Below are 72,089 nucleotides of genomic sequence, written 5' to 3' on the forward strand. Positions count from 1 at the left end.
TCCAGGGAACAATAACAAAAAACCTCCTGTTGTTCTGAAGAAAACTCGTGGTCGCCCAACATTGAAAACGCAGGAACAAAGGAAGGTTGAAGCCGCTAGAAAAAGCGAATACATTCCGTCGGAAGAAACTTGGGTCGAGGCCTTAGACGATTTTCCCCGTCACAGCTCGTACATATCATCCGAAGATTCTAGAAGACAAAAGAATACCAAACTGCTCAACCTACACCCTGATTTCCCGATGATCAAGCTCAGTCCTAAGACGGATATAGCGATCCGCAACTACGCATCTCAGATTCCCAAAGTGATCCATCCATACAACGTGAGAATAAAGGACGTGAAACCAGATGGTCATTGTGGGTTTCGATCGGTGGCTGTTGGGTTAGGAGTGAAACAAAATACATATTTGATGATCCGGAAACAACTTATAATGGAGTTACGTATGAAGGAATCGCTTTGGAGGCAGGTTTTCGATCCGGAAAACATAGGACATTATGATGCGCTGGTTAGACGGATCGATTTCAAGGGGGTGGGACAAGCAAGTATCGAAAATTACATGATGACGCCTGAGATGGGGTTTCTTATTGCCCAACGATACGGTGTGATTGTTCACACCTTCGACATTCGTGGGAGTGATACAATTTTCCCTCTGTTGGGCGGGCCAAACGAAGCTGAGCAACCTCACCTGGTGGTTGCGGTTGTGTTCGTCGACGATGGGCATTTCATACATGTAGAGCTTGGAGGTTGTTATCCAATGCCACCCCCAAATCTACTCTGGATAGCGAACAGAACAGAGCGCGCAGCAGCCTGGCGTACATTATACAGGGATCAGATCAACGTGTACGAAATGCTTACGTATCGTCCCCCTGACCTTAATGTAACCCCATATGTTCAAGATGTATGTTAAATGTGTTTAATAATAATCATGTTAATTCTTTTACAATCCAAAAGTACGTTTGTGTTTGTTCAATATATGCGTTACATCACGTTAAAAACCGAATGTCACCCCCACGACCCAATCAGATTCAAAATAACAATATACATCATAATACTACAATTAATGAAAAAATACATCATGTACATGTACGGTAGGCGGCTGATACACATAACACTACTCATAGGAGTACTTGTGCTTTCAAACCAAAATGATACGATATAATGGAATATGACATCATACGTAACCGATTTGATCCGGAACTTGCAGTATAGTCCATATATATAAAAAAATGATGTATAATGGAAAAAGCGTAAAATTTAGACTATTATCGACGCGTTTGTGAATTAAAAACAATTTTAAAAAAAATAAAAAAGGCCCTAAGCGGCGCGCTTTGACCTAAGCGGGGCGCTTTGGCCCTTAGCGGGGCGCTTTGGTCCTTCGTTTAACCTGAAGCGGGGCAGCTTCTCCCCCATTTCATCAACAAACACAAACACACACACAAAGATGCGATTACACACACTTGGCTACGATCTTCTTTTTCAAGATTTCAACCGCTAAAAGGTAAGATCTAGCATCCTATATCGTTTTTGTTAAATAGTTATGTTTGATTGTGATTTGATTTGGGTGGGTTTTGATCCGGATCTGGGTGCTGTTTTTGAAAACGAAGAACTAAAGCGTCGCGCCGAGACCAAAGCGGGGCGCTTTAGTTCATGTTTAATTTTTTTTCTATTATTTATTTATTATTTAAATTGTTTAATAATATTATTTGTTTATTATCTTTTATTTAAATTGTTTAATAATATTATTTGTTTATTATTTTTTATTTAAATTGTTTAATAATATTATTTTTTTCTATTATTTATTTATTATTATTTATTGTTTAAATTGTTTAATAGTTTATTATCTTTTATTTAAATTGTTTAATAATATTATTTGTTTATTATTTTTATTTAATATTATTTGTGTATTTAATTTGTTTAATAATATTATTTTGTTTATTATCTTTCATTTAATATTATTTGTGTATTTGAATTGTTTAATAATATTATTTATTTATTATCTTTTAAACGTGCAGGGATGGATTCCGATGACGAGATTGAGCATATGGAGGCTGAGGGAGAGGTGGGAGAGGAGGGAGAGGAGGTATGTCCGTACCTGCAGTTTCCGCAGGGGTCACGGGCGGCGAGGAGATGCGCTAGGTTGCGCACCATGGAGATTGGGGGGCATGTAGGGATAGACTGGGAGCTGCTGGAGACCGTGGGAGAGGCCGCGCGGACGCGTGATATAGTTGGACTAGATACTCCTTGGTCGCGCCTCTTTCAGATAGCGATGGAGGACTCGTTCCGTGAGCTTATGATCGAGTTTCTTTCTACGTTTACATACGCGCCGCATCCGGCGGATTACGTGGAGGACCCGGATTTTACAGTCCACGAGGTTACATTCTGTCTCGCCGGTCAGCAGTTTGTGATGAGTGTGCGGGAGTTTGCTGTCCATACAGGTTTGTACACATAGCCCGAGCTTGATACTGATTTATATACGCAGGGTGTTAGGCAGATGGACAGGCAGACGCTTATTAGTTTCTGGAGGGCCATTTCCAGGGTTCCCTTTGGGAAATCCTGGCAAAAGGCCACCACTATTAGAGACCCCCTTGTACCGATACCTGCACCATATTATCGGGTCATCTATCGTGCCGCGGGGTACCAGCAGGGAGAAGGTCAACGTCAGTGACCTTTTCTTTCTATACTGTCTACTTCGCGGCCAGGCCTGCGATCTAGCAGGCTGCCTGGCAGATTACTTTGCCACAGCATACCACCGGCAGCTCCGCGGGAAGCTGCACGGTGGCTCATACATCACCGCCATTGCACGCTCGCTAGGGATCGTGCCCGAGAGTGATCCGGAGCTGTCCGCGCCGATCCTGTCGACTACGTTGGGTCGCGCGTCAGTATCTAGCATGCAGATCACCCGTATCTTTGATGTTGGTCTGAGGTTTAAGGGCCGTGACGGGCTGATTTGGCATCCGGAGGTGTTGCCGGAGGTCATCCTGGTTGTTATTGAGGTGAGGCCTGGAGTGTTAGCCCCTCCTAATGTTCAGGAGGTCGCTCGGCAGGCTCAGCTACAGGCTCTGGGCATCGATCAGCCTCAGGGCGAGCCTCAGGCTCAGGCTCAGCCTGTATTCGAGGATCCGGCTCAGGAGGAGCACGTCGAGGAGATCCCGGTACCACCAGTTCAGCCAGCTCCTGAGCCGCCACAGTACCCGCAACACGTTTACGCTGACCTGCCTCCGGCAGCGCGTGAGGTGGCTCGGGACTTCGACCGGCGCCTCAGACGCCAGGGCGCACTCATTGACTGGATGGTCGAGACGCTCGTTGCTCTACGAGAGCTCGCTGGGTTGCCTCCACTTCCCCTCCCACCGTCCCCACCGCACGAGGATCCTTGTCTGTTGACCAAGCCTAAGCGCCCCGCTGTGGCCATAGCGCGGCGCTTTGGGTGTGCAAAAAGACAAATGGCATGTGCGAATAGACCAGGCCTAAAAAAAAGATAAAAGATAGAAGTGGATTTTTAAAATTGGATTTTAGTTTTCTTTAATAAAATTGTAAAATGACTAAATTACCCTTAACTCATTAGACTTAACTGGAAATTTTAACTTGGTTAGTGATAGAGGATGAACGGTGTAACGAGTTTTCTAAATAAAGGATTGTGATTGTAATTATTGAAGTTAAAGGTTATCCATTGCAATCCGGTACAAACATAAAAGACGAAACGTGATTACCCTTGTTAATATTAGTGGTTTGACGATAGTTCAATCATGGATTTTCATCATTTGTCAGTTAATCAATGCGAATTATACCTGGTAAAACAGGCGTGCTACGCTGAGTAGCATGCCAGAACGAGTTCTAGCTGGAACAAGTCATTTTGGTATGGTTAGGCTATAGGGTGTGGGATAAAGCTCCTAGGGGCTTTATCACACCAACTTAGCACCACGTAGGTGGTGGCTTTATCGTTAACTTCCACCGTGTAGAATAAAACCCCCATTAATTATATAAAAAAGGAAAAAAAAACAATTGTGATTCGCTACTCCCCACCTCTCCCCCTTTAGCGCTCGCCATCATCTTGGTGGAGCAGCGATAGTGCCATCCTCTCGGCGGAGCATGGATTGTGTTGGGAGCGTTGGCCCACACCGGTTAGCCTTAGAACAGATTTTGACAAAAATGGACACGTTGAAACAGGTCGTTTTAAAATTGGTCAAGTTGATTCGAGTGTTCGCTTGAGCAAATAAACGGATTAACTAGACCCTAACGCGAAAACGTAACCAAACAGAAATAACCGAAGAAAATGGTTATATGATGGTGAAATTAATTCTTCTTTCGACACCCGAACTTTTCAGTTCGGTTATGGTTACATACATGTAACAAAAGGAACCAAACTGCTATATTAAGTGAAAATCAAACCAAAGCAAGCCACTATATAAACACATCTAATATTCACACTCCGCCTGAATTCATGAGTTTCTTGTTGATCTGCTTGCTTCTGGACCATATGTACATACATCCCAAACCATTTAAACTTCAGGACGATCACACTCTGAGCATAGCAGCAAGTGATTGAATAATATCAACCTCAAATCCATAATTCGAGTGTTACTCATCAAACCAATAAAGAAGCAATAGCTATGTTCACTTTGATCAGCAACTACTTCAGTTTATGTAAATACCACTAAACAAACATCACAACTAATACACAAGGTTGGCAGTTTCAGGTTCTTAATAAGTAAGAAACAAAAAAGAAATAGTTCTTGCTTTTCCTTTCATATCCACCCTGACCCGCTTGTTTTTCCTTTCATAACCACCCTGACACGCTTACTCTTTTTCTACTTTTCAATCCGCCCAATCAAGAAACATGTGGTCTATTAATCAGTGTTGTAAAAATCTTGACCAGGTGGCGATTATCGCTAGTCAGCCAGTAACTGAGTGACTTTTCGTTAATCAGTCCATTAATCCTAGTCGGACCTAGTCGGCCAGCAAAAAATCGGCGATTCCGGTCAGATTCGGGCAAAAAGCCTGTATATTCCGGCCAAAACCTCTAAATTTCGGCCAGTTTCCAACCAAACCATGTGAATTCCAACAATTAATCTTGTATACTTAAAAAATAAGTTGAGTAAGGGTTAAAAACTAGCAACTTAAAAATATTTACCAATAAAAATGTGTATATGTATACATAAAACTGAAAATTACATATAGAAAACTTGATCCGATTAATTCCGAGTAGTCGCTAGTTCTCACCTCACTGGCCAACTAGCGAGTTCTCCAACCTTGCTATTAATCAAGATGTCAACGCTGTGATAGCCAAAAAACGTGTTTGCGAACCCCCAACCGGTTTTTGGATCCAAACCGTGGGTTCCACATGGGTTGACTCAAAACCTCATCATGGGCTTTTGATAATAAGTAAGTAAAAATGGGCCTACATCAGTCCATCTGAAATAAATGGGTTGTCAAAAGGTTGGGCCATCATATGATCATCCTAACTTACGACAGCAACACAGAACAGATCTATCTCTCTCCAAAACCAAACCGTACAGACTCAAGTGTGCTGGCTGGCAGTCCACCACATCAATCTAGGAATAAATGTCTTTCCAATCGCAGCCGTCCAATCCGTTTTCGGCCACTCTGTCATCCACTTTCACCACCACCCTTTATTATTATTATATTATTATTGCCAATCCCTATCATACACACTCCCTCAGCGAATAACAACCTACCAAACTACCATTACAATCCAAACAAGTCATTTGTAGTTTTATCCACAATCACCATTTTACCCCTCCATCTCCCCCGTATTTCCCGTTCTACCCTGCCCCCAAAAAGTTCCAGAAAACATTTTTTGTATTATTTTGTTATTTATTTATATTACATTAATTAAGTATAACACTAAAAACCAACCAGCAAGGATAAACTTTTTTAGTAATATTTTGTTATTTTATATTACATTAATTAAGTGTAACACTAACAACCAACTACAACTCTACAAGGATAAACTTTTTTTAGTAATATTTTGTTATTTTATATTACATTAATTAAATAAACGAACAAGCTGTGCCACAAGTTACTAAAAAAAATGGCGGCTTTTTAAACAATTTTTTCTCTATTTTTCAATCAATAATTTATAGAGTAATCAATTATATGACAACAAAATTGAACAAAAATCATACAAATACATACAACAATCCTGTACAAAAAACAACAAAATTAACACACCGTACCGTCGCCGACGAGTGCAATTCTTCTCTATTCGCCGGCGGCGATGACGGAACAAAAAATTCCGGCGGAAAATCCCCCGGCGACGACGACGAAACGGGTGACGGAGCTCCATTACCAACAGGGGCATTTTCGTCATTTTTCCCAAATATCTCTTTAGGTAACAAAACCCGTGAAATACCAAAAATAGCCACCGGATTCTGATCCAAAACAGTCTGTGTAACAGAAGCAATAACAATACCCGTATTGATAGCAACCGACCCGTTAACCCGAGAAATGTTTAATGTAAACATTCCAGCACCTTTATCTTCGGTAGCTAACGTCGGTTGAACCGGGTTCACAATCGATTGCAGCGACCCGAGCGGGTAATACGAATGCAACACGTGGAAACGTAACACGTCAGCTTTTTTATCCGCCGGTAACGACTGGAAGTTCGCCGTTGCTGGTAAATTGGCGAACGCGTCGTCCGTCGGAACAAACATTGTGATTCCGGCACCGTTTTCGTCGGATTCAAATTCTTGAACGACTCCAGATGCAGCTAGCATTGACGCCGCTACGTTGAAGTTATGACCGTCAGTTATTGCTTTTGTAATATTAAGCCCTAACGGCGGTCGAGTTTCCGACGTTAACAGATCGAAACCGTACGGAACAATTAGCGAGTTAACGGAGAAGATCGAAACGTTGTGGTTTAACGTTTTGATAACGGAGATGACGGTGGCGGAGTTAGGCGGCTGAGAGTACGCCGCCGGTGAACTGACGGTGGTAGTGTTGGTTTGACCGTCGTAGGTGACGTTGACGTAGCCGAGGTTGCTAGTGGCGCGTGAATCGCGTGAGGTGGTTTTGAAGAGAGTAGGGACGAGTTTGCCGGAGGGAGAGAATCCGGTGAGGTCGTTGGGGGTAAGGTGTTGTAAGAGGACGTGGTAGCGGATGACGTCAGCGATGTTGGAGGGCGGAGAGGGGCGGAGGAGAGAGGAGGAACGGAGGAAGGAGTTGGGGACGGCGAGGAGGGTGAGGGAGGAGCGGTGGGAGAGGGCGGCGGCGACGGTGGTGGCGGAGAGGAGGGCGGAGAAGTCGGAGAGGTCGGGGAAAGGGGATAAGAGGTGGGTGATGTTAACGGCGGAGATGGTGGTGGTGGTGTGGAAGAGTAAATATAAGGAGATGAAAGGGGTAAAATGGGAAATGAGTAGAGATATGTTTATGGCCATTTCGATTTTTATTTTTTCCCCTGGACTCTCTCTCGTGAGAGTGATGGTGTATGTGAATATGTTGAAAGCATATACATTCGGAATTAGGTTATATCATATATCAAGTCCTTCTACTCTTAATGTGTGACTAGTTCAGTCCTTTTACTTCATTTATTGGTAAACGAACAAAAATGGCTAATTTTTTCCATTTAAGTAGACAAACGAATATGAATGCACGCTTCGCTTATTCATTTTGCATTTGTTTATTTTGTTCGTTTGTATTTGTTTGCTTGTGTTCGCGTTTGTTGGATTGTGTTTTTTTAAAGATCATTTGTTTAGATACTCGTTTGTTTTATTTTGATTTTTAAGCTTGTATTTTTTGCTTAAAGTTTCGATCATCTAAAGGTGTATAGACTTTAGTTTGTATATTGTTATTTACTTTTAAAATGTTGTTAGAATCGTATGGTATGATTGTGATGGTGTTTTAGACTTTAATTTGAATATTATATATTTTTCATCATTTTTGTGTAGACTTTATGTTATATCTTTTTGTTGTCTTTGTGTCTTTATATCGTTTATCTGTCATTATAATCCTAGTAGCTTGCCAGTAGTATATTTTTAGTATTTAATTGTGTCATGCTGTTTAAATTACATATAAGCACTATATATGTTTCTTATATAATTTTTATGTCCAAATATGGTTTTTGGAGTTGTGGGTCTTCCTATCACCATTCTCTTATCCTCTTCGTTGGATATATAATTGCCTACATCTCTATCTCTGGGTCATACCAATAGCTTTGTTATAGATGAGATTTTACTGAGTATGGTTGTTGTTGTTGTTGTTTGATTTTAATCGGTGTTTGTTTACGGTTATTTAGAATATTAACGAATAAACACGAACAATAATGTATTTGTTTATATGTTCGTGTTCATTCATTTATTTGGTTGAAAAAAACGTACAAACACAAACAATTCATCTTCATGTTTCTTCGAATCATTTACGGCCTAAAGTACATGCACTTCTGTAGGTTTTGTGATTCTTTATTCAAACATTAAATAGCTAGCTGCTTACATGTGTTTAATATTGTTTACTGAAACTATTTAAATCTAATATTCAAAGGATAAAAATAAAGGGTTGTAAAACTTGAGAGGTCTATAATGCAAAAACTGAAATTGATTATAGGTGGAACATTTAATGGTAGATGTTGCGGACAAAAGAAGCTTAGGATAGTTTTGTCATAGAATGGAAAGTTTTATGATGGAAGATTCCCACTTGATCGGTCCAATAGCCCTCATTATACCTTTATTAAAAAAAATAATTGTCATACTTACAATAAATGGAGAATATATGTTAAGACATTATATAGAAAAGTACATTTTGATATTGGTATACATCTATAGTGTATAAGCTGTTTAAAAATTGGTATAAATATATAGTTTCTAAACTGTTTAAAAATTTATTAGTTTTATTTGAGTTAAATTTATTAAAAATATGTATGCTCATAAAAGTACTTTGAAAAAAAATGTATGTTATTAAGTCAAGCTTTTAATAAAAGGATAATAAAAAATAAAAGATGGTATGTGCATAGATATTTTTAATAAATTTAACTCAAAGCAATGTTTGGCGCCCCAAGGCTGATGTAGCCATGAGCATCACACCACTACACATAGTCTAAATCAGTTTTGAGGTATAAGTTATATGAATAAAAGTTATATGTATAAGTTATACAAAAAAAGATAATGTGTAATGTCAACATGCATTGACTATGTTAAATCAGTTTTGAGGTATGTATAAGTTATATGAATAAAAGTTATATGTATAAGTTATATATAAAAAGATAATGTATAGTGTCAACATGCATCGACTATGTAGTAAACAAGAAAAATAAAATTGATTTTTAAAATTTTACAAACATCACTATTTTTTCCTTTCTCCTAATTGACTATGTAGTAAACAAGATAAATAAAATTGATTTTTTTAAAATTTTATAAACATCACTGTTTCTTTTCCTTTCTTCTAAATAAATATAAATATGAAAGTGATTGTAGGATAAATGTTCACGATTTTATAAGTAAATTTCAAGAATAATGGAAAAAGTAGATAAACTTATAAATGAAATTCAAGATGAATGGAAAATCAAATAAACTTAATAAATAAATAACATTAGCAAAAGCAAATTGTACTCCGGAGTAAACCTTCAAGCCTGGTTAACACCTTCAAGGTTGATGGAAACATGTATGTTGTTTGAGTCTTTAAAGTCTCTCAAGAAGCTCTAAAAGTTTGTGTCTTTAGCATGTAGCCAACATCTTGCTTAAAGTTGAAACTCAAGTCGAAACTCCCAAAATTGATATTGATTCAGCAGTTATGGAACTAAATAGTCGGAAACCTGCTAGTCTAGAATTGCGCGACAGTCCACCTTGGTCGCGCACCACTCAGGCTCACACGTACCCGTGACACACTATGCAGACGCACGAGTTAAAACCCGCATGTCCGCCACCAAGACCACACACACGGCGCATTCGGATGGTTCAAGCGACACATGTGTGCACGTCACCTTTTAACTTAGACAACTTGCGTTGTACATAGCACACCACGCCAATGGCTCCATGTAAGACCCTAACACGTTTAACCTTAAAACGACGCAGCGGAATTACAACCTTAAAATTTATTTCTTTGGTAACGACATTACTTACATGACGGTTCAAGTTACAAATTGTCAAACGTTTCATAAAAAGTAAGCGCAACATTCGTACTCAATTTTAAGACTTCAAGGCAATACATAACCTAACTATGTGACCGCACTTTCCGTACAATCCTTGCTCTTGACTTGATCGCTACTCCTCTTGATGATAATCTGTGATTCGTACAACCTGCACCCACCATATACATTCGCAACATTAGCATACATCATATACAAACAAGGTTCATAATCATGTAGTCTCGTTACGTTCTATCCACGTATACTTTCCATCCGTTATCTTTCTAGATTTAATCGTTCCATTTGGGTGTCTAATCCTTGATAAGACATCAATAATGTACCTGCATTAGATTTCATTCTCAAGGCACACGGTTGATAACGTCAATACTTAAATGTATTGAAACCATGTATACAATACGTACATATCTACGAACATACATACATACACGTATACATACCTGCATACATACATACCTACCTACATACCCACTCACATATATACATTCCTATGCGCGTTTGCCTATGGATTCCCTTTACTAATCAAGTAAGTAATTCCATACTTATACTCACAAATACCTCTATACTTATTTCGTTCCGTTTTAAGCTTGCGTACATGCTCATTGCATCTCATAAGCACTCTATAACAAACAAGCAAAACAGGAAAATCGGATAAGGAGGGGCCGTCGGGTGAAGGGGTACCATCGCCGACGCCACAAGGGGCCGTCGCCGACGGTCTCTGCATTGTGCATAAGTTAAAAGGTGTTCTGTTGAACTCCTCTTATGTTAAGATGTGTTTCTTTTGCACTCCTCTTAAGTTAAGATGTGTTTCTTTTGCACTCCTCTTAAGTTAAGAGGTGTTTCTTGCTGCATATTCGTTTCGTCGTCCGAAAACGCTAAACTAGCGTAGCTTTTAAACCGTTTACCCGTTTAACCTCCCGTTTCTTCCTACATGCTTGTAAATTCACATTCTATGATAAGGACTTGGAATCCCATATCCGATTTAAGGAAATTCCTATCTTACGCGCTTTCGGCTTATTAGTCATTTTCTATTTATTTGACCCGTTCATGTTTTCATCAAACCACTCATTTGTTCTAACCCGAATCATACACAAACATTATATCCATAATATTTTTACCTTATCTGGAGTTCCGCACTTGGGATTTACGCACCCGACACCCGGTATTCATTAAACTCATACGTTTCATTCAAATCTACGAACCTAACTTTGTTACTAAAATTTCCACTTACATAGTTGTTTATCTATTAAAACAAACTCACATCCGATTCTGTTGACTATTAAACCGCATCTCCGATTCCCGGATTGCGTACTTATAAGCAATTCTACCCATTAACCGGCTATAGTACCGGTGTAGCCATTTCTTATGCAACATTTCAATATAATCATAAGACCTTATTTTGACCCATTGGTCTACTTAGCGAAATTCACCGATTTCATACAATCTAATCCACATTTAACTTTAAACATCATGTTTATTAGTTAAAACGCTACATTACTTAAACAACTAAGAAGTGATTACGGAAATCACTTACCTTTTTGCGTCCGTTCCCTTGCCTCCTTTTGACCCGTTTGCCTTTCTTGCTTGAGTCCATTTCCATATGATCCCTATGCTTTCACATCACACAATCACATTCTTGTTAGTATGCATGATTGTACGCTTAAATGATCATGTCAAATGCATGGTTCACGTTTGACTTCCAAAAGTCAACGACCCATCTTATGGACTTTCGACTTAACCTCATATATCCGTGTCATCACATTAAGCTATAACAATGGCATTATATACACTTCATATACATGATGTAATATGCTTACAACCACATGATCAATCCATTACATACACACCCATACATGATATCAACACTACATATACTAAATCTTTCGGGATCCCATAAAAGACGGCCATATTTGGGGTACACAACCAACATGATTTTACTATCCTTACTTGCTATACATTAACGCCAATTTCATTTCGTAATCTCAACCAAACCGCCGACTAAACACATAATGTCTACCATACAATGTGAGTGAACAATGAAAGATACTAGTGCACATTTCTACCCAAACAAGACATCAATAAAACCTCCACATGGATTCAGTCTTACACATGTTCCTTGTATAAGTTTACTAACAATTTAATCATTTACACATTGTATGTATGTTCATCCACTACTTGCATACATTTTCATCTATTAATCTCACCTAGGCATTTCATCAAACACTTGGTGTGCATGCCACAATTTATGCATAATGTACAAGTGTTTCATGCTTTACTTCCTAATTCATGCTTTCATTCATCAATTAACACAAAAACATTAACAAATTCATATCACATCCAATCTACCTAACAAGAACGCATCACATGCAACATAGCACAACAAGATTTGAACAAGGATTGGACATGGGTGACACACCCATGTCGCCACCACAAGAAGTGGGTTTCACCTCCAAACATCAAATTAACCCAAACCATGCATAATCCATATTCTATATGATGATTCTAACACATACTCATACTAAATTTCATACGAATTTGTGATTTACAACATAACCCACTTCATACATAATCACCAACCTAGGTTTTAAGACATACCTTATGATCCCCTTGTGAAGGTGATCATTAATCCATGCTCGGTTATGAATTTAAGCTTCATCTTGCCTTTCAATTTGATGAAATGGATGGAAGTTAGGGTTTTGAGCTCATGGAGCTCCTGCTCGATCTAGAACACACGCGAAGTGTGTGTTTGTTTGTGTTAAACTTTCATAAATAAAACCCATGTTTCCATCTTAACGGTTTCGGTCCCTTAAATTTCGTTTTGATTACATATGGGACTAAAACTCACCATCTTGTTACTTATATACATGACACCACTAGGCTAATTTATTCCTAGTTATTTTTGTTTATGGGTTCACTTTTACTACTAACGGTACTTTACCCATTCCTTTATCTTAACCGGGTTGTAAATTACCAAACCCGTTTTTGGGGTGTTACAAGTCTACCCCCCTTAAATGAGGTTTCGTCCCCGAAACCTTTCTCATTTCCATTAAGACTAATTACCTTTCCCTTCCGCCCCATCAACATGACTATGAGCCTATCTAATGACGACCTTCTATCATCAAGGACCCGTCCCAGAGTTCTTATTAGTGTCACTTTCTCTAGCTGACGCTAGTTTCTAACGCACTTCATAGCTAGCCGTTTATTCATCATTCCAATACTCGTATATCACGCACAATATACCATTTTGTTTGCTTGAAACAATTCCAACATCCCATTAATAACATTCCTATTATTTTCCTCAACCATACGATCTAAATTCGTAATTTATACATACACATCTATGTTTAATTTCGACAGGTACATCATAATACTAAGTAACTATCCATTCTCGATTCATAACTTTTCATATAATTGACTTCTTTATAACAAGTCCATACTTTTCATACTTTACTTTTACATAACATTCTCATTTCCTTTGCCCATTTGTAGTGGGTCAATATACGTACTTCTTCACACTTATTATCGTACCTACATTCGTATGATCCGTTATAACAGATCTAATGCCTTCATCCCACCTCTTAGATTGTATTCTATAGATATATCATATAACATTTAGTTCTTGTTTTGTTATCGTAACAAAACTACTATTTCATAGTCACATATACACACTTAACTCCAAAGTTAACATCATTCTATGTTTCCTATAGTTATTTGTACTATACATACCCTTACGTTAACTTCCACTCACCTCATTCATTCTACATTACTATTCCTCTCAATTCATGCATTACTTAATTTGCCTAAGCAAGCGTATCATGCAGGTTCTTCATACAAGAGTTTAACCAATACTCGAAATTTTCTCTCAAAACTCTTAAGATCTAGTTCTTAGTGACATAGTTTTCTTCTTACGTCAACTATTAAAAGTCAAACATTCCATACCCTACCATATCTATTCCATCATTCATCTTGTAAGTCGCTTTCAATTTACAAATCCATATCTATCCGGTATGAGTTAAAACATTATACTTACCTCGATTTTATTTCATACTTCAGCGGTCCGTAAACCAGAGCGATCCGTTCCTTCACGAGTACTAACCATACCACACCAGCTTTCATTCATCATTGTAATGGGCTTCCACTTGTGCATAATATTTCACCAATTCGATTGGTTTCATCACATTCAGAATTCTACCATTAACATCTACAAAATCAGTGGTTAGCACCTTTCATTCAAACATTCATTATACTAGGTGATTACTCACCCATAATCCTTTTACATCTTCCTACATACATGCTATAACACATCTCATATTTCATTCCTTACATGCAATTCTTTTATTCTAGTTACTTATTTTGTCGATCTTTGCAGTTTAACTTTTCAAGGTCAAACCGACATTTCTTACTTATCGTAGATGTATGGAGGTACATATTCGTACTTCTTTCCCTTCATGCCTACTTGCAAAGACATTCGTTACATCATTTTGGTATTCTTAACAAAACTTACCTTTCTCATTCATACTTAAATTATTGTCCGGGTCGTAGCTCGTTGTTCATTATGACTCCTAAGAGTCGATTACTAACACATCTAACATATAACTTGTTCAAAACTTCTTTGTTTCGTATTAAATTTAGATTTGTGTGCCAATTACGATTATTCTTTTGTTCATTTGCTTTATATTTACTTATATGACTCGTTTAACGCAACCATGGTCAAACTATCGACGCATCCTGAGGTGGGTTAATTTCATCCTTTTTATGTTTTAAATCCGTCCAGCGAATTCAAGCGTAACATCCATACCCTTCATTCCTTTTACGTTTGAATCCGTCTAGCGGTTTCAAACATATCATTCATACCTTTCATTCCTTACATGTGTTGAATCCGACTCGCGGATTCAAACAGGTCATTCATACTTCATTCCTTTCATGCTTCGAATCCATCTCGCGGATTCTAACACATCATTCATACTTTCCTTCCTGAAAGTCTTACATTTCTCTTCACCCTCACGTCCACCTACTACCTAATTCTAACGGACATACCTGTAACAATTATCACGGTCTCACGAACGTCATATGTTTCTTGTGTACTGGCCAGGTACACAATCCACATACTAGTTTCGTGTCTTCGTGTAATCGCCACCTTATGTACGAAGAATTAAGTTTCGGCACGTGTAATATTTTCAAAACTTCTTTACCATGTTATTATTATATTTCATTTAAAACTTTCTTTCACTTGCTAGATTATACCATTACGTGCGCCTACACGTTAAATTTACGTACCTGGGTCAATTTGTCTTATTACATGCCTTGATGCCGGTCCTAGACCACATTCACGGATCATCCTTTCCAAGCAATTATGCTTACCTTACACATAACATACTGTTAGTTTTCTTCGAATACATACTTAAGCACATACTTACCTTTACTTCTACCCTTAGATCTTGATCGAGTCTCGGATTGTACGGGTTCCTTGTCACAAGAGCACACAGGTTTGAGTTCAGGTATTTATCTCCTCATACTTGATTTCACTCAAACCATGGCTCTGATACCAACTTGTAAGACCCTAACACGTTTAACCTTAAAACGACGCAGCGGAATTACGAACCTTAAAATTTATTTCTTTGGTAACGACATTACTTACATGACGGTTCAAGTTACAAATTGTCAAACGTTTCATAAAAAGTAATCGCAACATTCGTACTCAATTTTAAGACTTCAAGGCAATACATAACCTAACTATGTGACCGCACTTTCCGTACAATCCTTGATCTTGACTTGATCGCTACTCCTCTTGATGATAATCTGTGATTCGTACAACCTGCACCCACCATATACATTCGCAACATTAGCATACATCATATACAAACAAGGTTCATAATCATGTAGTCTCGTTACGTTTTATCCACATATACTTTCCATCCGTTATCTTTCTAGATTTAATCGTTCCATCTGGGTGTCTAATCCTTGATAAGACATCAATAATGTACCTGCATTACATTTCATTCTCAAGGCACACGGTTAATAACGTCAATACTTAAACGTATTGAAACCATGTATACAATACGTACATATCTACGAACATACATACATACACGTATACATACCTGCATACATACATACATACCTACATACCCACTCACATATATACATTCCTAGGCGCGTTTGCCTATGGATTCCCTTTACTAATCAAGTAAGTAATTCCATACTTATACTCACAAATACCTCTATACTAATTTCGTTCCGTTTTAAGCTTGGGTACATGCTCATTGCATCTCATAAACACTCTATTACAAACAAGCAAAACAGGAAAATCGGATAAGGAGGGGCCGTCGGGTGAAGGGGTACCATCGCCGACGCCACAAGGGGCCGTCACCGACGGTCTCTGCATTGTGCATAAGTTAAAAGGTGTTCTGTTGAACTCCGCTTATGTTAAGATGTGTTTCTTTTGCACTCCTCTTAAGTTAAGATGTGTTTCTTTTGCACTCCTCTTAAGTTAAGAGGTGTTTCTTGCTGCAGATTCGTTTCGTCATCCGAAAACGCTAAAACTTGCGTAGTTTTTAAACCGTTTACCCGTTTAACCTCCCGTTTCTTCCTACATGCTTGTAAATTCACATTCTATGATAAGGACTTGGAATCCCATATCCGATTTAAGGAAATTCCTATCTTACGCGCTTTCGGCTTATTAGTCATTTTCTATTTATTCGACCCGTTCATGTTTTCATCAAACCACTCATTTGTTCTAACCCGAATCATACACAAACATTATAGCCATAATATTTTTACCTTATCCGGAGTTCCGCACTTGGGGTTTACGCACCCGACACCCGGTATTCATTAAACTCATACGTTTCATTCAAATCTACGAACCTAACTTTGTTACTAAAATTTCCACTTACATAGTTGTTTATCTATTAAAACAAACTCACATCCGATTCTGTTGACTATTAAACCGCATCTCCGATTCCCGGATTGCGTACTTATAAGCAATTCTACCCATTAACCGGTTATAGTACCGGTGTAGCCATTTCTTATGCAACATTTCAATATAATCATAAGACCTTATTTTGACCCATTGGTCTACTTAGCGAAATTCACCGATTTCCTACAATCTAATCCACATTTAACTTTAAACATCATGTTTTATTAGTTAAAACGCTACATTACTTAAACAACAAAGAAGTGATTACGGAAATCACTTACCTTTTTGCGTCCGTTCCCTTGCCTCCTTTTGACCCGTTTGCCTTACTTGCTTAAGTCCATTTCCACATGATCCCTATGCTTTCACATCACACAATCACATTCTTGTTAGTATGCATGATTGTACGCTTAAATGATCATGTCAAATGCATGGTTCACGTTTGACTTCCAAAAGTCAACGACCCATCTTATGGACTTTCGACTTAACCTCATATATCCGTGTCATCACATTAAGCTATAACAATGGCATTATATACACTTCATATCCATGATGTAATATGCTTACAACCACATGATCAATCCATTACATACACACCCATACATGATATCAACACTACATATACTAAAGCTTTCGGGATCCCATAAAAGACGGCCATATTTGGGGTACACAACCAACATGATTTTACCATCCTTACTTGCTATACATTAACGCCAATTTCATTTCGTAATCTCAAATAAACCGCCGACTAAACACATAATGTGTACCATACAATGTGAGTGAACAATGAAAGATACTAGTGCACATTTCTACCCAAACAAGACATCAATAAAACCTCCACATGGATTCAATCTTACACATGTTCCTTGTATAAGTTTACTAACAATTTAATCATTTACACATTGTATGTATGTTCATCCACTACTTGCATACATTTTCATCTATTAATCTCACCTAGGCATTTCATCAAACACTTGGTGTGCATGCCACAATTTATGCATAATGTACAAGTGTTTCATGCTTTACTTCCTAATTCATGCTTTCATTCATCAATTAACACAAAAACATCAACAAATTCATATCACATCCAATCTACCTAACAAGAACGCATCACATGCAACATAGCACAACAAGATTTGAACAAGGATTGGACATGGGTGACACACCCATGTCGCCATCTTCACCACAAGACGTGGGTTTCACCTCCAAACATCAAATTAACCCAAACCATGCATAATCCATATTCTATATGATGATTCTAACACATACTCATACTAAATTTCATACGAATTTGCGATTTACAACATAACCCACTTCATACATAATCACCAACCTAGGTTTTAAGACATACCTTATGATCCCCTTGTGAAGGTGATCATTAATCCATGCTCGGTTATGAATTTAAGCTTCATCTTGCCTTTCAATTTGATGAAATGGATGGAAGTTAGGGTTTTGAGCTCATGGAGCTCCTACTCGATCTAGAACACACGTGAAGTGTGTGTTTGTGTGTGTTAAACTTTCATAAATAAAACCCATGTTTCCATCTTAACGGTTTTGGTCCCTTAAATTTCGTTTTGATTACATATGGGACTAAAACTCACCATCTTGTTACTTATATACATGACACCACTAGGCTAATTTATTCCTAGTTATTTTTGTTTATGGGTTCACTTTTACTACTAACGGTACTTTACCCATTCCTTTATCTTAACCGGGTTCTAAATTACCAAACCCGTTTTTGGGGTGTTACAAGTCTACCCCCCTTAAATGAGGTTTCGTCCCCGAAACCTTTCTCATTTCCATTAACACTAATTACCTTTCCCTTCCGCCCCATTAACATGACTATTAGCCCATCTAATGACGACCTTCTATCATCAAGGACCCGTCCCAGAGTTCTTATTAGTGTCACTTTCTCTAGCTGACGCTAGTTTCTAACGCACTTCATAGCTAGCCGTTTATTCATCATTCCAATACTCGTATATCACGCACAATATACCATTTTGTTTGCTTGAAACAATTCCAACATCCCATTAATAACATTCCTATTATTTTCCTCAACCATACGATCTAAATTCGTAATTTATACATACACATCTATGTTTAATTTCGACAGGTACATCATAATACTAAGTAACTATCCATTCTCGATTCATAACTATTCATATAATTGACTTCTTTCTAACAAGTCCATACTTTTCATACTTTACTTTTACATAACATTCTCGTTTCCTTGGCCCATTTGTAGTGGGTCAATATACATACTTCTTCACACTTATTATCGTACCTACATTCGTATGATCCGTTATAACAGATCTAATGCCTTCATCCCACCTCTTAGATTGTATTCTATACATATATCATATAACATTTAGTTCTTGTTTTGTTATCGCAACAAAACTACTATTTCATAGTCACATATACACACTTAACTCCAAAGTTAACATCATTCTACGTTTCCTATAGTTATTTGTACTATACATACCCTTACGTTAACTTCAACTCACCTCATTCATTCTACATTACTATTCCTCTCAATTCATGCATTACTTAATTTGCCTTAGCAAGCGTATCATGCAGGTTCTTCATACAAGAGTTTAACCTATACTCGAAATTTTCTCTCAAAACTCTTAAGATCTAGTTCTTAGTGACATAGTTTTCTTCTTACGTCAACTATTAAAAGTCAAACATTCCATACCCTACCATACCTATTCCATCATTCATCTTGTAAGTCGCTTTCAATTTACAAATCCATATCTATCCGGTATGAGTTAAAACATTATACTTACCTCGATTTTATTTCATACTTCAGCGGTCCGTAAACCAGAGCGATCCGTTCCTTCACGAGTACTAACCATACCACGCCAGCTTTCATTCATCATTGTAATGGGCTTCCACTTGTGCATAATATTTCACCAATTCGATTGGTTTCATCACATTCAGAATTCTACCATTAACATCTACAAAATCAGTGGTTAGCACCTTTCATTCAAACATTCATTATACTAGGTGATTACTCACCCATAATCCTTTTACATCTTCCTACATACATGCTATAACACATCTCATATTTCATTCCTTACATGCAATTCTTTTATTCTAGTTACTTATTTTGTCGATCTTTGCAGTTTGACTTTTCAAGGTCAAACCGACATTTCTTACTTATCGTAGATGTATGGAGGTACATATTCGTACTTCTTTCCCTTCATGCCTACTTGCAAAGACATTCGTTACATCATTTTGGTATTCTTAACAAAACTTACCTTTCTCATTCATACTTAAATTATTGTCCGGGTCGTAGCTCGTTGTTCATTATGACTCCTAAGAGTCGATTACTAACACATCTAACATATAACTTGTTCAAAACTTCTTTGTTTCGTATTAAATTTAGATTTGTGTGCCAATTACGATTATTCTTTTGTTCATTTGCTTTATATTTACTTATATGACTCGTTTGACGCAACCATGGTCAAACTATCGACGCATCCTGAGGTGGGTTAATTTCATCCTTTTTATGTTTTAAATCCGTCCAGCGAATTCAAGCGTAACATCCATACCCTTCATTCCTTTTATGTTTGAATCCGTCTAGCGGTTTCAAACATATCATTCATACCTTTCATTCCTTACATGTGTTGAATCCGACTCGCGGATTCAAACAGGTCATTCATACTTCATTCCTTTCATGCTTCGAATCCATCTCGCGGATTATAACACATCATTCATACTTTCCTTCCTGAAAGTCTTACATTTCTCTTCACCCTCACGTCCACCTACTACCTAATTCTAACGGACATACCTGTAACAATTATCACGGTTTCACGAACGTCATATGTTTCTTGTGTACTGGCCAGGTACACAATCCACATACTAGTTTCGTGTCTTCGTGTAATCGCCACCTTATGTACGAAGAATTAAGTTTCGGCACGTGTAATATTTTCAAAACTTCTTTACCATGTTATTATTATATTTCATTTAAAACTTTCTTTCACTTGCTAGATTATACCATTACGTGCGCCTACACGTTAAATTTACGTACCTGGGTCAATTTGTCTTATTACATGCCTTGATGCCGGTCCTAGACCACATTCACGGATCATCCTTTCCAAGCAATTATGCTTACCTTACACATAACATACTGTTAGTTTTCTTCGAATACATACTTAAGCACATACTTACCTTTACTTCTACCCTTAGATCTTGATCGAGTCTCGGATTGTACGGGTTCCTTGTCACAAGAGCACACAGGTTTGAGTTCAGGTATTTATCTCCTCATACTTGATTTCACTCAAACCATGGCTCTGATACCAACTTGTAAGACCCTAACACGTTTAACCTTAAAACGACGCAACGGAATTACGAACCTTAAAATTTATTTCTTTGGTAACGACATTACTTACATGACGGTTCAAGTTACAAATTGTCAAACGTTTCATAAAAAGTAATCGCAACATTCGTACTCAATTTTAAATAACACCTTATGGATGGAAGTTAGGGTTTTGAGCTCATGGAGCTCCTGCTCAATCTAGAACACACGCGAAGTGTGTGTTTGTGTGTGTTAAACTTTCATAAATAAAACCCATGTTTCCATCTTAACGGTTTTGGTCCCTTAAATTTCGTTTTGATTACATATGGGACTAAAACTCACCATCTTGTTACTTATGTACATGACTCCACTAGGCTAATTTATTCCTAGTTATTTTTGTTTATGGGTTCACTTTTACTACTAACGGTACTTTACCCATTCCTTTATCTTAACCGGGTTCTAAATTACCAAACCTGTTTTTGGGGTGTTACACTCCACCCACATACCTGACGATGTGCATGAGATCAAATATACAAAGGCAGGTTGGGATGATGCGAGGTGCAAGTTGCGCCACATTGCTACCATCGGCCACGTCATGCGCGTACGTGTGTGAGTTAGAGCGCTTCACACCTTTTTGGTCCAACTTGTGTGTGGTTCTTAGGAAACAATAGTTACGGAGTGCTCCTCTTTATAGATCACTCCAATTTTGTCCCTCCTCCTATGTGGGATGAGTTCCATCCACTCTCTTAAAACATTTGTTCCATCTTTTTCACAACTTGGACATTTCAAGCACACACTTTGAACATCGATATATCATTCATCTGAGCGACTTTTAGACATGGTGTGGTTTGTTGTAGCTCTCACATAATGCAATACAAACCGATAAATAACAATTATATTATTCACAATTGCGTATAACTATTTATTCCAAAGTTAGTGAAAAAACACATTTTTCATTTAGTGAAAACTCATTTTTTCCCTATTTTTCAACAATCCCACACATGAATGGGGATCGAAACTATCACCCAAACCTCATGGTGTATCATCAACAATTAAGTCTTGCATAGGATTGACAGGTGTAACCCTTGGAACCTTCCCATGTAAAGCATACTTAGCTTACTACATTTCAGTAGAACTTCATCTCTTTGAATTGATGGTGGTTTGTATAAATGACAATACACGTTTACACAAGACTTTGACTTGGTCTAATCCTCATAGTCGTGTCTATTATGGTCCCGAAACACTTGCCTAGTTCTATGAGAGCTCTAGGATTTACGCCCCACAACTCCATTTGAAGTGACCCGACTTCTCTCTCACAAAAGTTAGCAAGATTTACCTCATATAAATAGCTTCATTACGCTTGGCCTCACATCTAGGTCACTGATTGGAATGGCCTAGGAAGTACATATCTTTTAACTTCACATAGTCTATACTGATAACCCTAGTTGAGAGCAGTTGTCGTACCGTATTGTGTCTACGTCCGATGAAAGTGACTTGATTTTCCATTATACATTGCATTATTAGAAAAAAAATATGGTGTAGGTATTCTGTGAAGTTAACAGCCAACTCAAAAGAAAAAAAAAACAAACACACCGCCTAGAAAACCATCAAATTTTGGTTAAAGTTTTATGGTTGTGGGTGGTTCCAAACCCGCCTAGAAAAGTGTCTTATTATTAATATATTGTTCGCCGCTCACGAACTGCCAATTTTGGCAAAAATATTGAATTTTAATAGTAATTTATTTATATTGTTCGCCGCTGGCGAACTGCCAATTCACCATCAGCTTCGACAAACATTGCTACATCTTGTGTATCATTCTGTGAAAAAAAATCTTTGCAATGTTTAAAAGGGCTAGGTGGTCGTCGTCATCTTACACCACAGGTTGATCATCAGCAGCTAATCTGTTATGTATCATGTCAACGTGCAACGACGTGGTTTCAAGATCTTCAACGGGCAGCAAATCAAGTGTGCATGTAGAGGCTTATCACATGCTTCTACAATTCTCGGCCGATAGCCCATCAACTGTTGTAGTGCATGTAGCATTTTGTTTTTTTAGATCAGGTATTTTTTTCCCTTTTTACGTTTCTCTTGATTAACAACCCGATTTTCTTTCGGTATCATCGGGGTGTTATGTGCCAGATGTTGCTGGAAAAGTCAATAATCCAAACTTGTAAGGAGATCATCGAACATACATGTATCCACATGCTCAATAGGTCACGAACCTTTTGACATGCTTGTGTTAACATGTCCTGTATCGTATGCATACACCGCCTACAAATATGAAGATAGATATGTTTAGATAACCAAAAAATGGAACTATTTTTATATTGTGTATATAGTGATAAAAAAACAATATGGAAACATACCGCGAGCAATACGATTGGTCTTCTGATAGGTTGTCCATCGTTACGCGCCCATGCTTGCGTTGTTCGGTTCAAACATGTAATCATGTACCGGCACCATTTGAAACTCGTTATACACGCATTTGGGTCCATACAGACTAGGAAACGTTGATTAACTGTGTTGTTCGCACTTGTTTCTCCCATTACGCTATTAAACATTACCAACCAGTTAAGATCGAATATCCAGAAATTGCTTTTATATTGTGCCATGACATCTCACAATGTACGTGGCGAGACCCTTTCGGAATCTGCGAATTGCGACCTCCATTCTACTACTGCTTCGTGGCTATCACGAGCTCGCATTTTTCTTCAACTTCAACGGTACCCAACGGTATACCAAATATCGTATGGACCAACTCCCTTGTGATATGTATACGGTGGCTCCCAACATTCAACACCTCCCTTTGTTCATCGTAGTTGTTTGCCAACCAGTGGGGAAGTCGTGTCGGCACACCACGAACATTGAACTTCAGAATTGATCTAAAACCGATATCCACAACTCGTTTTTTTATGCGTTATTCAGATTTTTCACCACGATTACGAGGTTATTCAGCGACGCTTTTGGTTTTATTTTAATACCCCTAAACGGTTCATACGACTTTGACACAAACGTATTTGGAGCCCTCAGTGTTGTCCTTCGTGCCTTTGATTTACACCTTTTTGAAGGCGGGCGGTGTGACAAAGTCATCATCATTATCTGCTGGGTTGGGGGGGGGGGGGGGGGGGGCAGCTGGATAAAATTGTATTTTTGTTTAGAACATAACAATTTTGGGAAAAAAACTGAAATTATGGTCGCAAACATTCTAGTTTGTTTAACTGCTGGGACATTTGTAACTGTCTTCATCGTGGCTGCATCTTCGGTCTGATTCGGCACAGCCATCCGATTCTCAGTCCTGTTACCGTCTGCAGATTATGTTATACCGTAAAACACCACATTGATGAACATTCAAGGCAAACACCCTCTAAATCAGTTAGAATGAACAACCCTAGCTATCAATCAACAGAAAATTAAACCTGGTCTAACTGACGCAACACGTTGCTTCCGTTTTTTCATCGATGCCTTTCTTGAATCCATAAGACACTATACGCTTGAAGCTTTTGGACCGTTCACCTAAAAAAACACAATGGCGAACGGAAATTTTAACAAACCCTAAATTTTGTTGAGTTCAAATCAAATCAAATAAAGAAGGAAGACAATTACGCTTATAACACAATAGGGTTTAACGACTTCGCAATTGATATGTTTGATCTTCGATTTTGAAGGTTTGTGCGTGACATCAGAGGAGGATTTGATCGAGGATTTTGTTTTCTAGATACAGTTTCCTTATTTTGAATGTGTTAAAAGACACTATTACCCTCAAAATGTCAAATCAGACCCTATATGTTTGATCGTCGATTTTGAAGGTTTAGCCCTCTTTTTCTCTCAATCATTAATCACAAGATCTAATGGCTTATAACACTTCTTACACTTCTCATAATAATGCCCCTTTTTACACTAACCCTATCATATATATATCGGCTCGGTTTGTAAACGAGCCGAGTCGAGTTTGGCCTGGCTCGGCTCGCGAGCTCGTGAGTCAGCTCGATAACGTTTACATCCTTCATTTTTTTGTCCCACAACGCTCAAAAGACAAAAACTAAGGGAGTATCTCCCCTATAAAAGAAGGTAAATAAAATGTACAAAGTGAGTTAACTATTTATACTTGCATATTTAGCCATTTGCTTAAATATAATTGCAATTATGACCCTTAGTCTATGAAAAGATTTATTTTTAGAACTTTTTAAGTAGTAATTTTTGCGATTCTTTGTTAGTTCGAGCTAGATCGGGCCGAGCCGAGCTAGCTCGAATTTTAATCGAGTCGAGCTCGAGCCTCAAATCTCAGCTCGATTTGAAATTCGAGCTCGAGCCGAGCCAGCTCGAATTGAGTTCGAGCCGAGCTGAGCTCGGCTCGGCTCGGCTCGTTTACAGCCCTAACTTGATAATATTTGCTTGGAAGTTATTCGTTTTTAATGCTTTAGGTTGTTCTTGAAGAAGAAACTATCCAATTTGGTGCTATAGGTTGTTCTTGAAGAGGAAGCTATCTAATTTGCAAATAGGTGTTGGAACAACTACAAGTCAAGTGCTATTATCCGCATCCGTATTTGTTTTTGTAACTTTGTAGCTATCACATGCCTTCCATTTTACTTGGATATATTTTTTAGTGCGCCTAAGCTTTTAGGTGATATAAGAGAAGATTTACTGAAACATAGTATCATTTTCAACATATCACGACTTCTTTTGATGAAATAAACCAACACCGTGGAAGATGAAGAAGTAAAGCAACCTAAAGAAACACCAAATAGTAATTTACGTTCTGCAATTTAGCGTGCCGCAATATGCGAGTGAAAATACTAGTTAATTATATATCATAACCTTTTGTATTTATTTTGTAATTGTTTTGTTGGTGTCTTTACACGCTTGATGGGGTTGTTTGTAAACACGTATAACATATAAAATTGGGAGGGGTTTTTTTTTTCAAATGAGTGTAATTAAGAAAATTATTTACCAAAAAATAGAAAATAGATGATTTAAAAAAAATAATTACCTGAAATGGATGAAACTTAATTACTTCTTTATTTTGTTTGATTTGTGTTGTTCACCATTTTATTGGATTTGTGTTGTTCGTTATCGTGGTTCTTTTGCAATTCTTGCCTACCTAAGCGTTCAAAATTAATTATTTTGCAATTCATGGTTCATTTACGATTCTTTTAAACATATACTATGGTTTCTCTGGTTCAAATCACATGTTCTTGTCTTCAAGATTATGATATACAAGATTTTAAAATATATCAATACAAAGTATCAAAATTATAATATACTTAGTAACTTAGATAAATTTTAAAATATTGTCATAATTAAAAAAAATTTTCCTATCAGAATGCATTGAATTAACGTTGTCAGAATTGATTTAAAATGAGGATTTCAACTCTCAATTCACAGTTGTGAATTAAAATGGCGGGGATGATGTGTTGAAGAGGACGATTTTAAGGAAAAAAAATGATTTGATGTTTGAATTCACGATGTATTAAGATTTTTTGATAAAAAAAAGAACTTAAGTGGTAGATTAAAGAAGAAAATAATAATAAAAGGCTAACTGAATGTATATATATAAGAGAAGAATTACAAATCTATTATTCCATATATAAATAAGTAACTTTTCCATGTATAAACACTTGTAACTTGTGCTTTGGGGATTTTTCAAAAAAAAACTTGATTTTTTTTGTTTTAACCCAAAGGTTTTTACCTTTTGTAATTTGAACCCTACAAAATTTGTTTTTTTAACTTTAATTCAAAACTTTTCATTATTTGCAATTTAACTTCTTTAGTTTTAACCCAAACGTTTTACCTTTTGCAATTTGAACCCTACAAAATTTGTTTTTTTAACTTTAACTCAAAACTTTTCATTATTTGCAATTTAACTTCACAACTTTTGTCAATTATACTTTTCGTCTTTGGTTTAACGTTTTTACGTTTCGTTACGTATAGTTCTAAATTTTTTGAGTTAATACGACGCGACGTACGAGTGTGGTTCAATTTTTTTATGTTTTGTTTCAAATTTTGCAAGTTAACACGGCGCAACGTGCATGTGTGGTTCAACGTTTTTACCTCTATTTTTTCATGTTTGACAGGTTCGTCGCAACACGCAGATCCTAGGTCGAGTAAGTGTTGGTGGTCGATCACGGTTGTGTGACATTAGTACTATTTGACACCGTTTTATGCTCCGTCGCAACGCGTGATGTGCTTTGGGGGTTTCCCAAAGAAAAAATGGTTATGCATATGGTTGTAACCTTGGATTTAGGGGTTTTCCAAAAAAAAAATTGATTTTTTTTACTTTTCACCCAAAAGTATTTCATAAATTACTTTTAACCAAAATTATTTGTTTTTTTTTTTACTTTAACCCAAAAATTTTATTTTTGCAATCTATCCTCACAACTTTTTTTACTTTCAACTTTGATCCTTTGTAGTTTTCATTTTCTGCTAATTTTCCGCTTTATGCTTGGTTCTAAATTTTGTGACTTAACACATCGCAACGTGCGTCTTTGATTTAACGTTTTTACGTTTCGTTCTAAATTTTGCGAGTTAACACGACGCAACGTGCGTGTATGATTGAACGTTTTTACATCGTCTATTTTTTCCCGTTTAAAAGGTTTAACATAACGTGCGGGTCCTAGGTCGACTTAGTTATAACTAAAGAATCCCCGCCGCATTGCGGCGGGTCTCAATTCTAGTTAATTAAAATAACCAAATAGAAAAACATTTATTTTTGATAATTATCTTTTAAATCACCTATTTAAGTAAATAACTTTCCATCTACACCCATCGAAAGAAACCTCTGAAATTGGACAATTAAATTTTGTGGGTTGGATGGAATGGGCCTACACCAATTTTCTATAGTTGGGCCTAGCCCAATAGACTTAGCCTATTATGTATTATTAAATCGTATTGGATCTTAAAACCAAAAGTTTATTTTCTAAATTGTTTTCTAACTAAACTAGTGGGAAGGCCCGCGCGTTGCAGCAGGTGTCCCGACTCATCAGATTCAATTATAATCCCCGTGCTACATGGCGGGCTAAATACCATAATCCAATCTCCAGAATCATATTCACCGTTATAATATGACCGAATCAATATGTTTCGGGTTTTCTGTAAGCAATCATTCACATCAATGTACCGGTAAAAACTAAACATTCAAATAAGAAAACGAAAACAGAGGACAAAAACAAACACTCCGCGGTTTAATTACATTGCAAAAAGTTTCATGAAAACCTCGGTTTAGGCATGGGCGAGTTGGATTGTTGATGATGATGATGATGATGAGGGCCGAGTTTTTGAATCCAATGACGAAGGCCCTTTTTATGATCTAAACATGTCGGGTATTGTAAAAGATCCAAATTTCCTTCGCGAGCGACTAATGTTTCAAACTCCTCTAACACCTTCACCAGCTGCCAGAATTCGGGCCTTTTCTGGGGGTGTGATGACCAACATTGCTCGATTAATGCTCTCATTGAGTCGGTCGTAGATTCTGAAAACGCGAATGTAAAAAAATTTTAAGAGCTGAAAAATCAAATTAACTTATAATAGACCGTTGGAGATCATGCTTATTAGATCTTCTGTAATTTGAAGTTGTAATAATCTGGACAATAAGTTGTGTCGTGTGCATTTAGGGGGGGGGGGGGGGGGGGGAGGGAATTTATGATACCGCATGAACCTAATATGATATTCATAGGTTTGGGTTTAGTCTACATGTTTTAGGGCCAACTTCGGGCCGAACCCACGAGCACGTTTAGCTAAACGGACTGGGTTTGGTTGACCTGCGGGTTCAGGGGTTGACTCTTGTAACCCGTTTATATTTTCTGAATAGTGTTTCTTATGTCCTAACTGAAGGTTGGCTATTTTGCGGCAACATTTAAAAATTATAAGAGATTGTAATTTTAGAGCAATTATGAAAAAACATAAAAAAATCGGGTTAAACGGGTCGTGGTTGTGTCAACCCGAGAATACTCGTGTCGTGTTCAGGTTCACCTGCCAGACACAATTTTCAGGTTCATGCAGTGTTTCGGGTTCATGCCATGTTCAACCCGCCAACCCAGACCCGTTTAGCACACCAATGTATATATGTGACAAATGAAGACGATATACCTTATGAACTGCGGCAAATGCAGCTTGTATCGGAGTCATACCTTTATATGGGATAGTCCCGGCCACCATCTGCCATAAAATGCGCCCAAATCCGTACACATCAACTTTCCGGCCGTAGGATTTCCGTTTAATCATCTCGGGAGCCATCCAACAGTAAGTTCCAGGATCATCTGCCAAAAAATCACAATACGCCTCCTCACAACCGATGCCAAGATCGGCAATTTTCAGCTGGAAATCCTCGCTTATTGTATATTTTCAGGCTTCAGATCCCTGTGAATAACACCTTGCGAATGGATGTATTCCATTCCACGAGTAATGTTTAAAGCCATCTTGATAAGCTTTTCTAACGGAAGATATTCTCTCTTTTCCCATATTATCCTCGAGCTTATGCAAGTAAGCCCTTAATGAACCTTCTGAAAGGTACTCGGTGATAATACAGAAAACCTGAGGTTGTCTACAAGCAGCTACAAACTACTACCACAAAAAAAAAAAAATATTTTAATGATATGATAATGAACATCTAACGTTATTACAACTTTTTTTGACATAAGAACATCCAAACACTATCTTATACACGCATTCGATATATCAATCAACACCGGTTTTACATGATCTAAGTTGGGTGACGTTCAATCCTTTCCAATGTAAGAAAGTTGCAAGAAGTTATAGTTGAAGATGATAAAATCATCAACAAAAAGCTGAAGATGAGAACCTTCCTATACTACACACGAGTGCGGAAATGTTTTTGAGTGATGCATAAACGATTATTCACCACTAAGTGACATTTGTATATGTTTAAAAGATGAATCTAGACATGCAAATAGAGTTCAACGTATAAGAGATTGGCAAGCGCAACTACACCATTTTATTTGATTTATTATTTTCTTCAGTCATATTCAACTTTTCATCACACAGCGTTGTTACTGTATTCACTGGAACTCGTATATGGTTTATTATGGCCAATATGCATATCAATATATCATTGTAACAGAAGTATGTTTCTTTTGTTGAATTTCAAAAACAGATTGTAAAATTGAGCTTAGTACACAAACAGCAACTTACAATCTAGTTATGTATGCGTCAAATGGCAATCAATGGTTAATGGCTCATCTGAATAGCTGCTATATATGATGCTCCTAAATCAGCTAATATTTTGCATAATTCAATGAGAGTTGAATTCAAAAGTCAAAAGCTTGATAAAGTCAACATAATGCAAAAGTCAAAGTCTGGATAAAGTCAACATAATGTAAAAGGCAAATGCACTTGAGAGTTTATAGTAAGACACAATATACAGAAGTCAATTGTAAAGAAAAAGAGGAAGTTCATGTTACTTGCCGAATAAGTTGATGGTTGTTTTAGTCCGTTTGAAACACCTTTTAGTTCTCTAGAAGATGCTTTCACGCGTTTTGAAGGTGGTTCATTATCCTCTACACCTCCCATGAAATGTGCATTCAGCCCATATATATTCACAAATAAGTCCCTGAAAGAAGTAATTCCAGAATAAAAAAAAAATAAGTAATTAAATAAGGTCTTGAGACAAAACATCCATACCCGACATGAATAATAATCTATTTCTTTTACATATATTAATTATGATATAGCTTCAAATGAAAAACAGAGACAACAATATAGGTGATGCAAGATGAAACTATCATCACTTCAAGAAAGCTTCTGGTATATGCATGCAGATACCTGTGTTTTGTAACTTTAGACCATTAATGCAGCTCTCATAAGCGGATTCTCTCAAGCACTGCAATATTTCGGTTGGCTGAATGAATTTGAGTAAGCTAAGTAGTTGCTTTTAGTTGCTACAGTAGAGTAGAAAACATAGTAAGAACTTTAAGCAAAGAGGCACAAAATAACCCTACGTATCTTTTTCAATATACATGGCCTAATCAAGTAACTATATCTTGTAAAAACAATTTCTCAAAAAAAAAAAAAAAAAACAAATGAAAATATATAGTGAACTTATGCCACACATGGGAGTCAACAAAGAGTTCATCATACGGTTTCAGTAACCGAAGTGTTGGTGTTGTTACAGATGATTCACCCTGAGGAAGGAGGTTGGCATCCGCAGTGTGAAAAACATCAAAGTCCCAAGAATCCCACAGCAGTTCGTTAGCTATGGCTGTAAAGCTCTTGAATTCTTCACCAGAAAATGTAGAAAATATTCCAACTGATACAAACCCGATTCCTATACGGGTGGGAAATAGGGTCAGATTTATTAATGGGTTAGAACAGTTATTGAAAAGGGAAACTGATGGGGAAATGGGAGCTGAAGGGCCAGTCATCACTGCTATTATTGCTTATTTATATCTTTGTTCTAGTTTTCGGGGAGGATATCGATGATTATTATCTAATTGGGTATCTATACCTTTGTTCTTGGAGATTAACCCATCTCGAATCGGGTCTTCTATCTTGTAGTATTTCAGTTTACAACAATAAATCTATCAGTCAGTTTTGTTTAATTTTGGGTTCTATCATTTGGTTCCATTGCCGGGAAATCGAAGATGGAGCAGACTCAGAATAATCAGAAGGAAGGCGGTGTTTATCTAGACCCAATCGCTAACCAGTTGGCAGTCATTATTGCTAAGCTTGATTCTTTGATAGCCTTGAAGAAGGATATAGCAGAAATCAAGGAAGCTTGGCTAGAAAGACGAACAGATGCAATAAAGGAAGCTAAGGATGAAAACCAGGATCCAGTGACAGATTTGGGAATGGAGGAAATTCCTAGCAACATTTCCATGCCTGGAGCGACACCTATAACTACCGCATAAACCAAAAGTCAGTCACTTCTAATTTCAGATTTGGAGAAAAAAATGCTAGAAGCTGCAGATGAAACAAATGATCAGGCCAGTCTAGAAGAGGAGGAACACGAGAATCATGGAGAGACGAAGAATGCAGAATTAGAGCAAAAATTATTCAGCGGGGATGCTGTCCTGAAGTCACTCTGTGATTACTCACACAAGGATCACACGAAGACTCAGACGGATAAGAAACAACTTGACTGGTCGTTTCAAAAGGCAATCAAGGGTTGGATGGATGACAAAGTAGATTGGCCAGCAAAGCTAACAGATATCAATACTGACTTTCGAATTCCAAATTCTAATGCACAGGATTCTTTCTGGGCTGCACCTAAATTCGGGCCCCAGAAAACACAAGTTTTAGCTTACAGATGGGTCCATGAAGGTGGTCAGCCTACAATTGAATGGCTCATTGCTTGGTGCGCCAATTACCTTCTTTTCGACTTGAGGGCAAGTCGATTATCGGGGCAGGATGTATTGATACAAACCCGATTCCTATACGGGTGGGAAATAGGGTCAGATTTATTAATGGGTTAGAACAGTTATTGAGAAGGGAAACTGATGGGGAAATGGGAGCTGAAGGGCCAGTCATTACTGCTATTATTGCTTATTTATATCTTTGTTCTAGTTTTTGGGGAGGATATCGATGATTATTATCTAATTGGGTATCTATACCTTTGTTCTTGGAGATTAACCCATCTCGAATCGGGTATTCTATCTTGTAGTATTTCAGTTTACAACAATAAATCTATCAATCAGTTTTGTTTGATTTTGGGTTCTATCACCAACCTACAAATATCAACTTCCTCCTCACAACGAAGAACCAAACAAACTAAGGTTGTTAAAAAGATCATGGCTCAAGGCTCGCTCGAAACGGCTCGTTTGTAAATGAGCCGAGCCTAAGCCAAGGAGATCGCTCCTTACATGGCTCGTTTAAACTAAAGCCAAAATTTTAATATTTATAAATTAAAAGCCAAAATTATAAGATATATATAGAGTTAATAGCCAAAATGGTCCCTGAGGTTTGCTCATTTTTGCCACTTTAGTCCAAAATCCAAATTTTTTAAATCTGGGTCCCTGAGGTTTGCATTTTTTTGCCATTTTAGTCCAAATTTCAAATCAGGTCAGATTTAAAAAAAACATGCTTTTATCCTTTACCTCAAGGGCATTTTGGTCATTTAATACTTAAAACAATTATATATAATATATATATATATACACCTAAACAGATACACAGACATATCTCTCTCTCAACATGTCACTGCTCTCTCTCTCTCTCTCTAAACTACCAACACCGCCACCGTCGCCGCCACCGTCAAGACCATCATCATCAACATCGCCAACACCACCGTCTCTCTCTTATCTCAATCTCACCACCGTCAAGATCATCATCATCATCAACATCGCCGCCGTCGGCACCACCTTCAAGATCATCATCATCATCATCAACACCACCGTCTCTCTCTCTTCTCTCAATCTCACCACCGCCACATGTCTCTCTCTATTCTCTCTCTTGAAATCCGACTTTAAATCAGCATCAAAATTTGAAATCGACGAATTGTGGTTTGTTATCTTGATAATCTCAATTGGGTTTGCTTCAGATCCACCACCGCCATCGTCTCCACCATCTGCCGCCGTCGGCACCACCGTCAAGACATCAGGTTTTGTGTTTGTATAGGGTTTTGTGGCAAGGCTGAATTGCAGATATAATTGTTAGGGTTTTGTGTTTGTATAGGTTTAATTGTGGCTTGATTGTTGTTAATTTTGATGGTTCAGTTCTGAAATCTGGGTGAAGGGGAGTTTCGGGGGTGGAGATAGATGGTGGAGGTGGAGATAGATGGTGGCGGTGGTGGAGATTGATGGTGGTGGAGGTGGAGGTGGAGATGGCGGTGGTGGAGATTGATGGATTTGATGGTGGTGGAGGTGGAGATGGCGTTGCCTGTTTTGTCGATGAGGATGTTTGTGGACTTGATGTTGCCATGAGTGACTTTAGGTGACCTGCAAGAGTGGTGGTGGATAAAGAATAGGCCTCTGGCTGCAAGAGTGGTGGTGGAGATTGATGGTGGTGTGGAGATGGCGGTGGTGGAGATTGATGGTGGTGGAGGTGGACTTTTGCCCGTTTACTGGTGGTGAGACATAGTTATTTATGTCTTTTTTCCTTTTTTTTTGATTTTTTTAATATAAATTACTTTATAATAATCCAAAATGACAATTTTGCCCTTAGGTGAAATGAGGAAAAGGACAAAAATCAGTAAGAAATCCTGACAAAATTTGACTTTTTTGAAATTTGGACTAAAATGGCAAAAAATGCAAACCTCAGGGACCCATATTTAAAAAATTTGGATTTTAGACTAAAGTGGCAAAAGTGAGCAAACCTCAGGGGCCATTTTGGCTATTAACTCATATATATATATAAACTATAAATTTTGTAGTTAATAAATTTTGCATTGTGTGTTTGCTAAATATATTACTATTGTATTTATATAAATCAATATGTGTAAAAAGTACAAAATCTAAAAAAATTATAAATAAAAATGAGCTGGCTCGAGCTTTTTATAAGCTGAGCTCAAGCTCAACATTTCAGCCCGTCAAGGTAAACGAGTTGAGCCTGCGCTCGGTTTGTAAAAAGGAACTACACGTCTACACTATAATGATGATATTAAACCTGGCAAAAAGGTCGGGCAGGTAGGGCTGGGTGACGGCATAGACCGGGTTTGGGTCAACGCTTAATCATCATGATATGAAAAGAGATTAAGAGCACTTACAATTGAGATCTTTTCTTTATCAATAAGGCTCAGAGCATCTGTAGCAGTTTTTGTTTCTGTTGACGGAGGATATACGAGCCGTTTCAGGGTTCTCACAATACCATCAGCCTCTCTAGGACCTATATAGTATTGAAAGTCTCTTCCCCCATTTTGTAAGGCCACAATGGTGGGGTAACCTGTTACCTCGAACCGATCAGCAACTTCTTTATTTTCTTCCGCACTACCATCCATTTTTGCCAGAACAATTGGAGGGTCATGAGTGCTCAACAATGATTGAGCCTTTTCATACTACTTATCAAAGAAATGGTTAAAACCTCATTAATGGAACAATGGAAAAATGTTAGTTATGCATCAGAGTAGGATAAACTAGATAATTACCTATGGGGCGAGTTCTTCAATGTATTTGCATAGGAGTTAAGCTCGAGCATGTAAACAAGCCACGTTCGAACTCGCTTAAGCTCGAGCTTGGCTTGTATTAATCTCTATTTCTAGAGCTCGAGCTTGGATTGGGTTCACCTTGTTAATTATCTATTTATTTGATGTTATAAATTTTATATAACAATAATTAATATATGACTTTGTATTTAAATTTAATATGCTAAATAAAAATTATATGCCAATGTGGGGCTACCCCACTTGGTAGAGGCTTATGCCTCTTAGAGGTGAGGTCCCCGTTCAAACCTAGGCAAGGAAGATTAATTTAGGATTATTTGAGTAATTGAGTAGGACCAAACGTTGCCGGTAAAAAAAATCTATAAATAATATAATGGCGAGCCAGCTCGAGCTAGGTAAGTGAAGCTCGGGCTCCAGTTGTTTTACTAAAGAGACTTATTTTTAGGCTCTAGCTCGTTTAAACTCTACTCGAACCGAGCTTTTAGCAAGCCGATCTCGAGTAGTTTATAAGCGGCTTGACTTGTTAGAGAGGTAAACATCGGCAACTTTGGCATTTCCCAAATCCAAACTTACATGGATTTCTCTCTGTTTTGAAAATCGTTAAACACATTTAAACAAACAGCATTGATCAACAGATACTGTGATTGTACAGAATTTTTCACGACCTCAAACTTTGTGATTGTTGAAACAATGGTTAACACAAGGATAACCAAGAGGGTCGTTTCACTTATGGGGTTCAACCTCTTCTCTTGCTCGTATCAAAGGCCTGAGATCTGCAAAACAGTAAACACCGTTAGTCTCGTTAAGAGGGAGAAGGGGGTTTTCCCTCTTAACCAGGCTCCGGCGTGAGAATAAGTACTGCTCTGAGATGAATAAAACAGTGTGTGTATAGAGTGAGTAAAGAGAGCCAAGATCCTTAACCTGAATGATGAAGGGTCCTATTTATAGCCGGATGGTGAAGAAGGAGGAAGCAGCTGTGCCAGCTGTGGGTGTGCGCCAGCTGTCCGACCAAGGGGAATATCCTCTTGGTCTGCTCTGTCGCGAAGGGTGTAGTGGTACACGTGGCGTCCTTCTATTCGCTTGCGCTGGGTACCTCGTACTGGTTGCATCAGACCTGCTCCCTGGATTGTCGCAGGCCTATGTGGCCTTCTCTCAATGGTGACACGTGTTGTCCTTTATGTTGGGCAAGGCATCTTTGATGCCAGCTATGAACCGCCTAGATGTCTTCTGGAAGCTTCTAGAAGGTTCTGGTGACATGGGTGCCTTGTGTGCATAAAAAGTGGTGTGGTCCCTGCCATGTAGGCAGGGAATTGGGACCATACCTCTTCAAGTCCCCCCAGTCCAGTGTGCCTTCTAGTTGAGTTGATCGTCTAGGAGGGATTCTGGACTTATGAGAGTTGTGGTTTCTATGTATCGCGTTGAAGTTGGTGAATATAAAGTGAGCCAAGTAGACGCGTGTCGTCTGGTTATTGGCTTTCTGAAAAAGTGGGCCAAGTGGACGCATGCCGCATGTTTTTTGGCCTTCTGAAAAAAGTGAGCCAAATGGACGCATACCGCATGGGTTTTGGCTCTTTGAAAAAAGTGAGCCAAATGGACGCATGCCGCATGGGTTTTGGCCTTTTGAAAAAAGTGAGCCAAATGGACGCATGCCGCATGGGTTTTTGGCTCTTTGAAAAAGTGAGCCAAATGGACGCATGCCGCATGAGTTTTGGCTCTTTGAAAAAGTGAGCCAAATGGACGCATGCCGCATGGGTTTTGGCCCTTTGAAAAAAGTGAGCCAAATGGACGCATGCCGCATGGGTTTCTGGCTCTTTGAAAATAATGAGCCAAATGGACGCATGCCGCATGGGTTTTGACTCTCTTGAAAAAGTGAGCCAAATGGACGCATGCCGCATGGGTTTTGGCTCTCTTGTGCTTCCTTCTGTTGGAAGTTTGGTGGTTATGGGGAAGTGTTTGGTGTGACCGTCTGACGTCCCTGTCTTTTCGGAGGCGAACAGTTGCTTTTGCAGTGACTTTTTGTCACATCAGCAGACTCTGTTGCCCATGCTTCCCGAAAAACGAGCCGACGTCTTCTCTCTCCTGTGACGTGTCAGTCATCTATTGGGCGCTTTTTCTGTTCCCTGACGGTCCACTACCCATCGCATTAAATGCGATGGGTATAAATATGGGGCGGTTATCTCTTTCTTCCCTCACTTTCGAATTCTAAGTGCGATTTCTCTCTATCTTCTTCCCCTTTGTTCTATCTTTCACCTTTTCAAGTCATCTTCTTCCTGACTTTTATCATGGCTGATAAGAATCCTACTCAAAAGAAAAGGAAACATAGGAGTAGAGCGCCTCCTGGTCCTGACCAGGCTGTGATTAACTGGAAGGAGGATGAATTCCAGATGCTTGTGAGGGGGCATAACTTCCGTCCTGAGTGGGGAGCTCGTTATCCTCCCTCTGGATCCACTGCATTGGATGCCCCTCCGGGTTTTATCACGTTGTATGCTGCTTATTTCCGGGAAGGCAATTTTAGGTTGCCTATTACAAAGTTCACTGTTGCTGTTTTGAATGGTTATGGGCTCCATATTTCTCAGATAAATGCGATTGGGCTCCCTCGGATTACCCATTTCGAGTTTGTCTGCAGGTCTTACCGTGTTGAGCCCACGTTTGAGATGTTCAACGCTATCTACAGCGTTTCATATACCAGTGGGTTCTACTCTTTTCAGGCTAGGATGGGAGTTGCTCAGGTGTGTTCTCTTCCGATAAAGGGCATTCATGACTGGAAGCAGAAGTTTTTTTATATCCGCCGAGGTGTGATTCCGGCGGATATGTCATATCGGTAAGTGAGTCAAGGTATCCCTAGGGTGGATGTTCTTCCCAACTATGGTGATCAAGACTGGTTTAAGAAGATAACTGCGAAGCCGACGGCTATTTCTCAACTGGATGAGATGGCTTTGGTTGGTGCAGGGATGAGTTTGTTGTGGGTTCCCAAACATCCGCTGGGTCAGCCTGCGTATAGCCATAAGGGCAAATGTATTGTTCTTTCATGTCTCATCACTTGATTATTTCCCTTTATGCTTATTATGTGTCCTTATTTTTGTTTCCACTTTGCAGTTGGTTATAGTTTGTTGAATGCCTTGGACCCGAAATCAGCGGGTGCCATGGTTGAAGCTATCCAGGCTGATGGGAATCCAACGTGGTTGGAGCAAATACGAGACCGTTTTCTGCATCCTACCGATGCTAGTTTGAGTAGATACGCGAATGAAGTTCTTGGTGAGGATGATGAGGATGACTTGGTCGACTCTGGTCGAGAGGAAGTCGTTATCCTTTCTAGTGGAAGTTCTGAACGGGATGTTGAAGATCTAATATCTCATTCCGCGCATGCAGGTACCGCGCCTGGTGGTGTTGCTGAGCCGGTACATGGGTTTGCTGAGGATGATGACGATGCGGAGGCATCTGTTGATCCGTCTGCCCAGTTGGAGACGAGGAAGAGGGCAAGGACGGAGAAATCTGTAAGAAGGGAAGAGAAGAAGGAGGGCGGAGCTGCTGGATCTTCTCGTAAGCAACCTTCTACTCTTCCTTATCTAGATTATGTGGTAGTGTCTGATACGTTGTCTGGCCTAGGCCCTGGGGAGGTGCGTCAGGGGTCGGATCCTGACGATAAGGCCACTTTGACTGAGCATATGAAGAAGAAAGCTCTCGATGATCACAAACGTCGCCTTGATGAGCAGGCTGCTGCTGTTTTTGCTGCTAAGAAGGCAAAGCTTCAAAAAGAGGTCCCCCAGCGCCCTCAGAGTCTGAGATTGATTTGGGCGTGTTTAGTGGGGGTCGCGGGAACTTGTTGGAGGAGATATGGGCTGCCTCTGCTCCTCTTCCTGGTAATTTTCCTTCATTGTATGTTTGTTGTATCTTTCCTTGGATTGTTCTTTAATTGTTGTCTTATGGCAGAATCTAAGACTAGCAAGAAGCCGCGGCCAGTGGATATTTCTCAGATTACTCCACCTACCTCTCCTCCTTCGAGGACTGTTGGCTTGACCCCTCCTCGAGATGATGTTGATGTAACTGTGAAGGGCGGGGAAGGGTTTGAAGGTATATTTAAGGGAGGTGACGCTGCTGGTGGTGATGTTGGTGGTGATGCTGGTGGAGTTGATAAGGGTAAAGGTGTTGAAGTGGAGATGGAGTCTAGTGAGACTACTCCGCAACAAACCATTTACACAAAACGCCCTCCCGTTGAAGGTGGAGCCACTTCTGGCTTTGTGCGAAGTCCGTACTTTGAACAAAATCCTGATGATTCCTGGGGTAACCCAGCTTGTGATGATATGCCGCACGTCCCCCGTTGGGGCCTTACTCAGGGCTCTCGGATGACTGACTTGCAGAACTGTCATGAGTTTTTCTCTTTGTCTCTTCCGCCTGCAGAGAGAATGTTTCAGAAAAACCGCAGCCGCTTTGCTCTTTTAGACGATCATGTTAGGGTTGGGGTTAACTTTTTTGCCACTTCTCAGGAGATTCTTCGCGAATGGCGATCTATGGGAGAAGAAACTCTGGAGTTTGAATAGGCTAAGAAGGCGTTTTCTGAAGAGAGAGAGAAATTTAACACAGAGCAAAAAGGTTTGCAATGGCGGGTTGCTGATGCTGAGCGGAAGCTTGAAGAGCAGAAATAGTTAAACGAGCAAAAACAAAAGGATTGGGAGTCGGCATGTGCTCGTACGAACGCGGAGATGCAGTCGCAGCGTGATGCTATTGTACGGCTGTCTGGTGAGAAGACGGTCCTTGCGGATGAGGCTCATCAGGCGCGTCTTGCTGCGGAGAAGAAAGAAAAAGAATACATTGCGCGGATCGATAAGCTGGAGCTTCTTGCACAGGAGAAGGCTGCGGAGTGTGAAACTGTTCAGCGCCTTCTTGATGAGAAGGCGGCTGAGTGTCGTGCTTCTGAGCTTCTTGCTGAGGAGGCCTCAGCTGATAGTAGGTGGTTGCTTTCTCGCGGCGTTCCTTTGGTAATGTTTTTGGTTTTCTCATTTTGTTTTTGTGTTTGCGTATTCTTGTTCTTATTCGGTCTCGTTCTCATGCAGCTTGCTGATCGTATCTTACATTCTGATGAACTTGCGCGCTATATGTTTGAATTGGGTAAGGCAGGGTATAATAGTGGACGCAAGTTTGGGTATGCTGAAGGTAAGCTTGCGGCGGTGAACAATGAGAAGGATTTTCACTTCGAGCTGTATAAGGAGGATTGTGATGCTACTTATGCTGCGAAGCGAAAAGAGTTCTCGACGCTTGATTTAGCTGTTGTTCGGGCCTCTGGGAAGTTGGCTCACAAAGCGAATGGGGTGGCTTTGTTGAAAAAGGCCTTGGGAGAAGATGGCGATGATGCTGCTGGAGGTGCTGGCTCCAGCCATGCGTGATAGGTTGTTTCCGGCCTGCGTGCCGTGTGTGGCCCTGAATGGGCTTGTAATGGTTGCTTTTGAGACAATTTGAAATTTCTTACATGTGGTGTTATGTATTTGACAGATGTGTTGCTACTTTGATTATGTTTATGCAAATTTTGAAATCGTCATAATATGTGCATGTTTTAATTACTTTGATTAGGTGTCACGAATGAATGATGACGCTGACAGGTGATGTTGTGTTACTACAACGTTTTTATTCTGTCGTTTAAGTATGCGCGCTTGCATGTGACATACGAAGTGATCGAGTTGCAGGTTATTGTGTGAGCTCAGCTGGGATCACAGCCTTGGGAGCATTACAATGTTTAGTTGCCTTGCTATCGATATTTTCGTGTTTATGTGGGCACGAAGTTATGTTTTTTGGCGTTTTTGTAGGCTTTGGTTGTGTTTTCGACCCGGCTGTGCACTTGGTTGTGACGAGCCTTGGAGGTCTACAACGTTTCCTATGGTCGAGCCATTGATGTTTTCGTGTACGCCCGAAGTGATAAATGCAGTTGTGACAAAAAATTTGCATGAAGTAAAGATAGCCAAACACTTCTTGTATTAGGTAAATGTGTCGGCGATTCGCCCTATACGATTACATGTTTATATGTAGCATTTTCGTAACTGTTGGGCATTCCAGGTTCGTGGAACCTCTTTGTCGTTCATGGTGCGTAGCTTGTATGCCCCCTTGCCGAGGACCTCATCGATGATGTACGGGCCTTCCCATTTGGGAGCCAGTTTTCTTGGTTTTTCTGCGTTGGACGCTTCATTGTCCCTTAAGACATAATCGCCTGGGTTGAAGGTGCAGATCCGGACTCGGGAGTTGTAATATTTTTCAAGCTTTGTCTTGTATTTGGCTTCATTGATTGCTGCCATCTCTCTCCGTTCTTCTAGGAGGTCCAGGTCGATCCTCCTTTCTTCTTCGTTATTGATCAGATTCATGGAGAGCATTCTCGGAGATGGAAGCCCGATCTCTGCTGGGATCACAGCCTCGGACCCATAGACCAAGCTGAACGGTGTTTCTCCATTGCTTGTCTTGGGCATTGTTCTATGGGCCCATAATATGCTTGGTAGCTCGTCGACCCATCCTCGTCTTTTTTCACCGAGTCTTGCCTTGATGCCATCAACGATGCTCTTGTTGACTGCTTCAACTTGACCATTCCCTTGCGGATGTGCGACCGACGAGAAGGTATGTTCAATGTTTAGTTCCTTGAACCATCGTTCGAGATCATCTGCTGCAAAGTTTGTACCATTGTCGGTGATGATTCGGAGTGGTAGGCCGAAACGGCATATGATTTGTTCCCAGATGAATCGTTTAACGACTGCCGATGTGGTTGACGCAAGTGCTTTTGCTTCCACCCACTTGGTGAAGTAGTCGACCGCGACGATGATGAACTTGACTGCCCCCGGAGCTTCTGGGAAAGGGCCCACCATGTCTATGCCCCATTGCTGAAAGGGCCATGCGGTTGTTACTGGCACCAACTCGTTTTTTGGACGCATGGTTTTTGGTGCATGCTGTTGGCAGCCGCTGCATTTTCTTAATTCCTTCACGGCATCGAGGTGCATTCCGGGCCAGTAGTAACCGGCGTTCATTACTTTAGCCACTACCATGCGCGGCCCGGCGTGGATGCCACAGATGCCTTCATGTACTTCCCGGATCAGATAATTTGCGTCGTCGGCGTCGACACATCTAAGCAGCGGGCCGAGATATGACTTGCGGTACAATATCCCGTCCGCTATTTGATAATGTTCTGATTTATACTGGATTTTCCGCGCCTCAGCTTTATTTTCTGGAAGTATCCCGGACTGTAAGTACATGATGATGGGTGTCATCCAGGAGGTGGTTCCTGTTTGGATGACGCTGACTTCTCGGAGTGGAACAGACGGGTTGCTTAAAACTTCTATGCGTACGTCTTTGGCTAGGTGTTGAAAACTTGTCGACGCAAGCTTGCTTAAGGCGTCTGCCGGCTTGTTTTCACTGCGGTTTATGTGGTGTACCTTGTAAGAATAGAAAGTTTGCAGCAACGTCTTTGCTTGGTTGAGATAGAGTGCCATTATGTCGCCCTTGGCTTCGTATTGACCGTTGATTTGGCCTGCCACTAACATGGAGTCCACATGTGCCTCAATATGTCGGACTCCCATTTTGATTGCCAAACGCAAGCCGGCCAGAAAGGCTTCATACTCTGCTTCGTTATTTGTGCTCTTGAAGTCTAGGCGTATGGCGTAAGTGAACTCGTGTTTGTCAGGGCTCACTAGCCGTAGCCCCGCGCCTGCCCCATCTTCGTTGGACGCACCGTCTGTATACAGCAGCCATGGCTCTTCGGTTTGTTTTTTCTCCGCTTTCTCCATCGCCTTACACTCTCTGTCTCTGTCATCCGGGACTTCCGTCATGAAGTCTGCCAAAACTTGGCCTTTTATTGACGGTCGTGGTCTGAAGACTACGTTGTGTCCCCCTAGCTCTATCGCCCATTTGGCCAACCTTCCTGATATTTCCGGCCTTTCTAGGATATTCCCAATATTGTAATTTGTTAACACGTGGATGACGTGATTGGCGAAATATCGGCGCAGCCTTCTTGACGCGTGAATCAGTGCAAGGACAAGCTTTTCCATGATTGCGTATCTTGTTTCTGGGTCGGTTAAGGTTCTGGACACATAATACACAGGTGTTTGGACACCTTGTCGATCAACCAGCAATACGGCTCCGACGGCCTTGTCGGAGGCTGAGAGGTATAAGACCAAAGGCTCTCCTTTGTTTGGTGCGGTTAGAGTTGGCAGCTTGATGAGACAGTCTTTCATCTCGCGGAACGCATTTTCTGCTTCCGGAGTCCATTGGAATTGGGTTTTCTTCATGCAGTTGCGCAAGGTCTTGATGAATGGGAAGGATTTTGCCGCGTGGTTGGCTAGGAATCGATTGAGGGCTGCCAATCGTCCTGCGAGCTTTTGCATGTCTTTGATGCTTGCTGGTGAAGGCATCCTCTCTATGGCCTGGACCTTTTCTGGGTTCACCTTAAAACCATCTTTAGTGACTATGAAGCCCAAAAACTTTCCTTCCTCCATTCCGAATGAGCACTTTGCTGGATTTAGTTTGATGCTCACGCTGCGCAGCGTGTTGAAGGTTTTCTGAATATTTGCCAGCATCGCGCTCTCCTCCCTGCTCATGATTACCAGATCGTCCATGTATACCTCTATGTATTTACCGATGGCGTCATTGAATGTTTCGTTCATCAACCGTTGATACGTAGCACCTGCATTCTTTAAGCCGAACGGCATCTTGGTGTAGCAGTATAGCCCCGTTGGCGTGCGGAATGCGGTTTTATCCTCGTCTTGAACAGCCATCTGGACCTGGTGGTATCCTTTGTAGCAATCCAGAAAACATTTCCATCGAAACGTTGCCAAAGAATCGATTTTCTCGTCTATGTCTGGCAAAGCATAGCAGTCACGGGGACATGCTTTGTTCAGATCCTTGTAGTCGACGCACATTCTCCAACTACCATTCGGTTTCTTTACCATGACTGGGCTTGCTACCCACGTTTGGTACCGGACTTCCCTGATGATTCCTGCGCTTAGCAGTTCTAACACTTGTTCTTTCATTGCATCATGTTTGATGTCTCCCAGATGTCGTTTAGCATGCACTACTGGCTTTGCATCCTCTGAGACATTTAGCCGGTGTTCCGCTATATGCCGTGGAACACCAACCATGTCGGCCGGTGTCCAGGCGAACACGTCCATGTTGTCATGCAGTAATTTCTTTAGCGCCGCACGCGTTAGATCAGACATTGCGGGTCCCAGAGTGACTGTTTGTTCTGGGTACGCGCTATTCAATACCCATTTTTCTGCCTCTCTGCGCGGTGCGGGCTTGCTTGCTTTTGCCGGCCTGATTTCATCTGTTGCTAGCACTTCTTTGCTTGCGTATATCAACGCAATGCCTGTTTTGGTTGGAAAGCCTATGGCAGAATGTGGTGCGGAACAGATCATGCTGAAATCTCCTTGGGATTCTCGTCCTAAGAGGATGTCATGTCTTGAATGTGCCGGTAGCACCATGAATGTGACTTCTTCAGTTCTTGAATTTCTCTCATCAGAAAGCAATACTGGGAAAGATATTTGTCCTAGGGGAAAGACGGCCTCATTGCAGAAACCAGTTAGTGGGTAATCGACTGGTTCGAGGCGCGCCTTATCCTCTTGGTCGAATTGATTGAAGCACTGTTCATATATGATGTCTGCGGTGCTCCCGGGATCAATAAAGATGTAATCTGTTTGGTAGTGGCCGATCACCCCTGGAATGACTATTGGTCGCTTTTCTCTTGGACCTCCCCTGACAACTGGGAACACTACTTGCTTCTCGCGCCATGAATCATCCTGCGCGCGTTTGTTGTAGTTTTTTCTTGGTCGCCGTGGACCTCCTTGCACCATATGAGTTTCTAGCTTTCTGAGCTTCTTGTTGTCTGGACCTTCATCTCTTCGTTGTATCTGGCGGTAATCGCGCTTTCCTCCTTTGACTAAGTGACCGAGCTTTCCGTCTCTTAGAGCTCTTTCGATTTCTTGCTTTAAGCTAAAGCAATCATCGGTCAAGTGGCCGTATCTTTGTGGAATTCACAGAAGAGATTTGGGTCCTGACCCCTTTTGTTGCGCATCTGCAAGGGTGGTTTGAACTGATGGTTCTCTGTGGCTAAGACTTCAGAAGGTGTTTTGGTTAGTGGAGTCCACTGCTTTTCTCTATTTTCGCGCTTTACTTCTTTTCGATGGGCTATCTGATTGATCGTATGGCGTGCGTCGTCCCGTGGGGGGCTTCTTTCTCTGTTCCCAGAAGCCCTCCAGGGTTGATTTCTGCCCCTTCTGTTGTTTCGATCGTGATGGTTGTGTGCGCGCTGACGGTGATCGTCATCGGTCAGTTGCCTATCTGTCTGCGCAATGGTCTTGGCCGCTTCAATGAAGGTTTCCCAGTCTTTGGGTCCTCCATCTCGCCCTTTGATTCTTTTAACTAGATCGTCGCACTTGACCGCTCGCATGAAGTGTGCACGCATCATTTTTTCTGGTATGTCTCCGATCTCTAGACATTCTTTGTTATACCTTGTAATGAAATCTTCTACGCTTTCATAGTCTTTTCTCCATATGTTCAGACAATCACCTGGATCCCTGGCTTGTCTTCGTTGCTGAGAGAAGTGTGCCAAGAACTTCTCTCGGAAGTCTACCCATGATTTGATTTTGCCAGCCGGTAAGTTGTCGAACCAAATGCGCGCCGCGCCAACGAATGTCTGAGCAAACAGGTGGCACCATGTTGGTAAGTTCCATCCGCCTGTTGCTCCTGCACCTTTAAACACCTGGAGGTGATCGTCTGGGTCCGTCAACCCATTGTATTTACCTACGTTGTGTGGTAACTTCGTTTTGTCGATGGCCGCGCACGCGATTTCTGGAATGAATTTTGAATTTTCAGCCATGTCCTCAGGACGATAGCTCAAGGTGTAGTCGTGCTCTGCTTTGGGGTTGTACCCCGCGCGCTTGGTTGGTTTGTATGCCTCGTGTTCTGGAGGAAGTCTGCTGAACACTGTGGATTCTGCCTTGTAAGTTGGGTCGTTTTCTTCCTCTTCCCATTCTGTATTCATGTTGCGTGCGCCCAAACGGGTTTGGATCGGTCTTCGTTGTAGATTGGAAGTTTGGACGAAGTTGCTCTCTGTTTCAGCATAAGTATCGCGCGTGTCTTGTATGCTGGGTCTTCTGACCTGTTGCACTGGTTCTCTTTCTGGCCGTAAGTTCCACGCGTTTGTCTGCTGAGCCGTGTGTGTACTCAGAGACCTTGGTTGTGGAGTTACGAATGCTGATTGGTTAGCCTGTGCTTGGAGCAAGGCTTGTTGTGCGCTGAGCTGCGTATAAACGAGGTTTATAGACGCCATCTGTTCGGCATACCAGGAAGCCAGAGTTTTTCCTTCGGGTAGCCCTAAAAGTGCGGAATAGTTGAGTTGTGCTTGTTCCGATGGCACAGAAGGGCCTGGTCCATGGCTTACAGTCTGCATCGGCGGTGGCGTTTGGTGTAATATCCCCGTTGGAGGTTGGAGAGCAGCCCCGTTTGTGGTTTGAGTAATGATTCTTGCTGGTGTTTGAAAAATGGGTCCAGTTGTGGTTTGGCTAGTAGCCCTGGACGCACTTCCAAAAATGGACGGAAACTCGTTGTTCAGCTGACCTTCTTGGATGGTCTCGTTCCTTTGACCTCGTTGGACGTGTGCGGTGTCCGAAACGAGTTCGAAGGAAGAGATTTCTCCGTCAGCGGGGTGTGAATGATTCTGGTCTTCCATTTTCACGAGTGTTTTCTAGAAGAGAAAAAGAGGTGAGAGTGGTCTTGCAAAAAAGCGGATGGCGCCAATGTTGAAACAATGGTTAACACAAGGATAACCAAGAGGGTCGTTTCACTTATGGGGTTCAACCTCTTCTCTTGCTCGTATCAAAGGCCTGAGATCTGCAAAACAGTAAACACCGTTAGTCTCGTTAAGAGGGAGAAGGGGGTTTTCCCTCTTAACCAGGCTCCGGCGTGAGAATAAGTACTGCTCTGAGATGAATAAAACAGTGTGTGTATAGAGTGAGTAAAGAGAGCCAAGATCCTTAACCTGAATGATGAAGGGTCCTATTTATAGCCGGATGGTGAAGAAGGAGGAAGCAGCTGTGCCAGCTGTGGGTGTGCGCCAGCTGTCCGACCAAGGGGAATATCCTCTTGGTCTGCTCTGTCGCGAAGGGTGTAGTGGTACACGTGGCGTCCTTCTATTCGCTTGCGCTGGGTACCTCGTACTGGTTGCATCAGACCTGCTCCCTGGATTGTCGCAGGCCTATGTGGCCTTCTCTCAATGGTGACACGTGTTGTCCTTTATGTTGGGCAAGGCATCTTTGATGCCAGCTATGAACCGCCTAGATGTCTTCTGGAAGCTTCTAGAAGGTTCTGGTGACATGGGTGCCTTGTGTGCATAAAAAGTGGTGTGGTCCCTGCCATGTAGGCAGGGAATTGGGACCATACCTCTTCAGTGATCATAAAACTTGCTCTAATTTCTGGTTCCATTATGCAAAACACTAAACACAGATAATAGAGAAGCAAAAGCCAATTTAAATGAAAACTGGCACAGAGACGTAATCTTTTTAAGATTTCTATGCAGCAAATTGGGACCTTTTAGAATGTGTCTATTTCAACAAATATGTTTCAAAGATTAAACCTATTCTCATCATAATCCAGTAAAATTGACCGGAAATTTCCTGGCACCATCAATCTAGCAAACAAACTCAAAATCAACACCAATACCAACTCAATTAAAACCTGCAAACAACACAAAAAAAGAGACAAAATCAGATCCACAAAATTGACAACCCCCACACCCATTGCATTCAGCCAGTTGTCTACATATATAAGGGCACCCATTGCATCCAGGTCGGTCGGGTTGGTTGACCTGAAACAAAAAATACATAAAGATGATGTATCAACCGTCTGCCCTTTTGTAGGTTGCGTAACAGACTTTCAAAAGATTAATTTAAGTTAAGTTAAGTTAAGGAGAGAAAAGAAAGGATTATCTTCTTTTTTATTCTTTATCTCCGTTTCTTTCCAAATTGAAAAGATTATTTAGTTATTCCTCTCACATAATAAGCTAACCCAAACACCTTTTAACTTTTCAAAAGGTAAATAAGTAATTAAGTCACTAAAACAAGCTTAGGCAAACATATATTAATTTTAGGCAAAAAATCTCTCATTTTCTCTTCTTTTCTCTCCTTTAATGAAACTCTGGAGCACAACTAAAAATTATTTCTTTCCAAATTTTTTCTTTTCTCTCATTTAATGAAACTCAGGAACACAGTGCTAGGGTTTCTAGTTGTTCATTGTATCAGATTATTGGGGCTGATTATGGCTAATTGAGTCAGAATAATGGGAATTTGTGGATGAATTTTTAAGATTGACGAATGACGGGGAAACTATGATACTGCTAGGGCATCTGATGCAGTGATGCTCCGCCGCAACATCCAAACCCTAAGACAGTTAGTGCGACAACTATGATGCCGGAGTGAATAAATTCCTCCTTCCATTAAGAAAAGGATCGACTCGATGAAGGTTGTGATTTAGAAACGGCACTGCTCTCTCTGTCTTCTCTGGTTCTTTTTGTCTTCTCTGAATATGCAAATGGACGGGAAGAGAAAATTGTGGGTCTCTGATTTGGATTCAGACGTAAAGTGAGATAGAAATGGATGGTTTTGAGAGGAGAAGAATAAAGAGGAAGATATTTGAGTAAACTACCAATTTGGTTCCTGTGATTTGGTCACTTTTGCCACTTTAGTCCAAAACTCAAACTTTTTGCATCTGGGTCCCCGTGGTTTCAGTTTTATTGTCATTTTGGTCCAAAAATGAAATCAGGTCATATTTGTCTTATAAAATCCTGCTATTTTGTCCTTTTTCGCAGGGGCAAAATGATCATTTCTTTTTTATAAATAAATACCATATTTTATAAGACAAATATGACGTGGTTTGCCCCTGAGGAAAATGACAAAATTGCAGGATTTTATAAGACAAATATGACCTGATTTCATTTTTGGACCAAAATGGCAATAAAACTGAAACCAGAGGGACCCAGATGCAAAAAGTTTGAGTTTTGGACTAAAGTGGCAAAAGTGACCAAACCTCAGGGACCAAAATGGCAAACGTGTGAGATGATGAAAGGACGGGGGTTTGATTTAGAGGGTGTCGATTAGGTTGGTTGAGGGCAGAGAAGGAAGGGATTGTGAGTTAGTATGGAGTGTAGGTGCAATTTACTATTATACCCTCACCGATTAGGTTCAAGAGTGAACACTAGTGTATTTGTGAATTGAGCGAACTAATCCTAGTCATACATGTGTGTAAATCAATGGCTAGGATTTGATGATGAAATACACTAGTGTATTTTACGATTTGATGATGAAATCCTAGCCATACACGTGTGTAAATCAATGACCAGGATTTGTTCACTCAGTTCGTAAATACACTAGTGTTCACTCTAGAACCCCACCTATACCTTCATAATGTCTTAAAACCTTGAACTCTTTACAATTTTACCCTCTCAAAACAAACTTTTATTTATTGTACATATTGCTTTAAGAGTTGGACGCGATGTAAAATTACATATTTGTATATCACATTTCCTTTATATAGTATTATAGATTATAGATATGGATAAGGAAATCAAATATCAATAGGAACGTATTAAAATAATAAAAAAATGTTTTCAACATTCATTATATATATTTATGGATTTGGGTTAACACATAATTTTTATATTTAGGCGTATATATATAGAGGACATGTAGGATACAAATCCCCTAATCGTACATTATATACGCGATATTCTCAGCCCTACACGTGTCCTGATTCATTTTTCACTCATAAGGTTAAATCAGACAATTGATTCAATCATCTGAGGGCAAAATTGTCTGTTCATTCAATCAGCGAGAAGTTCGTTACACTAATATCCCGGTAATTATTATTCGAATCAGTTTCAAATTTTTTACAATTCTCAATTTGCAGTTTTCGTTCTTCTGCGTTAGGGTTTGATTCAATTGTTTTTTTCAATGGATCCACAGAGCAGCACCGCACGAAACACAGATGTTGATTTTGAAGAAGCTCGATCGATCGGTGATCAGGTTCAGTTATCTGTGTAGCAGAAAGTTACTATTGATGATGTTTTAAATCCGGAACCTGCAAATCCAAATCAAAATGCAAATACAAGTGGTGTAAATGAGTGTTCGAATGGTAATTATGTTAATTCACATCTTAAATTGTTCGTAGATTTGTTTTGTTTAATCGTAGTAATGATTTTGCATTGTTGTAACTGATTTGGAGTTTAAATGTTGAGTATAATTGATATGAAAGCAATATGTATAATTTCGCATGTTATGAGTCTGGCAATTCACATGTGATGTTTATTTTAAATGGTGATTTCGCATGTTGTGATGATATAAATCGTATGTGTAAAACATATTTATCATAATCGTTATTTTTGCATGTTACGAGTCAAACAATTCGCACGTGTTGTTTTTTATGATAAAATTATAGAGTTTTTAATATATCGCATGTTATGAGTCCGATAATTCGCATGTGTTTACCTTTTTTTATTTGTTTTTTGTAGATGAAAGGATTTACACTCCTGAGGTTGAACCATCAGCTATACCTGTGGTTGGAATGCAATTTACCTCTATCGAACAAGCATACGTGTTTTACCAAACATATGCTAAGTTAGCTGGTTTTTCTATTTGGAAAGGTGGTGAAGTACACAATGGTAGTATAACAAAAACTAAGTATTTTGTTTGTTCTAAAGAGGGACATAAGCCATTGTTTATTGATGATGCTTATAAGAATTCAAAAAAGCCATTCAAATCAAGGAACAGGGGGACCATTAGAACTGACTGCAAAGCTTAACTTATGATTTGCACTGTGGATAGTAGATCATATACAGTAAAGAAATTTGTTGATGGCCATAATCATAAGTTTGTATATCTACACGATATTCATATGCTGCCAGCGCACAGGCAATTGTCTGATGTCCAGAAGGAGATGATATGGGAACTAGGCACTCTAAACGTTGGCCCTGTGAAAGCTTTTCATATAATGAGGAAACGTTACGGTGGTTTTGAGAATGTTGGTGCCACGGTTGATGATTGCAAAAACTTTAGGAATTGAATTAACAGCTATATAGGAGAATATGATGCTGACATGGTGATCAATTGGTTGACCGACAAAAAAAAGTATTTAGTTGATTTTTCGTTTGAATATTTTGTTGACGACGATAAACGGTTAACTGGTGTTCTGGGCCGATGGGTTATGCAAGCATAACTTTATGGAGTTCAGGGATGTGATATCTTTCGATGCAACTTTCAAGACAAACAAGTAAGTGTTACATAAAATGTTTTATAATTGTTTTCGCATGTTATAAGATTACCTAAACTTGCAATATCGCATGCTATTTTTCATTGAATATTAGGTGTTGAATATATCGCATGTTATACTGTTTATTTCGCATGTTATATTATGTCTATTTCGCATGTTATAATTTGTACTTTGCATATGTACTAAATATTTAATATTAGGGAATTTCAGGTACAAGATGGTGTTTGTTCCGTTCACTGGGATTGACAACCACTGTCGAAATGTTACCCTTGGGGCTGGGTTGTTGGCATCGGAGAGCATTGAGTCTTATAAATGGCTTCTCAAATCATTCGTAAAGTCATTTGGACGGCAGCCAAAGGTTGTAGTGACGGACCATGACCCTGCGATGAAACAGGCTATTGAGGAGGTTTTTTCTACCAGCAGACATAGATTGTGCATGTGGCACATAATGAAAAAAGTGGCAGATAAGGTATAGCATGCTATATATTCTTTCATTAGCATTTTTTTATAATATAGATTCGTTATAGGTTGATATAAAAAGCATTTATCGGTATAGGTTGGACACGAGTTGTGCAATAATGATGATTTCAAAAGGAGGATGTGCGATATTGTATGGACTGATTCCATTGAGCCTGAAGAATTTGAGAGACAGTGGAAGTTGGTGATGATTGAGTACGGTCTCACTGAAAACAAATGGATTGATGATATGTTTTCGATGAGATACATGTGGATTCCGACTTTTTACCGGCATGAGCCCATGTCTGGTCTCATGCGAACAACTTCGAGATCAGAGAGCAAGAATCATTTTTTTTCCAGGTGGCAAATTCACAACTCACTCTTGTAGAGTTTATGAATCATTTTGACGGTGCAATGGATGTCCAAAGGTTCAATCACAGAAAGAATGATCATATTTCAAGATATACTGAGCCTGATGATTGGAGCAAAACTACTTTGGAAAAAGATGCTGCTAAGATATACACTAGGTCTATTTTCTTTGATCAGCAAACAAAGATATATGGAACTATTACCGAATGTCTGCCGATTGACACCAAAATCGAGGGTCCACAGATAAAGATATCGTTGAAAGACTTTAAAGCTCATGGAGATGGGTTGTTAGAGGTAATATAGCATATATATTTGAAACATGCGATTTTGAAAAACACATGCGAAATGCTTACAGAGCATGATTTTGCATATGCGATTTTTGATGATCGTATGCGATTTTAAATTAAAATGATTTTTGGACATGCGAAATTGTTCATGTACACATGCAAAATTATTATTATTATTATTATTGGTTTTCTTAGGTGTGGTTCAAGAATCTTGAAAATGATGTAACTGCACAGTGTAGCTGTTTGCGTTTTGAGCAATATGGGCTGCTATGTAAACACATATATTTTCTTTTCAAGATGTTTGGTGTTAAAGAAATACCAAACAAATGTGTTATGAAGAGATGGACAAAGGATATGGTCCTGAATGAATTAAACGCGACATTCGATGTAAAGGTGGGTGATAAGGATGAGCAACACAAGGCTAAATAGATTGCTCGTGAAATCACCTACACAGGGGAGTATTTGGTTAGCAATTTGATATCCGACCTTGATCAACTTGTTTTAGTCAGGGATCAAATGAAGAAAATTAAAGAAAAAGTTGATCAGGGTCGTATTACCAAGCAGCTTGATCCAAAGTTTGACCGTTTTTCAAAGCTCATTGGTTACCAACAACCAGTAAGTAATGCACCTCCTACGGTCCGTGTGCCGGCTGGTATAAGTAACAAAGGACGTGGCTCGCATAAAAGGATTAAATCTAAGAAGGAACAAATGATCAGCCGCAAAGGAAAAAGGTCAATGACATGTAGTGTATGTAATGAAAAAGGTCATGATATTCGGACGTGCGAGATATTGAAAGGCAAACAACAAAAGAAGATGAAGGGAGTCCAGATTGAAAAAGATCCCAGGCATAAAGCCAACAAGGCCGAAGACGATGAAAAGGAAGATGAGTTTGAAGATTATAGTGGTGGTAGTGATGATGACAGTGAAGAAGATGAGTGGGAGGAGGTTTCAGATGAGGAAGATTAAATTTGTTATCTGTACATGCGATTTTTTACGAAACCTATGTGATTTTATATTCATCTGTTTATATCATACATTCATGCGATTTAGTATGTAAACATGCGATTTTATATGCATCAGTTTATAATTAGTCTTACATGCGATTTCACTATTAGCACATGCGATTTTGAGTTATCTAGTTTTTTTTTGTGACAAAGATGTCTAAATCATTCATGCGATTTATTTATAACGGAGCATAAGATGTATTCAAAACATGTACCCAAAACATAAATATAAAGTAGTTGTTATTGTCTAACACAACTAAGACCATAAAACGATTAAACAGAAATTTAGTTACATGAAGCAAAGATTTTGTCACGTTCAGCCGAGCTGAACTCCATCTTCTCCTTCACAGTGTTTAGAGCATCTTTCAGGAAAGAGAAGGCTAAGTCATCAGCTCGAGACTGTTCCTTTATGTGATCCAAAGTTGCGTCTCTGAAGCTTGATGGTGGTTCTTCAAGTAGTCTTTCCCACATCTCTTAATTTTTCTTGATTTCTTCAAGAATCTTCCCCTGCACATCAAGAATCAAATGAGAAGAGGTGACATCGGTGCTTATTTCTGTCAACGTGCGAGTTGACAATAGTTCCTTTATTGCAATGTTTTTTATTTTTTCTGAATCTTCAGATACTATTTTTGTGGGTGTGTTTTGTGTGTTTGTGTGTTCTATGTCTTAATATGGAAGGTAGTTATCTCTAGGTATTTTATATTAAAATAGTAAATTTATTATGTAGGTAGGGTGGTAAGTTCAGTAGTATTTATGGTAAAATTGATCATTACATGCCAAATTACAGTCACATCAGTAATAAATTCATTTTTTTATATAAAATAGTTAATTTTTATTTATTGTAATTATTAATTCACAATTTTTTTTTTTTTTTGCATTTTAGGACAAAGTTACATGAAAGTATTAGTAGTATTTTTTTCAAAATCGCATATGATTCGTAAACGAATTCGCAAACTATAAGAAATCTCAAACATTATTAACTTTGTTTTTTGAAATCGCATGTGTATAAATCATGAATTCGCAAGCTGTAAGAAATCTCAAACATTATTAACTTTTTTTTTTGAAATCGCATATGTATAAATCATGAATTCGCACACTATAAGACATCTTAAACATTATTACCTTTTTTTTAAAATCGCATGTTATAAAATATGATTTCGCACACTTTACAAAAACACAACCTTTCTTTTTGTCTGCAATGTTTTTTCGCATGTTTGATATGTATTTCGCATATTTTATAATTTTCATACAGCATCATCTTCTTCGATAGACGGTCTATCGATTTGTTTCAGTTCTGAACTTCCAAAATCAGCAGATAATGAAATCGCAGAAGGAGGTTGGTGAATTAGAATCTTACGTTTGTTGTATTTGATTTATGGATCAAATTTTGATTACTCGTTGGATTTTCGAATACGATTTTGAATAAGAATCTTACAGTATGATTGTGAGTTTTTGTTTGCTGATTATCAGGGGTTTTTAATTTCGCAATGGACGATTTTAACCTTGGTGGTTTCATATATATATATATATATTTTAATTTGATTAATTTAATAGTTAAGCACGGGGTTTAAATGAGATGATCTGACGGTTGTGGTTATAGCGTACATAATGTACGATTAGGCATATTGTATGATAACCGGTTTATATATATATATACAGGGTCGTGGTTTAGAGAAAACGGTAGAAAGTGTGAGAACGGTGAGAACGCTCATCGATCGTCCGATCAAAACAATCTATGGACTAGATTGGCGCGGTGGCATTTTCGTAAATAACATCAATTTTATTACTTGGACGCGCTTCATTAAGGGTAAAAGCGTCTTTAGACTACTCCAAACAAAACGCCATCTCATGAAAATAAAACGCCAAAACAAAAATCACAAAGCATTCTGCTAAAAACACCATTGGATATAAAACGCCAAACTTAATTATAGTAAAATCCCGCCTAAAAAAACCGCCAAAAGAATCCTATATATACAACAACTCAGACCTTCAATTAAAAAACACAAACAAAAACCCCAAAAGTCGTATTTAATATATACCATTCGACTGATAAATGCCAGAGAAACCAAACATCAAATATATTGCTGTCAATAAAGTGTAGCTGTATGGTGTGGACAACATTGTTAGTTATCTTTCTTAACTGAGGATTAACAATGTTATCTAACACCATACAACAACACTTTATTGATTTTAGCATAATCAGATTTACAGTTTTAAGATGGTTTATTTTGTGGCGTTCTTTTTCTTGGTAAAACGCCAAAAAAGATAACATTTTGGCTGAAAGGGTGTAAACTTAATAACATTTTGCTGCATGAGATGGACAAAAATTATAAAAAAGAGGCTGATTTCATACGAAAGTCGAAACAGCCAGTGAATATGCTTCAAAAGAAGAAAGAGACTGGTGACAATGAAGATTTGAAGATCAATATTTATTTCTTTTAATTTTCTTTTAGCAAATTGGATTTAAATAATCCCAACTCACTGTTATTGGCCAATAATAATCCCAACTCATTTAATCACCAATAATAATCCGAACTATTCACTTTTGTTTGTAAAATACTCCCAGTTAAAAAAAACACTAACTAGGTTAAAAATTTGCTGATGTGACTTGCCACGTCACCTGCCACATCAGTTGCCATGTAATCGAAAAATGCCACATAGACTGCCACATCAGTTGCCACGTCATCAAAAATGCCACGTAGACTGCCACGTCATCAAAAATGCCACATCAGATGCCACATCAGCTAAAAGGGCCACATCAGATGCCACATCAGCAAAATTTTAACCTAGTTAGTGTTTTTTTAACTGGAGTATTTTACAAACAAAAGTGAATAGTTCGGATTATTATTGGTGATTAAATGAGTTGGGATTATTATTGGCCAATAACAGTGAGTTGGGAATATTTAAATCCAATTTGCCTTTTCTTTTTCAGTTGATTGTTATTTAATAAACAATGTCATATCTAATAAAAAAGCCAAAAAGGCAAATGTCTTACACCTTTGGCGTTTATCAAACCATCATAAAATTACTTTGGACAAGTATTATAAAAAAACTTTTTTTATGTATTCTTTTTATTTTATTTTCCTTTTCAGTTGATTGTTGTATAATAAAAACGCCATATATAATAGAAACGCCAAAACAGCCAAAATGCTTGTTTAAACGATATCATCCCGTTAAACGCCACCAAAAACTCCCAAACTACAATAAAATTAGTTTGAAAAAGTATTATAAAAAAACCCAAAAAAATTAAAAAATAAAAAACAAACTTGAAAATGTAACTAGAAACAGTAACTTCAAATCAGAAAAACTGAAGATAGGGAAAATTTATTATATTAGAATCTAAAACGCCAAACTTGAAAGATGGGACGGGTTACAGATTTCAGAGATAAAGCTTGTCAAAAACAATAATTACAAACAGTAACTGAAAAGACGAATACTTTATTATAATAACGCACCGCCTAACTTAGGCGCCAAAAAGAGATCCTATAAAATGATACATCTAAGCAACTTTCATTTGATCAAACCAAAAAAAAAACGCCAATATTACTAAAATACCACTCACTGTAAAACGCTAAAAAAATCAAAGATGGCTAATATGCTTTGTTGGATATTCAGTATTGTTATTCGTCAAGTTTCACTGAATGAATTGTTAGGGGAGGCGAGTAAATCAGTAAGATTTTGCTGCATGAGATGGACAAAAGTTTAAGAAAAAGATACTAATGCCAGTCATATGGCATTTTGTATTTTTTGTTCTTGAAGAAGGCTTGGATGAGGAGAAGAGATCAATGACACTGAAGAATGGGATGATGATAAAGATGAAGATCAACATGAAGAAAAAGCGAAAAACCCACCCATACGTCATAGATCTATGTCCCCAAACATCCACAAAAAGCCACTTCAACAGACGAGCAGGCAAAATAATCAAACTGATGGGTTTGTTAAGTTTTACATAAAACGCCATATTTTGGGGTCAGTTCTTGTACTATTAAAGAACAGAGAGACTAATGATAGTGAATATTGTGAAGAGAGGTCCGATTAGGATTTTTAATTTATTTTCTTCGCTTTTATTTTTTTTACTGTGGCTGAAATATAATCCAACAATTGTAAAACGCCAAGATAACCCAAACGCCAAAATGTTTATAAAAGATAATAGAACAATGGGCCATCTTGTTTAAAACCCCTTGAAAACGTTATTCAAATAGATTTCCTGCCCCCTGGGTTCCAATGGCATACGATGTGAATAAACGTCATAAACGCCAAAATGTTGATACAATTAAACCATTAAAACGCCATAAATTATTGAATTTGGTTAACGCCAAAAATCTTAAAAACCAAAAATTAAAATAATATTGAGAAAAACGGAACTAGAAAAGCAGAAGATGAAAGGACAAAAAAGCCCCTCCGCCCTTCTCTAAGCCGCGTGACACGTGTTGGGCCAGGAAGCGTTCTCACACCACTTTTGAGCGTTTTCTCCCGATCCCGTTTCTATATATATATATATATATATATATAGGATTAGGTTCAAGAGTGAACACTAGTGTAGCTTGCGAACTGAGTGAACTAATCCTGGTCATACACGTGTGTAGATCAATGGCCAGGATTTGATGTTGAAATACACTAGTGTATTTTATGATTTGATGATGAGATCCTGGCCATACACGTGTGTAGATCAATGGCCAAGATTTGTTTACTCAGTTCGCAAATACACTAGTGTTCACTCTAGAACCCCACCCTATATACTTACATATATATATATATATATATATATATATATATATATATATATATATATATATTTAATAAGAAAATTCTGTTTTTTAGTAATTTGCGTTTGTTAACTTCTAAAAATTGAATGCATGGTTTTTTTGTCAATATTCCGGTGTAGACTTTTTCGAAAACGGAGTCGTATTCAAAATTGGGTTTTTTTTTGTCGTAGGCTATAGCGAGTGACGTTATCGTTGTGGTACTGAGATGGACCCAAACGCTATGAGTGAACATAATTGTTGGTCTTTTGCCGTTATCAAAAACAAAATTGGTGTTCATTATTATGGTTTTTGATGATCTAAATCAATGATGACCAAACTCTTGCCGCATTTTAAGGGAAAAATTGACTACACGCACGTATCGTTTACTTTGAACTATTGTTAGTATAAAATCCGCAAATATAAGTTAAAAATGGCGCGACAACGTGCGCCGGGAAAACACCTAGTTTGATATATTTAAGACAATTTTTTAGAGATTTTGTCTATACATACGTACAAATAAAAGTTAAAGGATAAGATTAATGTAATGTAAAAGGATATGCTTTTTTTGAAAAGTAAGATATAAGCACCACCCTTTAAAAAAAAGGATGTAGCACCATACTTTTTAATACTAAAATGAAAAGGCACAAAATGGATGTGACAAAGAATCCCTAGTTATATCAGTTTACTGTTCAGTCACTAAAATATATAAAAGAGTAAATTACGTTTTTGGCTCCTGTGATTATATTAGTTTTATTATATTAACCCAAAATAAGATTTTTTTAACATATGTGTCTCCATGGTCTCTATAACTAACTATTTTGGCCCCTGAGTCTAACTCAACCCCAAACTCTAGTTAATTATTAGACACATGACATGTACATGATGGGTATAATGGTAATTTATCACTTCTTCTTCCTGATTTCTTTTTAATCCACATCTGCAGATAATTTTGAGATGAAAACAAAATGTGATCAACACTACACACATCACAACAAGTATCCAATGACATATTGATCAAAACCCATTCTCTCTCATCTTCTTCCCCAAAACCCTCTTCAATCCCACTCTGTAACAATCCAAGTTCCCCTCAAATTTCACCTTTTTCTTGATACATATGCCCAAGAAAACCGATTCCTGAAAAAGGTTTTTAAAAGGGTTTCAATCATTATCATCTTCAATTAGATCTGAATCAAACATTAACGGATTCTAAATTCAAAGCAACAGACGAACAAGCAATCAATCAATTTCAAGAATAGCAGTTTCTACGTTACAACTTTAAAATTTACTAATATCTGGGTGATTCAGATCTGGAACATAAGGAGATGGTGATGTCATTAAAGAGTGGGTGATTCAGATTCAGTGTTTGTGTGTTCGAATGAAACCCACCAAATCCGATTCAAATCTGGGACGTAGGGAGTTGGTGGCGTCGTTAAACCACCATCATACACCTCCAAATCCGGCTGACCCACCAAATCCGACAACCATCGCGCAACCCACACCTGACCCGACCACCATCAGCATCGTCTTCGTCTTCAAATGGAACACTAACTCTCAAATCTTCAACAACTTTGACGACGATAATGTTTCCAAGAACAACTGTTTAAATCTCGTGATCTGTGCATACCAAAATCTCCATTGGTTTCATCTCTCTCTCTCGATCTCTCGATCTCTCTGGTAACTACACACGCAAGTGTATGTTATGTGTGGTGAAAATGGAGATAAGGTGTGTGTGTTGTAGAAAAAAATAGGAAGTTGGGGCTAGGATTTTGCGAAAGTGAAGAGGGGAAGGAAAGAGATGCAGATTACGGGGGAAGGAAAGATATGCAGATGATGATGTTTTGTTCAACATCTGGGTTTTCATTATAAAGTCAATAAAAGGGGAGGAGAAATTACCATTATACCCATCATGTGCATGTCATGTGTCTAATAATTAACAAGAGTTTGGGTTGAGTTAGACACAGGGGCCAAAATAGTTAGTTATAGAGACCATGGGGGCACATATGTTAAAAAAATCTTATTTTGGGCTAATATAGTAAAAGTGATATAACCACAGGGGCCAAAAACGTAATTTACTCTATATAAAAATTTTAAGATCTCATGACATACATCCATACGGTTTAAAATAATGTATGAAATTTATAAGTTTTATTGGTATATATAAAATTAGAATTAATTACACTGTTATTCCCTATGATTTATGGAAAGTAACAACCTCAGGTACTAATAGTTTCAAGTAACAATCTAAGGTTTTAACTTTTTGTTTTGTAACATCCTAGGGCCTTAAGGCGAACGACCGTTAAAAACTAACTGAGAACTTAGTACCCAACCTTGAACTTTGTAGAAACCACATGGACTAACCACAAAATTAACTTTTGTAATATATAAAACACAAATTTTCTTTTATTATTTAATTAAACCTTTTTAATTATGTAAGTAAACCATTTACTAATTAATTATACGTAATTGACGTATTGAAGCTAATTTGAAGCCGCTTCAGTAATTAGCTTACAAGTAAATTAACAAGAATATTTCACAAAATGATAACCAAGTTTTAGGAGTGTTTCAATTAGTTCACTCATAAAGAAATGTTCTAATTATCTCAATAAAGTTTATTTTATTTGCTAATCCTATATAATACCTTAATGAGAGGTAAACTATCTTAGTTGATATTTATTTTTTTTTATTTTTATTAAATATGTTGACATAAGTTATTTAATAAAAGAGAAAAATAAAGTTAATCAAATAAAAAATATATACACATTATCAGTACTGTCGCACCACCACCTAACCCTTGAACCACCACTGTGCCATCAAACCATCGTACCACCCAACCGCCATCCAACGTAGCATCCAATTGTTGCACCACCGAATCGTTGCACCACCCAACATTGTCGCATCATCATACTGCAACACCAACGTACCGTGGGACCACCACCGGCACCGTGCCGTGCAACCATCCATCATTTTTTGGTGACCACCATGCACATGAGAATTTAGTTCTTGATGGATATAAAGTGATTAATGGATGAGAATAAAGATATGCTAAACTTCATAAAAATTTAGTTCAAACTAAATTGTGATGAATGGATGGATATATGATGGATATAAACTTCATATTTGTTTTATTGTTTGATGATCACCTTCAAACTAAACTTCATATTGATCAACGATGTGCAGTTTTTTTAATAAAGTTTAATTTAATTCTTGATGATATATACTTTAATTTTTTTTAACTAAAATTGAATTATGTGTAAAAAGGCTTAGAATTAAAGTGACTTTTTCTATGGTTTCGAGAAGTTTTTTTATAACTCATATTGACCATTTTGGATTTTATAAATTAGCGTGCTTTGGTTTGTCCTCTTTTTTTATATTTTTAGTTAAAGTTGTATACTATATTAAACGAACTAGTTTTTATTGACGTCGAGCGTTACGTCGAGATCGAGCAAATAATAATGTAAAACAAACATGATTTGAAAATAAAGCATATTGTTTAGAAAGCCAAACCATTAGAACAACTTAGTTTATCATCGTACCGTTTTATGATACCAAATAAATACTTTATTTTGAGTAAAACTTTGTTTTAACAAAAGTTATAACAGAATGTCGGGGAAAAATCTCAAGCACAACTATGTACTTAAATTTTTAGAAAAAAAAACTATAAACGTAAATTATCGAAGAAGTATCAAATTAATCGATAAATTAATATATGTTATAAAAAAGGAAAAAATTAAAAATATATTATTAAAAGTAAAATATAATAATAAACTATTATAATATATTAAATAAAAGAATAATAAAAAGCTATATATTATTATAAAAATAAAGTTACTATTCATCGTACCTTATCAACAATATATACTAGGTTTAAAAAAGTTCGCCGCATGTTTACATGTGTTTTGGAATCACTGCAAGCGTGTTGCGAACGAAACTGCTGACAAGAATAAAAAGAAAATGTAGAAGAAAACACTAAAAGATAACCGAAAGAAAATCAACCAAAAAAGTTGTATGGTAACGATGTTGTTCGTATGAAACCGGTGGTCAGAGATGAGCAAATTGTTCTGGGTACCGGTACCAAGTTTGCCGAACCGAAAGATCTTAAGTACCAATTCGGTACCGACTTTTGCCGTTCCTGGTACTGGTTCACTACCGTTTTTACCTTAATATACCAGTACCGTAACCGGTATTTTCAGTATCAGTACTGATTCTGTATCGGTTGGCACCGAGCTCATCCCTACCCCTAAAACTAAAAAAAGAAAAAATTAAAAGTTGAAGAAAATCAACAAAAAAAGTTGTTACGATACCGTTGTTCGTACGGTAACCGTGATCAGGGATGAGCAAATGATACCGAATAGCAACACTAAATTTCCCGAACCAAAAGATTTCTAATATCAATTCGGCATCAACTTTTGGCGGTTTCTGTATTAGTGCCGGTTTTTACCTTCATGTACTGATACCGAACAGGACCGTATCGGTATTTTCGATACCAGTACTGGTTCGATGCCGGTTGACACCAACCTCATCCCAACCCCTGATATTAAAAAAATGATTAAACTTAAAAAGTAAAGAAAATAACTATTATTATAATATTATAATAATAAAAGTATTAAAAAACTCTATATTATTATAATATTAAAATCACTATTTATACTAATACTAATAGGTGTTTAAAGAAGCATAATATATATTCGGTCTAAACATTGAAAATGGGAAATTTCGAACACAAATGTTGGACCAAATTCCGAGTCTCGTGTAAACAGAGTTGTGATCCGACTCACCACACGGGTATTGGCCTTGCTTTCCCTGTTTGTAACTCATGCAAAGTCAATAATCGGATCCAATATGTTTGAATATGTATTATGTTGTTTTATGCAATCGGTTTCGTTTGATCACATTAAAATAGTTTAATGTAGTTAAAGTTGATTACTAAATTATTAGGTTGCATGTAGGTTTTTTTTTCTTTGTAACTATAAAATTAACATTTTGGTTCATATCCATATGAGAAATCCAGATAGAAAAGAGATGAAACTATAGTCTATACTCTATAACATTTTTAAGGTGTAATACCAAACACAGACCACACGTTTACTCATTTACAATATTTTAAAATCGGTAAATACCGGCCGGTATTACCGGTCTCGCATGTAAATCCGGTACGAAACACCCTGGTAAATTAGTGAAACGACATAAGAGTTGTACCAGCGGTAAAACCCGGTATACCGGTTTGAACCGTAATACAGGTACCGGCCCAAGGTAATTTTTTGGGTTTGAACCATTGGTTTTTTACGCTTTTTAATGGCCCATCCCCAACTTTAAACGTAAACCGTTTTGGCTTCCCTCACAGACGTAAAAACGATCAAAATCCTAAAGCATCATTCAGGCATTCTATCCATCTTCAGCGGTTCATCTTCATCATGCTTCCGGTTTCATTTTCATCAGTAATTTTCTTATCTTTATCTTTGAATTTTTGTTACTTGTGAGGTAAGAGATGGTGATAGTATTTCAGTATTTCTGAATTCTTACTACTGGGTCGGAAGAGAACTAGAGTTGATGGGGTGTTGGTGGCTTAATCTTAGTGGCCGATTAAAGTGCATTTGTTGTGGATCCGCGTTCGAATGTGAAACAACCCTTCTGCCCATTCCTTTTTAGTATATAAAACAATGAAATTATTAGCTCGATGATGTTTTTATATACTCGTACTTACTGTACACATTACTTAATGTACAAAATATATAGGTAACTAGGCAACCCGGTTGAACCACCCGGTTTAACCAGTTGAACCATTTTTTAGTTCAATCCGGCATGAGTTAAAAACCGGTTTTAAAACATTACTCATTTACACGAGAAAATCAGCATAAAAAGCCTTGTGTTAATTTCATATCCGGCACTATCCGATAGTGCCGGCTTGCTTAACCTTTATTAGGCCAAAAGTAGATTTTAAAATCAGGGTATTGTTTAAGATTCTAATACATGGAAATATGATAATACGAATGTTTTATATACAAAGATTCTAACACATGGAAATATGATAATACGAATGTTTTATATACAAATCCTAGAATACGCAAAATCATCCATTGTAGAGTAGGAGTGAGTTTTATTAGAAAGAACAATCTTCAATAAAATTGGTGGCCCCATAAATGTGGAGACTCACAAATCGTTGGTATTGACAATACAACCCCGTTGCGTAAGACCAAAATTTTCAAAGAGCCCGAAAGGTTTTTATAAACTTTTGTATATATATTAAATTATATATTTAGTATATACATTCATTTATTATATATAAAAATGTTAGTAGTTGAGTTGGAAAAACCATCATGTATCGATCTTAAATTCAAGTCTTGTCTCTGGTACTAAGATCATATTTTTTTTAAATTCATTTGATCTTATATTTTTTAAATTTATTTCCCCTTAGAGTAAATTACCAATTTCGTCCTTGAGTTTTAACCAAATTTGCCATATCCATCAAAAAAAGTTTTTTTTATCACCTGGACCCTTAAAGTTTCTAATTCACTGCCAAATCCATCCAAAAACTAACTAATGTTATTTCCAGCTATTAAATGAAGGGTAATTATGTCATTTACCATTTTAAATTCATTTATTATTATTTAAATGAAGGGTAATTATGTCATTTCTCTTTATTATTTCATTTATAATATTTTCTCTGGTCTTCCCTCCATCTTTATAAGCATAACAGAGACCTGGAAACCCTAAAAAACCACCCACTAAATTGCAGGTCCAAATTGAACGATGGTGCGATGTGATTGTGGAGCCCCAACCCTAGTCCGAACTTCGTGTACACAAACGAACCCCGGAAAGCAGTTCTATTGTTGTAATCGACAGGTATGCCATCAAATTTTGCCCCAATTGATCTGTTTATTGTTAACCTAATTTGGGGAATTAATTAAACAAGGACGAAGTTGTGGGTTTGTTTGTTAGGCACAAGAAGCAGTGTCGCCAAATGCCAATGATTTGATACAAGGTTTAATAAACACACTGAAGCAGGTTGAAGAAAATAATAGGGTGTTGAATGAACGTAATCAGGTGTTGACTCAACGAAATAGGATTCTAGAAGATGTTGCAATGTAACAACTCTCACCAAAATTATTAATAAATTATTTTGTCCAATAAAGAAACCCTAATAGAGACACCCAAGTGATTCTGCGCAAACCCTAAAATTTTTAGAACAATCAGAATCAGGATCAGGATCAGGGCCTCTAAAACTCAGGGGGGTATTCCCTATTGACGATTATCCTTATAATTCGCTTTCTAAATCGAATTTTCTCGATCCGTCGACTCAGCTAGGCTACACACACACGTGGCAACCCTATGATGAAACGTGTCCCGTCGCGTCACGCGACGCCCCAAGGGTGACTCCTCGCGTCACGCGAGGGGGTCAAATCTTCAGTATAAATAGAGGATGTTGGGACTTGATTTCTTGAGTTGGAACGACGTTAAAATTCGTTTTACGCTTCAAGATATCCCCTAATTACTATAAAAACACACACGATCACGAGATGCTGCTACGATACAGGGTATTAACTCGATCGCTGCTACGATTCAATGTCCGGTCGATTGAAACTATCCGATGAATGTTTAAGTGCTGCTCAAACACGGGTTATACTTTGTCATTCGTCGTGATTCCGACAGGATGTTTGAGTGTCGCCCGAACTCGGCCTATACTCTGTCATTCGTTGCGAATCTGCTGGATGTTTAAGTATCGCACTTTGTCATTCGTCGTGAGGGTTTTAACCTCGTGAGTTTATCGTAAATGCTGTATTAGTTAAATACCTAGTTTCGTGTGCATTATCGCTTAAATTAGGTTATTAGGCTTATCAGTAGCCTAAACACTACCCCATACACTTACAATCAAAGTAGATGCTAATTATTAGAAGAATCTGAATCATGAAGCTTGTTAAATCAATACTGCATGCTTATAATGTGAGTCATTCTCTTTTTATCAACTGTTTTACAATACTCCAAATTATTTTTCAAAGTTATAATTACAGGGATTAAGTCTTTGTAATCACCAAATTACAACCGGTATGTGGGGTATTGTGCATATTACTACTGTTTTTATCATTTTAGGTGAGCGTGCCTAAATCATGATATACACTATTAGGTAGTCGGACCTAAATAGTGATATACGTCACTTTTGGGTGAACGGACCCAACAGTGATATGACCACAGTCACAGATCCGGTCGAGTGACAAATACTGTGGGTAGTTGGTTGATATGGAAACATTGTAATCGCTCTTAATACTGTAATTTATAATAAATATGTTTTTGCATAAACCTGAATGAACTCACTCAGTATTTCCTGCTGACAAAACGTTTTTAAAACGCGTTTTAGGTAATCACAGTAGATTGGAGTAAGAGTTGGATACGACACTGAAAGGCTTCAAGAAATGGCTTATTTTATTAACTAAATCAAATTCTGAAATATCGTTTTATGTAATTGGGTTTATCCCTTAACAAAGCTACCTTTGTAAAACATGGGTTTATCCCATCTATTTAATAAATAAAATCCGGTGTTCTCTAAACTCTGATATTTTTCCTAACTCATGGTCCTGATGAAATTTCCGCTGCAATATTTTTCAAAATAATCACCGGTACCACTTGGCTGTTCGCGGCTCCCGATTCCGTCCAGGGTGGGTCGGGGGCCGTGACAGAAGGTGGTATCAGAGCCACTGCTTTATGCCTATAAGTGTTGTGATAATAAAACTTAAGCTTAAATAAAAGAGTTAGGAGATTGCTATTAACTGGTAGCACATCTGATAGCATTTAGACTTGAACATAAGAAAAAGATACCTTAGTATAAGCTAAGCCACTTGTTTAAGCAATTTGGTGTTGTAATAATACCCAAGTTTAAACGGAGAGTTAGGAACTTAATATTATCTGATAGCACTCAGAATGATATTTAGACTTGAACTTAAGAATTTTGCCTTAATATAAGCTTCAAGATAAATTACTTATATAAATATAATGAATGTTGATATATCATAAGAATAGTAATTAGAATATTGCAAGATATGATAAATAAGCAATAACACTTAATTCTTGTTTATTGATATTACTTAGTCTAGAATAAAGATATGTTATGGAAATACAAATTTCCTTGATTCTGGATAAAAGCCCTAATAAAAGAGGCACTTTTAAAAAAAAAAAATCTTGAAAAGATACTATTTATGGGAAATAGAAAATTTTTCTCTGGCAAGACTGGGTATGATGTAGCAGACTCTCCAGCTTGTCCGGATATACTAAAGGTGTTAGGATCTGAGGCCGTCTTGATTGTGTTTGTTTGCATAAAATATGTGATGATGTAAGTGCAGCGGAAATGAGTAGCAAACTTTGTAAACACAATCAAAGGAGAATAGTTTGATAAACAAATGCTTTTCATTTAGTTGAATGATTGAAATACAAAGCAAATGATTACAGCAAGCTTACAGACTAAACTCCCCCTCAGCCTGATACTCCAGAGTTGGTTGCACAAGATGAAAGGATTGGACTGAAGAAGAAGAATCCACTCAGTCAATCAAATGTAACAGTACAGGGTACCGTTACATTTATAGGCAGTCCAAACCACTGATGCATCACAGCTGACGTCACCATGAAAGCGACATCTAACAGACTAACAAACTCTATCTGCTGTTCTACAACTACTGAGCATACAGACACTGATTATACTTAAAACACTGATGTATAAACACTGATTCTTCATTCCACTGTTGTAGTCGACCACTGATGTTGAGCATCAGTGCTTTCTTCAAAGGGTGATCAGGCCTTGAAAGAGCAGTACTTGGTTCTTCATCAGTGCTTGGAATTCATCAGTAGATTGAGCTTCAGCCTTTAAACTTTATTAGTGCTTTGGCTTTACATTACATAAAGAGAATCAAAACTGCTGCTGCGTCCTTCCACTGCTGTGAACCCAGCAGTACTTGTCATGATCAGCAGTGCTTGACTCAAGGCATTAGATTGGGCAGCCGAACTTTAGTTCTTCATCAGTTTTTAACTTGATCAGTAGCTTCCAGGAACAGCAATTGTTGATAAGGGCAGTACTTGGAGCATATCAGATGTTAGGATCACTTTCAAGGGGAAAGTTTAGTGCAAACTGCTTCTTATGATGAATCCACTGTTCTGAATCAGTTTTGGCTTTACATCATCTGTTCCTTTGGTAGGGTTCAATCCCAACAATCTCCCCCTGGAACAGATGATGCCAAAACACTTCATTATTCAGGATCTTTATTGTCTCATCAGAAGTTCCTTTACTTGACCTTTGAATTGTAATTCAAAGTTCATGGAATCCTTATCACCCTCATCCCTGCACAGTGTAAGCTCAAGGAGATCTTGTAAATCTTCTACACCCAGGCCAAGTGCATTTTCCCTTGATATATGCTTCACCTCACCATTGGATCTGAGCAAAGTCAATACGTGGGTCTTTTGATCAGACATCCACTTTAGTATTTTTGAATCCAATGGGTTTCTTGGGAGAGGTTTATTTGAATGATGAGTTTGGAAATGAGGCCAGGTAATGACAACTTTGAGCAGTGTTCTTGAGATTTTGCTGTTTCTTGTAGTTCTGCTCTAAGTGTCCGAAGGACCATTTTTATGATATATTTCTCTGAAGCTTGGTCTTCTTTTGGTATTTCTGCATCCATCTGCTTTGTTTCCTTCTTTGATAAAGGATGTGGCAGTGGTTGATTTAGTGGGGATGGCAGTGGTTGTGGTGTGTGTTGATGTGGTTTTGGTGGCAGTTGTTTGAGTGACAGATGTTGTTAATGGTGAAGGTGTAAGTGATTTTGTGGGAACAGAAGTTGTGGTTGAAGTAGTAACTGGCTTAGTTTTAGAAGCTGCGGTGGTTGATTGCCTTGTTTTTGTTTTAACAGGACTCTTCTTTAATGGAGTACCAACCTCTTCTTTTTCTTTTTTTGCAGAACTATCTTTTTCTCAACCAAAGCTTTGCTCTCATCCCTTACCCTTTTAATATCAGCAGTGGTTTTGAGACCAGCTGAATTGACTTGACTTTGAACGATCCTCATTTGTGTATCTTCATCATCTGCTTTGAATTTTCAGGGTTTCATCACCTCCCTTTTCCTTTTCTTTGACAGATGTTTCAGCAGAAGTTACTAAAAGATTTTCCCCAAAGTCATTTTTCTCCCCCTTTTTGGCATCATCAACTCTTTCGAAGATAGTGCAGGGATTGAAATAAATTCCACAGCTCATCTGGAGTTGGAGCAGATGATGGAGTAGCTGTTGGAGGTGGTGCAGCAGTGGATGGTACCGTTTGTGCTTTCAACAACTGTTGCAGCATGTCTTTGATTTCTGCAACAGATGTATCCAGTTTATCAATTCTAACCGTCAATTCTTGGTACATTAAACCATCACCCAACTTAATGGGGTCATCTGATTTCCCACTAGCAGTGGTTTTATCAGTGGTTGAGGTAGGGAGTGTACTCCAAACATTAACCACTGATGCCCCTTTTTCTTGGTACTGGGGTCTTCTTCCTTCAACACTTGATAATCTTTTTATGTTACCAGTGGTTAGTACAAACTCACTAGCAGATAACAGAGGTGTTATAGAAGGAATTGCCTCCAAGGAAGTCTTATTGATGTAACCACTGTCCAAGTGTAAACCTGTAGGTTCAACACTTGTAGTGGTTGCTTCACTTGGAATACCACCAAAAGTTATGTGTAACTCAAGGGGTGTAACCTCTTCAGGTTGTGTAACACCTCGAAAAATTCCGTCCAATAATGTCTTGACACGTGTCATAAGGTTCCGTTATGTGAAAACATACTTTAGAGGGACTAAAAGTGACAAACAATGAAAACTATGGAACGTAAGGGTCCAAAGTGTCAACAATGGATAAATAGACTCTATGATAACCCCACATAATGTTTATAACCTTTAACGGTTGGTTCATGGATCATACGACGCGGAAATTGCCCAAAAGTGAAGTATTGTAAACTATAGGGGCCAAAAGTGTCAACATGTTTAATTTATACCTCTGAGTGAACTTTTGGCAGACCCGAAGCTTTGTATAGCTAAAATATACTCACTAGAATATGTGGTAAAAATTTCATGAAGTTTCGTCAACGTATGAGAAAGTTATGGCCAAAACCGTACTTAAGGGACTAGAAGCGTCAACGTCGAATTCAGGGCTTTTCGGTTGAGCGCAAAGTTATCCGAGGGCATTACCATGTTGGTAAAAGTCCTAAGGTTCTTAAAAACCAAGTTTGGGGGTTTACGGGTCGAGAAAAGTAGCCGAAACAGCACGTACAAGCTCAGGGACCATTTCTGCCAAAGATTGAAACTTGTTGGCTGATCAGGAGGGTCAGGCGACCCGCCTGGACATGCCCAGGCGGGCCGCGTGGGACTGCCAGCGACCAGAATTCGGTTTTGGGTCTATTTGGGTCCGAATTTGGGTGGTAAACAGCTCAATTGCACCTCCTTTTGCACCAATAGCATGTCATGCATGCCTACAACTACAGGAGCCTCGAAAATTCTGATTTAAATCAGATTATTGATCAATTCTTGATCATATTTCATAGTAACCAAAGTGCTCAAGAACACATTCTCTCAAGAACTCTCAAGGCAAGCTTTCTGGAGCATTTCTGATCAACAAGGCCGACTCCTAGTGATCATTTAACATCTATAGGACCATTGTAAGCATTCAATTCGTTCTCTAATCCATTCTTGTTGTGATTATTAGTAAAAGTCAAACTGGGTGTTCATAACCTTTGACTTTCTGATTAAACGGATTTCTTTCAATAATTTCTCGAATTGAAACTTGTTATAGATTAGTATTTATGTGGGAAATAAACCCTCTAAAGGGTACTAACTGATTCCCACTACATGCATGCTTAATGTCGAGTCAAACCCATTTCTAAAAAGTCAACAGAAGTGATTTTTGTGAAAAATGACATGATTAATGATATAGATGACATGCAACCTGATTGATCATTGAAAATAACTTGTAAAATATATATGAATGTGTTTTAATCATCATCAACTCGACAATCTATAGTATAGCCACGAATCGGAACCGAAAGTCTTGTAAAACGATTATTTCGTAGACTATCGATTCGGATTCGTACATGCATGTTCGAGATCTGTATTGGAAAGTATTTTTGACTACTTTTATTTTAGTTAAACTTTCTGGAATTTTCTTCGTTTGAGTCTATGCTTAGCCTATTCGAATGCTTGTTTCCGGTTTATGCATAAAGTTGACTATTTTGCCCTTTTTGATTTAAAACGGGATTTTTGGAAAAGTGAAAGGATAGAAATCTTTATTTATATTATATAAACTTGCACCGAAAGTTTCGGATCAGTTGGTGGTCCAGATTGTGAGTTATGGCCATTAGCGTAAACTATATTATAAAATTTACATAAACGGTCCTTTTTGCGTAGAACCCGTTTCTGGCCACGTTTTGGTACAAAACTTTTTACCAACTGATTATATATAATATTCTGGGAATTTTGATGAGTTTTAATTAATTTTTGGCTGAACGGATCCTAGATCACCTAGTCAATTCGGCTTATGTCGGTTTTGACCGTTTTAGCCATAAAATGAGTTTTACACATCCTTTTGACCCGAAACCTTTTTCT

General features: G+C 38.4%; 3 protein-coding genes, 4 long non-coding RNA genes and 1 pseudogene across 9 annotated transcripts; 1 reads left to right on the forward strand and 7 right to left on the reverse strand.

The window, feature by feature from the left end:
- Positions 1-6,054: 6,054 nt before the first annotated feature.
- LOC110891323 (fasciclin-like arabinogalactan protein 4) lies at positions 6,055-7,437 on the reverse strand. The gene has a single exon (XM_022139013.2). It carries the CDS (start codon positions 7,389-7,391, stop codon positions 6,135-6,137), a length of 1,257 nt encoding a protein of 418 aa, XP_021994705.1. The 5' UTR covers positions 7,392-7,437; the 3' UTR covers positions 6,055-6,134.
- Positions 7,438-10,025: 2,588 nt separating this feature from the next.
- LOC110887428 lies at positions 10,026-11,722 on the reverse strand. Its single transcript, XR_002563299.2, has 2 exons — positions 11,622-11,722; positions 10,026-10,241 (listed from the first exon to the last, which is right to left on the reverse strand). It is a non-coding gene; the product is annotated as an uncharacterized LOC110887428 (long non-coding RNA).
- Positions 11,723-15,681: 3,959 nt separating this feature from the next.
- On the reverse strand, positions 15,682-17,324 carry LOC110887427. The gene is made up of 2 exons (XR_002563298.2): positions 17,285-17,324; positions 15,682-16,071 (listed from the first exon to the last, which is right to left on the reverse strand). It is a non-coding gene; the product is annotated as an uncharacterized LOC110887427 (long non-coding RNA).
- Positions 17,325-22,998: 5,674 nt separating this feature from the next.
- Positions 22,999-24,991, reverse strand: LOC110887425. Its single transcript, XR_002563297.2, has 4 exons — positions 24,904-24,991; positions 24,717-24,813; positions 23,667-24,605; positions 22,999-23,571 (listed from the first exon to the last, which is right to left on the reverse strand). It is a non-coding gene; the product is annotated as an uncharacterized LOC110887425 (long non-coding RNA).
- Positions 24,992-28,313: 3,322 nt separating this feature from the next.
- Positions 28,314-29,962, reverse strand: LOC110888920 (annotated as a pseudogene).
- A 756-nt stretch (positions 29,963-30,718) lies between these two features.
- Positions 30,719-35,251, reverse strand: LOC110887424. 3 transcript variants are annotated; one of them, XR_004861290.1, is made up of 3 exons: positions 34,952-35,251; positions 31,075-31,190; positions 30,719-30,862 (listed from the first exon to the last, which is right to left on the reverse strand). It is a non-coding gene; the product is annotated as an uncharacterized LOC110887424 (long non-coding RNA). The 3 variants fall into 3 exon arrangements; XR_004861291.1 differs by lacking the exon at positions 34,952-35,251 and adding an exon at positions 31,362-32,915; XR_004861292.1 differs by lacking the exon at positions 34,952-35,251 and adding an exon at positions 31,390-32,914.
- A 4,362-nt stretch (positions 35,252-39,613) lies between these two features.
- Positions 39,614-40,725, forward strand: LOC118479560. Its single transcript, XM_035974138.1, has 2 exons — positions 39,614-40,320; positions 40,396-40,725. The coding sequence occupies exons 1-2, from the start codon at positions 40,045-40,047 to the stop codon at positions 40,723-40,725; spliced, it is 606 nt and encodes a 201-aa protein (XP_035830031.1). The 5' UTR covers positions 39,614-40,044.
- A 686-nt stretch (positions 40,726-41,411) lies between these two features.
- Positions 41,412-44,448, reverse strand: LOC110888919. Its single transcript, XM_022136416.1, has 3 exons — positions 43,602-44,448; positions 41,755-43,469; positions 41,412-41,501 (listed from the first exon to the last, which is right to left on the reverse strand). Exons 1-3 carry the CDS (start codon positions 44,446-44,448, stop codon positions 41,412-41,414), a joined length of 2,652 nt encoding a protein of 883 aa, XP_021992108.1.
- Between the last annotated feature and the right edge of the window lie 27,641 nt (positions 44,449-72,089).

Source organism: Helianthus annuus, chromosome 6, assembly GCF_002127325.2.
Source record: "Helianthus annuus cultivar XRQ/B chromosome 6, HanXRQr2.0-SUNRISE, whole genome shotgun sequence".
NCBI classification, from domain to species: Eukaryota; Viridiplantae; Streptophyta; class Magnoliopsida; order Asterales; family Asteraceae; genus Helianthus; species Helianthus annuus.

What these genes read in the sequence shown, in the direction of transcription:
- LOC118479560 (XM_035974138.1), top strand. Translation starts at nt 40,045, where the DNA reads ATGCAGTCGCAGCGTGATGCTATTGTACGGCTGTCTGGTGAGAAGACG. An exon ending in TTTCTCGCGGCGTTCCTTTG is followed by an intron (nt 40,321 to 40,395) that starts GTAATGTTTTTG and finishes GTTCTCATGCAG; the next exon opens with CTTGCTGATCGTATCTTACA.
- LOC110888919 (XM_022136416.1), bottom strand. Translation starts at nt 44,448, where the DNA reads ATGGTTGGTGTTCCACGGCATATAGCGGAACACCGGCTAAATGTCTCA. An exon ending in CATCAAGACCTTGCGCAACT is followed by an intron (nt 43,470 to 43,601) that starts GCATGAAGAAAA and finishes TATACCTCTCAG; the next exon opens with CCTCCGACAAGGCCGTCGGA. An exon ending in GAGAAACACCGTTCAGCTTG is followed by an intron (nt 41,502 to 41,754) that starts GTCTATGGGTCC and finishes CGTCCAACGCAG; the next exon opens with AAAAACCAAGAAAACTGGCT.
- LOC110891323 (XM_022139013.2), bottom strand. Translation starts at nt 7,391, where the DNA reads ATGGCCATAAACATATCTCTACTCATTTCCCATTTTACCCCTTTCATC.